At 42.6% G+C, this 71813-nt stretch overlaps 2 protein-coding genes and 1 long non-coding RNA gene across 3 annotated transcripts; 1 reads left to right on the top strand and 2 right to left on the bottom strand.

Moving 5' to 3' along the window:
- Nucleotides 1-24110: 24110 nt before the first annotated feature.
- On the bottom strand, nucleotides 24111-39899 carry TMEM38B (transmembrane protein 38B). The gene is made up of 6 exons (XM_083883349.1): nucleotides 39376-39899; nucleotides 34526-34682; nucleotides 31680-31864; nucleotides 30800-30887; nucleotides 28671-28788; nucleotides 24111-26801 (listed from the first exon to the last, which is right to left on the bottom strand). Exons 1-6 carry the CDS (start codon nucleotides 39695-39697, stop codon nucleotides 26595-26597), a joined length of 1077 nt encoding a protein of 358 aa, XP_083739475.1. The 5' UTR covers nucleotides 39698-39899; the 3' UTR covers nucleotides 24111-26594.
- On the top strand, nucleotides 34711-44913 carry LOC310922646. Its single transcript, XR_014592463.1, has 4 exons — nucleotides 34711-34755; nucleotides 40707-40782; nucleotides 41851-42043; nucleotides 44646-44913. It is a non-coding gene; the product is annotated as an uncharacterized lncRNA (long non-coding RNA).
- Nucleotides 44914-56148: 11235 nt separating this feature from the next.
- On the bottom strand, nucleotides 56149-65245 carry TAL2 (TAL bHLH transcription factor 2; the record flags this gene model as incomplete). The annotated part of the gene is made up of 2 exons (XM_083882927.1): nucleotides 65157-65245; nucleotides 56149-56512 (listed from the first exon to the last, which is right to left on the bottom strand). Exon 2 carries the CDS (start codon nucleotides 56500-56502, stop codon nucleotides 56149-56151), a length of 354 nt encoding a protein of 117 aa, XP_083739053.1. The 5' UTR covers nucleotides 56503-56512; nucleotides 65157-65245.
- Between the last annotated feature and the right edge of the window lie 6568 nt (nucleotides 65246-71813).

Below are 71813 nucleotides of genomic sequence, written 5' to 3'. Positions count from 1 at the left end.
TTTTGAGCACAGTTCTGTTTACTTGACACTCACTGCTGACAGAGCACACCTGCTCCAAGGGTGTTGAGTCCCCCACCCCCATTCTCATGGGCAATCTGCTTCTCTGCTCTCTGTCTACCACCTGTGGTGACAGCACAACCCCATAAAGAATCCACAGGAGATGAGCTTCTCACCTACCACACAGCCATGCTGTGGGCCAAAATAATATGTTCACTCTTTTGTCCCCATACATGCAAAAACATAATAATCTAATGATCTAATAAAGCAGACAATCTGTAAAGCCCAGAGAAGGCACTGAGAATGGCAGGACTCTTTATTTCCAGAACAACAGTGCATTTCCCAGACCTTTCCTGCACAAGCCAATACAGTAAAGCCTTCAGCCTCAGAGGTCAGGACAATGCCTCTTCACTGCATTCAGTTCAGGTTACCTGATACCACAGCACACCAGAATGTCAGCTGCAATGAAAATTCCAGGAGCTCTGAGCCCAGAAAACATCTGGCCAGTCTCAAACCATGCAGGAGGAATGGCAGACAGCAAAGGGTAGGCAGGACCGAGGGGGGGAGGACTCACAGTCAGTAGGTGTTCATGCACCTCCAACCACAGGCTCATTTCCCTCAGCAGACCCAAAGCCCCTCCCTCAGAGACCCATGTGGAAAACAAAGGAGACAGATGGCAAACGAGAGTGGATCAGACTGGACTGGTAATGATTCACACCAGCAGATAAACTGACCACTGGGTGTTGGAGTGATGGAGGGCAATTTCAACACCCCCTTCCCACCAAAAAAAGGAAAGTAATAAGAAAGCTCTGTTTCTGGGAAAAGTGTGTCAGCTTTGGTGCTGGGCATGTTTCTCATTGTTCATAAAGCATCATGTAGGTCTGTGGTCCCAAGCGACTGCTGACAGACATCTGCTGAGTGGGATCCTTTTGATATGACTCAAGGAAGAGAGAAGTTTCTCTCCTCAGAAAATCAAATAAACCAGGTGCTTGGGATGCATCAGGGATTATCTGACAAAAACCTAAACAGAAAGACAGAAGACTGTCTCCAGGTTCTGTCACACAGAGAAGTGCTCTGGACTCAACAGAAGCATTCTTCTTCAGCTCCCAACTTCTCAAACTGTATCTCACACCCAAAACAAAAGAGAGGTCCTCCAGCAGTTTCTCCAGGCCCTGTCTGAGCTCTCTTCTTGGGGATTTCAGATGTAAGCACAAATGCCAGTACTGTGTGCCTTGTCATCCAGGCTTAGCTGTGGGGCTGCTGCAGCAGTGACCAAAGAAAGAAGAGAGAAAGAAGTTGCTGACACACCATGAAAACAAAACTGACAATCCAGCAGTAGCACTCAGGGAGAGGGGTAACTCCACCACCCTGAAAAAGAGGATGGAATGTACTTTGTAATGTACTTTGAAATTCACTGGTAGGTGGGCAAATAACTCCCCTTGAGCTGCCTGAAAACCTTTGGGAAGCTGATCAAAAATTACTGTGTTATGAGTACATCATGGAAGGAGCTGGAAATGAAAGGAGGAGAAACAGAAGTGTAGAGGGAGATGCAGGAAGTAAATAAATGCATCATTAACTCGTTCAGTAGATCTGAATGGAGCTGCTTTTCACTGTCACTGGCACCGAGGATATATTGTAGCTATTGATACTATTACCAGCTTGATCACTCATTTATCTCTCTCTCATCTCCCACCACTAATTAGCACCCCAATATGTTCTTGAGTATCACCTCTGTGTCCTTTGCCCAGTCCGCTCTTTGCCAGACCATCAGCATGCCTTGGTTCCTCAAGACACATTTCAGTCACCCCGAATCTCAGTAGCATAGACCTCTGGACCATCCCTTGAAATTAGGTTTGTCTGCTTGCTTATTTAATGCTGTGTTATAAAACATGCTGAAGCATGTTCTCTTTTTTTTTTTTTTTTTTTTTTTCTTTTTAATTAAGCAATGCAGAAAAAGGGAAACTGTGCTATCAGAATGACTCAATAAGTCTTGCTGTTATTCTCACACAACTGCTAATTATAAGGTCATAAAACAATTTTCCTCCTACTTAGCCTAAAATAGTCAAGTCTTACACATAACCAGGTACGTAAGAAGCAAGTAATGCTTTATCACTTACTTGGGAGCCCATCACATCAGTATCTGTGGCATGAACCCAGAATGCTCCTGAAAAAGGAGAGGAACACTTGCTAATATGCCAACACTGTTTCCTAATATTATGGCTAGAGTCTCTAAAAAGTAAAAGGCAAAGCTTCTTTCCAGGACACTTAGGAATGTGGTCTATGGCACTAAATGTAACTTTTCTAAAAAAAGGAAAATTGTAGTCCAGCAGCCAACTTGTCACCATTACAGCCAGATCCTCCAGTTATCAGTGCAGTCCCTCAGGAGTGGAGGGGAAATTTACTCATGAATCAGATGAGCCATTTTGGCAGACTAGCTCCTAGGAAACCTTGACTTTGGGCTGTCCCACTGTGTCTCCTTTATTTTCCAGGCTACTGTCCAACCAGAACGTGTCCCCCTAAACAGTGACCTTCACCAGCACAACCAACCACATGCAAGGCTGGCACACACCTACTTCTCAAAGCCAAAGCAGCTTTTGCATTCCCTACGTAGGTCTCCCAGATGAATGTGTTGGCCACTACCCTCCCGAATAAAAGGATCTGAACTGCAGCAGAGCAACATCCCGCTCTAGCTACTGTGCTAACTTCAAAAGGGATGCTTTCTGTTTGCTCACTTCAAAGCAACCACAAGCATTTCTTCTTGGGTAGAGGGTTTTCAAAGTGCTCGAGTCCATTGCCAGCACTCCAGAGAGTAGGAGAGATTGGAACAACCTCCTGCATTTGCAAGCTTCCAGAGAGATGCCTTTAAGGTGTTCTTCCTTCAGCATGCAACTTCCTTAGGGTGTCCATTCCTTGTTACATGCTGGAACCAAGAGGTCTAGCTGTAGGCCCTGAATCAGAGCAGTCAGACACACAGAAGCTCATTAACTTTCCCACCAAATTTAAAGCAGCCCATGCATTCTCTTTTGGTTTCCGCCTTGGTGCAAATCCCTGCTCAGATCCTGCTTCATCTGGTGCTCAGGTGCAGAGTGCAGGGTGCTGATAGGAAACACTCTCTTCTCTCTTTGGCTTCAATTATGTTGCAACCCTCAGCTGTGCTCACCCTTCCCTTCCTCTGCCAGCTCCATGCACAGATCTCTGCATCTGAGCTCTGCAGATGTGAACTCCAGATGCACAGCCATCCCACTGGCAAAATGCAGTTCAGCCCCACCAATCACCCCGCCCTCCTTGATCACTACTGCAGTGTCAATTAGACTGAATTTTCTGTAGGGGTAGCTTCTGTCATGCAGACGTTTTGTGCATGTGTATCTACACAAAGGCTTCCCTCAGGGAAACCTCCATGAGATTTTTCAGGATGCGAAGCCTGCATCTGCTCTAAAAACCAGGAGGAAGTGTACAGGCAATGAGTTAGGGAGCTCCTTTCCCTACACCCGGATTGAGGCATGTACACAGGTCAGTTTATTTGGCACAAGTCAGAGAGAATCTGCAAAACTTTAATAGCCCAAGCTCTAGAATGTTAATAACAGACCTCCATTACAAACTGGAGTCCAAACCCTCAAAGGTATTCAGGCCCTTGAGTTCCTTTGGTGTCAGCACCATTGATTATCTGGGCCTGACCTATAAAACTTCAACTGCAAAAGCAAAGCCATACTCATGACTGCTTTCTCTATGGAATTCATAAAGTGTCCAGAACCACCTTCCATAGAAGAATGGCAGGAGATGGTCTTTAAGAACCCTACAAGAAACTACAAGGGGAAGCTCCTTGAGAAGCATTGTTTTCTTTCTATATAGCAGAAACACAATTTTTTTCATTGCTGCCTATGTTGCTGTCTAAATGAATCCCACACAGACAGTTAGTTGGATCCTATGAAACAAGAAGGCTACACTTGGCACCTGCTGTGTTACAGATTGTGCCTGTGAAATTGAATTTACAAGGACAAGACCAGAGAGAACGGCAAAAAACAAGGAGCTGTTGAGAATTATGTATTTGCCTGAACTATATTAATAATTCGTCATTAAGGATAATAAAGTCTGCCATGCACTTAGCAGTGAAGATCTTCCGTAATTCTTCAGTGTGGGACCTTAGCTCTTTACAAAATCAGCTTTTTGGGAGAATGACTATCCTACATTGCCAATGCATGAGAAACAAAACCCAGTACCCAAATATTACCATTATGTATATTTTTATTAAACAATGCCATTGAAAAGATTCCATTGTGGGTGACAGGTGGCATTACCCATGTTACTTCCCTCTGCAGAACTAAACCCAGCCACATTGCTAATTCACAGATTTAAAAACACCACATCCCTAAACAAAGGAAGTATGAAGACTGCCAGACAGCTGCCTGATGTTTGGGCTTGTCTAGTGAGAGCAGAGGAGAAATCTCAGAAGGCCGAAGCTGTTCACTTGGTTATCTGTTAGCACGGGGAGAACCCTGGTGCAACCCATCAGCAACACCTCTCCAGGATATGCACTGTGCGTGTGTGTGTGTAATATACATGGAAAAAAACAATGGTGTTTGTGCAAGAAATATCTTCCCAGCTTGCTCATATAAATCACCCAAAGGTCCCTGACAGAGTCAGAAAGAAGATTTCAAAAACTGCAGAACTAAAATATAGGATCATAGAATCATAATATCCTGAGTTTGAATGGACCCACAAGAACCATCAAGTCCAATTCCTGCCCCTACACAGGATAGTCCCAGAGTCACACCATATTCCTGAGAGTATTGTCCAAATGCTTCTTCAACTGGCAGGTTTGGTGCCGTGACCACTGCCCTGAGGAGCCTGTTCCAGTGGCCATACACCCTCTGGGGGAGGATCCTTCTCCTAATATCCAACCTAAACCTTTCCTGACACAACTTCAGACTGGTCCCAAGGCCCTGTCTCTGGTCACCACAGAGCAGAGCTCAGAGCCTGCCCCTCCTCTTCCCCTCCCCAGGAGCTGCAGAGCTGCAGTGAGGTGTCCCCTCACTCTGCTCTTCTCCAGCTGAACACACCAAGTGTCCTCAGCTGCTCCTCACACGGCCCCTCCAGACCCTTCACCACCCCATGGCTCTCCTCTGCACACTCTCTGATAGTTTAACATCTTTTTTATACTGTGGTGCCCAGAACTGCACACAATATTCCAGGTGAGGCTGCCCTGGCCCAGAGCAGAGCAGGAAAATCCCTCCCTGGCCCGGCCATGCTGGGCCTGGTGCTCCCAGGACAGGGATGTCCCTTCTGGCTCCAGAGCACTGCTGGCTCATGTCCAACTGACCATCCACCAGGACCCCCAGGTCCCTTCCCGTGGCACTGCTCTCCAACATCTCATTCCTCAGTCTGTCCACATATCCATGGTTACCCCATTGTAGGGGCAGAATCCAGCACTTTGCCTTGTTAAACTTCCCATGGTTGGCGATTGCCCAGCCCTCTCATTCATCAAGTTCCCTCTGCAGGGCCTCTCTGCTTTTGAGTGATTCAACTCAAAAAGCACCTCCCAACTCAGTATCACTGGCAACCTTGCCTAGTATTCCTTCCAGTCCTGAATCCAGGTAGTTTTTGAGGATGTTGAGGAGCACAGGGCCAAGAATGGAGCCCCGCAGAACTCCACCAGTGACAGATCCCCAGTCTGATGTCACCCCAGTCACCCTTTGTGCTTGACCTGTGAGCCATTGCTCACCCATCCCATGATGTGTTTATCCAGCTGTGGGATGAATATTTTGTTCAGAAGGATCCTGGGAAAGAGAGTATGGAAAGCTTTGCTGAAGTCCAAAAAGATTACATCAACTGGCTTCCCTTGATCAACCAGGTGGGTTATGTTGCTGTAGAAGGAAATTAGGGTTGGCAAGCAAGACTTTCTGCTCATGAACCTGAACTGGCTGTGATCATTGTGTCCTCCAGGTGTTTTTCAACGCCTCCCAGAATAATCTTCTCCATAATTTTACTAGTCACTGAAATGAGAGTGACAGGCCTGTTGTTTGCAGGGTCATCCTTCTTGCCCTTCTTGAAAGTTGGGACATTCACTCACTAGCTTCCAGTCAACTGAGACTTTTCCAGATTCCCAAGAACACTCAAAAATCATCAAGAGAGGCTTTGACATGATGTCAGCAGCTTGATGACTATTTTTTCATGAATTCCATGAGTCTCTGTAGACTTACAGGATCCAGCTGGAGCAGCACATCCTATGCAAATTCAGGGACAACTGGGAGCTGATCATTCTCACATCCACGGTACTCCAGCTCAGGGCTTTGGGATCCTTTAACTTGTCATCTGTATTGAAGATGGAAGAGAAGAAAGCATTGCACACCTCTCACTTGTCCATGTCCCTGTTTCTGAGGTGACTATCCTCATTAATGGACTCATGTTATTTCTGGACCACCTTTTGCTATTAACACACTTAATAAAAACTATTTTTAATGGCCAACTCCAATTAGGCTTTGGCTGCACAAATTTTCTCTCTACAGTGGCAAGCGGCATCTCTGTATTCTTTTTTTTTTTTTTTTTTTTTTTTTTTTTTTTTTTTTTTAATGGTTGAAGCTTTCTAAGAAGATCCTTGCTTAATCAAGCTCACCTTCTGCTTCATCTGTTTGACTTAGAGCATTCTAGAACAGTCTGCTCCTGTAGTTCTGGGAGGGGGTGCATGAAAAATGGACAGCACTAATGGACCCTAGCACCTTCAAAAGTGTTTTCCCAGAGAACCCTACTCAGTAGTTCCCTGAGCAGCCTGATGTCTTCTCTTCTCATGTCCAGGGTGGAAGTTTTGCTGGCACTTTTCCTCCTCTCCAAAAAGATTTTAACATGTATTTGTTGTGTAGCACCTCGTAATGCACTGACCAGCTTGATGGAGAAGCACTCCAGTGTTTGGAGTCACAAGGTAGCACTGGAAGCAACTAAGTGTACGGAAATCAAATCTAAACTTAAAGGAAAAGAAAACAAGATACAATCAGAAGAATGCAAAGAACAAGGGGACAACCAAAATTCAAATTTTGCTAAGTAAGCCTCAAAAAATCCAGGAAACCACAGGACTGTTGCAGGTGGGTTTTTCCACCTCTGAGATGCTATAGGCTGGGGGAAACGTGGCTGGAAAGTGCCTCAGTGGAAAATTACCTGGGGGTGATGATCAACAGCAGCTGGACACCAGCCCAGGGGTGCCCAGGTGGCCAAGAAGGCAAATGGCCCCTGGGCTGTCCCAGCCATGGTGTGGCAGCAGGAGCAGGGCAGTGACTGTCCCTGTGCTGGCACTGCTGGGGGACCACCTCCAGTCCTATATCCAGTTCTGGGTTGTTTCAGGAAAGATGCTGAAGTGCTGGAGCAAGTCCAGAGAAAGGCAGTGGAGCTGGGGAAGGGTGGGGAGCAGGAGTCTGATTGATAAGGAGCAGCTGATGGAGCTCGAGAGGCTCAGATACCTCTCACTCTCCGCAATTCCCTGACAGGAGGGGGCAGCCAGGTGGGGGTTGGGCTCTGCTCTCGGGGAAGAAGGGTCAGGATGAGAGGACAAAGCCTCAGGTTGCACCAGGGGAAGTTCACGCTGGACATCAGGAAGAATTCTTCACAGAAAGGGACACTGGATTGGGCAGCCCAGGAAGGTGGTGGAGCCACTGTCCCTGGAGGTGTTAGAGGAAAGGCTGGAATGTGCTCAGTGCTGTGGTCTGGGTGATGAGACGGGGATCAGTCCCAGGTGGCACTGGATGCTGTCAGAGCTGTTTTCCATCCCGGCTGACCCCGTGGTTCCCGGGTGCCCGCGGGGCTGTCCCCAGCCCGTGCCCGGAGCAGGAGGTGCCGGGGCGGGGGGCACAGGAGGGGAGGGCGGGGGCAGGAGCCGCACGGGGTCCCGCCCGGCATCGGGGGCAGTGCCCTGCACGGCGCGCCGGGGGACCGGGGAGCGGGGAGAGGGAGATGGAGCGGGAGCGGAACCGGGAGCGGAGCCCAGAGCAGGGTCAGGAGTGGGAGCGGGATCAGGGGCGGGATCGGGAGCGGGAGCGCGCCGTGCCCCGGCAGCGGCGGGCGCGCGCCACCTGCCGGCGGGAGCGCGGAGCCTGCGCGGCCACGTGGCGCCGCCCGGGCCGGGGCGCGCCCCCGCGCCCGCCTCTGCGCGCCCCCGCGCGGAACCGCAGCATCAATGGGGCTGGAAAAGGCCAGCGAGGACACCGGTGACCGGACACCGCCCTGTCCGCCCCGCCAGAGCGCCACATCCAGGTGTTCCTTGGGCACCTCCAAGGACGGGACTCCGCCACCTCCCTGGCAGCCCATTGCAATGCCGAACAGCCTTTTCTGTGAATAAATTCTTCCTAATTCCCTGGCACGGCTTGAAGCTCTGTCATCTCCTCCTGTCCCTGTTCCCTGGGAGCAGAGCCCGACCCCAAGGCTGTCCCCTCCTGTCAGGGAGTTGTGCAGAGCCAGAAGCTCCCTGTGAGCCTCCTCTTCTTCAGGCTGAGCCCCTTTCCCAGCTCCCTCAGCCACTTCTCAAAAGATCTGAGCTCCAGACCTTTCCCCAGCTCCGTTCCCTTCTCTGGCCTCACTCCAGCCCCTCACTGTCCATTTGAATTGAGGGGCCCAGAGCTGGACACAGCACTTGAGGTGTGGCCTCAGCAGGGGGAGGAATCACTTCCCTGGTCCTCCCAGCCATGCTATTTCTGACACAGAACACTGAAAATACTCTTCAGGTGTGCTCAAGCCCCTTCTCTTGTGGCCCTCAGGCATCATCATTATCCCGTCACAGGAGCAGGGGCTGCAGCCTGGCCCCAGAAACAGCCAGAACACATCCCCACCCCCCAGCCACCACTCTTGGGGTTTCCCCTTTGTTCCCATCCCCAAATTTCAAAACCAAGCTGTATTGTCCATCTCTGTAGTAGCCCAGCCAAAATGAGCTTTCACGTGTGCTGGGCTTTGCATTTTTCCAACCTGCCTCTTCTCACATCAAAAATCACAGAATTACAGAAGTGTCAGTGTTGGAAGGGACCTCTGGAGATCATCCACTCCAACCCCCTTTGCCAGGGCAGGGTCACCTGGAGCAGGTGACACAGGAACCTGTCCAGGTGGGGTTGAAATCTCTCCAGGGACAGAGGCTGCATGATCCCTTTGGGCAGCCTGCTCCAGTGCTCTGCCACCCTCAGTGGAAAGTTCTTCCTCATCTTGAGTTGGTTTAATTTATGTCCATTGCTCCTTGTCCTGTTGCTGGAAACCACCAAAAGCGCTCTTGGCACATGCCTTGGAGATATTTATCTGCACTAATGAGATCCCCTCTCAGTCTTCTCCAGACAGGCCTGGCTCACTCAGTCTCTGAACCATCTTGGTGGGCCTCCACTGGACCCTTTCCAGTAGCTCGTTTTCCTTGTCCTAAGGAGCCCAGAACTAGACATCGCACTCTGGGTGCATAGTCCCTTTGCACCCAATTTAGCCCAGTTATCCAAAAGAATGTTTGTGGTGCCATGTAGGGTGATCAAAATGCTTGCAGCTTTTCTGCTCTGCCCAGGATAGCTTCACATGTAGGGTCCTTCATTCCAGCACCCACAAACAGGTCAGCATGGGTCCATGGTGGCACCAGCTGAATGCCAAATACTTTGGTTTGGTTTGGGTGTGTTTTTGTATGTTTGTCTTTCAAAAGCAACAACTCTGAGCTTCAGAATAATTACAAGCCCTGAAGCCATCTGTGGGCACAAGAAGATTTTGTGGCAGATCATTTGCCATCCAGAAAGAGTTTTTTTGGGGGAAGGAGAGTGTGCAAAATTCAACAAAGCAAATTATGTAAAATGATGCCACAGTAGACAGCATGGGAGATGTAGCCAAGTAGGTTATTTCTCACTAACTCTACTGCCAATTGTTAGAGGGACTTAGACAAAGCCAGTTTTTTAGATTTAATCCAGAACCATCAAAGAAATAGAGAACTGACAGAGAAATATCATTGCTCCAGAGTCTCATTTAAATCAGGACAACACTTGCATCCATCAACAATCAACTGCCCTGCTAAAGCATATCCTTAATATCAGGAGATAATGGGGAAGTAATTTCTGATAGTATCCATCTTTATTGAGATGTTTATTACATTGTTTCTTTTTGCAATTCTGTACCATCCCATGAAACACCTCAGTGCAGATATACAAAGATTTATGTAAACACCTCTGTCACGTCACCACTTGCACTGAGGAGCTGATAAACCACCTGTACCTGGTTCCCCCCCAGGCACAGCAGAACAGATGGGTCCCTTTGATGCTCAGTTCCAGGTGATTGCCTAAGGACGGCAGCAGCACAGGCAAGACATTCCAATATTGTCCTCCATCTTCCATGTCCTCCAAGATTTCTGGTGAAGGTACAGCCAGCAGCCACTATAAATGACAAGAATTTGTCAAGAGTCTTGTTGCTACTCTAGAATAAAATTGTAAATGCATGGAAGTACTGTACCAGGTAAATGCAGAATTTTGAATTTTTACAGCATGTGTTCTGGAAAAACAGGACTGAAAAAGGCCCCCTCAGTTCTCACATAGAGTCTGTATTAAGGTAGATAACTGTGTCTTATAAATATTTCAAGCTTTACTTTAAACTAAGTTAATTTTCTCAGACTTACCATTTACATGGGTGAAGAGTGACCAAGCTACAAAAATGTGAATGTTGATTTTTTTTTTTAATAGGGAAAGCATAGAGAAAAGTGAATGGAAAGGAATATTTTAAAAACAGAAAACATTATCAAAGTACTTCTGGTGGCCCTTTTTTTAACTTATTTTGAACAATAACTCAGCCTGTTAGCAGACTCCCCCAAGATCGTGTTAGTAACCTACTGCAAGATTGATCTGGCCATCAGGTTGCCTGTAAATACTTCTTGGCTTCACTACTGATTAGGGTACCTGCTTCTAGATGGAATCCTTCCACTGATTCCAGTAAATTTGACATCCATGCTGTTCTGAGAAATGCTGAAAAACAACAGAGTATGTGTGTGCACTAAAGCAGCCATCAGGGGCACCAGGGGTTTGTTAATCTTGATGTTTAGAAGGCCAGTAGTAAGAAGCATTGTGCATGCAGCCCATCTGCAATTCCAGTGCACTGTAATTTCTGAAACTCCAATGTCATATCTGTGGATATATTGAAGTGACTACCTTCCGTTTGTCAGCTAGTTAGCAGGAATTTCAAAAGCAACTTAGAGGCAGGTAGATAATCATATCCCCGGGGCACTGCTGGAAAAGGAGCTTCAGCATGCACAAGCCCCCTTGGCTTCTGCTCTGGTGACTGAAGGACACATGTCAGAGCCATCAGCAGTAGAGCAAATACTGATGGAGAAGCCAAAGTCTCAGATTTCCCTGGGAGACCTTCCAAGAGGAGTTCATTACTCATGGCAATGGATGGTATTTTAAGCTGACTAAAGCCACCAGTGGGGCAGGGGACACAGTGGGAGAGGAAGGTGACAGAGATGTGCTACAAAAGGTAGAAAGATGGTGGGCAAAGGCAGGATGGGAAAAAAGCACATAAATGCAAGAGTGCGTGTTAATGCTCTTAAAAAGTCGTAACAGGGGTATATTTTAAACATCCCAGTTTCACATGTGTCATTTTTACACACGGGTCTTGGTTAGGCAAACAAGTCTAACCCTGTAGCACACCACCACTACTCACCACAATCAAGTATACACTTCTGTGCACAAAGGAGAAAGGATATCTGATTCGTATTGCATGAGAAACACTGTCAGCATCATGCACAGTTTGGTCAAGTTTGCAGCAGACCTTACAGCCCAGCAGAATGCCAAAATACATGACCTAATGGGCTTTGCACTGCACATGATCTCACATTTTATTTGGTGATGAATACTTGCCATGAAGTATTTGCCGAGACAAAGAGAATAAAGCAAGAGTGGTATTCATTCTATTTGCCAAGAAAAATAACAGGATATTTGTTTATGTAGTTTGTAAAAAATGCCAGGTATCACAATAAATAGGCATTAGCTCAAATTTGTCAGTTACTGACACCACCTACCCAGCTGACTGCAGCTGAAACCATCATTTGACCCTCTACTTTAAATAATTCAGTTACAGGGCTTTGGTTTTTGAGTCAAATTCTCATTGCATACATGTATATTATACATTGCACCTACACACTTCGCTCTTGCAGCATACAACATGAAAAACCATTTCAAAGAGAGTAGAACCAAAGCCTCCTCTAATTTAAGTTAACAAGGAAGGATCACCAGTACCTAAAGTGAGTGTGTTCATGAACACATGCAATTCAAAGTGATATAAGAGCAGTATAAGGTTGCTTTCACCCTTCCACCCTTCTCTGTTTTCTTTGGGATCACCCAGACCTGTCAGCTGAATTAGAAGAGAGCCTTGTAACACAGATATATTTCAAGTTTGTTGATTTAACTTTTTTTCTTTCCCCAAAGTGAGAAGAAGCATGATTTTAAAACAAAAAAGCTCTAACTTGAAAAATAATTCAAGAAAATTTGTACAACATAATGCAAGCTTAAATATTTTTCTCCTTTTTACCTTTTTTTATTTAAAAAAGTCTAAAAGGAATCAAGGTCCCAGATATAATTTCTGACCAACCTTGTATCTAGACTGAGATTTTGTGACTGGGCATTGCCTCCAAAGAGCTCCAAGTTGAAGTGCTACCCTATTTTTAGAAAAGATGTTTTAACATCCCAGCCTGGACTGTGGAATTGAAAATTACAAGGAGCAGGAGGAATGGGTAGTGTTAAAAATTGTAAGACCAATGCATTTCAAATTAAGTCTGGTAAAATATGAAACAGTGAAGGTGAAATACCATTTGCAATAGAAAAGTAGAAGGAAATGAGAGAAAACCTGAATAAGCAATGGAATAATCACATCTGACACACAGCTGTATGCTGTTGAGGGTGAAATGATTCAAAGGATCATAGTTGAACAGTAATGATCTAAGGTCCACTTCTGCTAAAGTCAGTGAAGACAGTGCTGCTGACTTTACCACGATAAGGATTGTGGAGTTCACAGTTTGAAGGCCAAGTGCCAGACATCTTTAAACTGATAACCTCAGAAAAAAAGATCCCTTGTCCATTTAAATCATCTTGAATTCAAGGACTTTGGATTAATTTTGCCAGCCTGCTCCAGCTGGGATGCAGTCATCAGTGGATAAAATACCATGGAAAAGTGTGTTATAGGAAAAGAAAATCATGATAGAACACAGTTTTATTTGTACTTAGTTGAATATTTCTTACTGATGCTGAGTATTCTTTTCTCATACTGCAACTACTGTTATGAACAATGGGGGAAAAGAGCACTTGATCTGGTCATAAAGGCTGCTGAATTTCATATCAAAAAGTGCTTCAAGAGAGGCTCTGGGCTCCAGATGAGCACTGTATGTGTGTGAGAAAGAATCCTTTGTGTCCACTGAAGATCTAATCCTGAATTTAATCAGTTTCCCTTTGCAGCTGTGTACCTTAAACACAGCACATAGCTTTGCCATCAGGCCATTCTTTCCATCATGAACAACTCAGGCTTCCCTTGAACAAAATATTTGACCTTAAAGTCCTTAAAATCCATTCCTCTCCAAGTTTCTTGTCATATATTTCCCAACTTCATAAGCTGTAAATAGAGATAGATGGAGAGAAAAATAAAGACACTCATTCCCTTGAAACTTTTTTGGCCAGAAGAATTTTGCTGCAGGAAGCAATGGAAGCATGATAACTATTTTGCTGTTATAAACATTTGAGTTGCTCCACCTAAGCATGGCCAGCTGATGTGTAAGGCAGTCAGTTATTTTAGTACTGCTATGGAATTGGCCAGGGAGTTGCTGAAATACTAATTCCCTTTGACAGGAGCCATGTAAGTTAACTCCAGACAATTACCTCTGGAACTTCCTAAAAGACAGACTTCAGCCATGGCAAATTCTTTATACATCCAGAAAGGCACAGAGAAGGCAACTGTTTATCATATAACATTGTCAGTTTCAGGGATGCACAATGGTAACTGGAGACAGGCCATTTTCAGACCCAGATATTCATGGTCAGGAGGAAATTTGTGTTGAAAATGTGCTGTGGAGGATTGTTCCAAAGACTTGATGCCTGCCCTGTAAAATGTCTCTGATGTCTGGCTATTCTGCAAATAGTTTTGATAGTACAGATTTCTATCCTCCTCCCAATTTCTGGGAAAGAAGCAGAACTTTTCCCAGCATACATGGCTGGAGACAAGTTGACTGTATTTCAATTAGCAAAGCTGCTATGTGAAAGATAAATTGTAATTTGCAGGAAACTTAAATTATATTTAATCTACAGGTAACCTTAATTATATAAGTCTCAATTCTAATGTAAACCTCTTCTTTGAAAGCAAGAGTTAAACAAACATGCAGATCAACTGCTAGATCTATATTAATGTTGATGGTTTTCAGCTGAACTCTTTTGTACTTATGTAACAACTTAGAAGCAGGAGGTGAAATACAAGGCTTTTGTTCCTCAAAAAAAAAGGACTGGCATGATGTTTGGTCATCATATTTTCCTACCTTTGGAAAAGAAAAGAATAATCTGGCAGCTTTTTGACTGGGTCATCAGACAGTTGGACTAGCACAGATCCTTCAAAGCAAATTCTCTTTAGTTGTCTTGGAAAACGAATTAAATATGACTATGTACTTTTATCAGATCTTTTTCATAGATCTTATGGCCATTTCAGACAAGTCAAAAAGCACCTTTTGGTTGCATCTTAGTGAACCTGAACATAACCCACTTGCTTTTCAAACCAGGACAGCAGCATTTGTGTACGAAAAAAGTGCACAAGTGCACCCATACAACGAGCCAGGTTAAGATGACTAGTTATCTGCATAGTTTGTGTTAAACTCTTGCTCGCTGGATGGGCATGGGAGCTTTTCCTGCCATCCCTGCCGTGCTACTGGACTTCCTGCCTTCCGAATTCCGCAGGATTTCATGCGGGATGCCAGGACAGCTTTCGCCACCAGATGTCTCCCGGGCCGTGCAGAACGGGGATGGGCACGTGTGGCTGTGGGGCAGATAAGGAGACACCTGAGCACCTGCAGACCCAGGGGTGTGACACATGGACATGCTTCAGCAGAGCGAGGGTTGCTGCATACAAAAGTTATTAGGGCAAGACCTACCGGGATGAACCTCACAATCTACGTTAAACCTGGAATACTTCTCAAGGTTTGGAGTGAGGGTTCCCTTGCTCTGTGAACAGCCACCACCACTTTTTTGCTATGCCCTTTGCCACTGATATGTGGACAGACAAATGAAAAAGCTAAACCAAGCCCTTTGCTTCCAGGACTGACAGGGATACCTTGATGCTGCTCAGAGTATATTGCTTAATCAGGACTTCTGCCCATAAGCCAAGGTTGTAAATGACTAGACCAACATCTTTCTTTTCAGAGCCATGGGAACACCCTGGGAAAACCCTAGATGTTGGTAGAAAACACAGTAATAAGGCAGAACAGGTGAGACTCTAGAAACAGTCCAAAACATTATGGTTTTTTGACTATATTTTGAAATATGAAAGTTAAAAGTCATCATCCAGGGCTGTGTGTGCAGAGAACAGGGATGCAGAACTCACTAGGAGAAACACTGTGTTCAGACAAGGAACCAAGAGTCTTCTTCTGCTTGAGGCATCAGGATACTGGGACTACCAGAACTGCAGAAACAAGAATGGAGACTGCCCTCCCCAAACTGAAGACAGCAGCTCAGTGGTGTTCTCCACCACCCCAAGCTCAGCATCTGCCCCTCACAAGCCTCACATAGTTCATGTGTATGACCTGTCATGCCTCTCAGCAAAATCTAGTACACCCTGGCATTCCTAACTTTAGCTCCTCAGGAATGCTGTGAATGCTCTGCTCTGGAAGTGAGCATTGAAAACAAGTACAGGTGGAGTACTACTCCATGGATTACAGTTCCCACACTCTGGTCCACACTGCTCTAATTATGGATTACAAGGGTTGATGTGCTGATGTGCTGATGTAACACCTTCCACGTTCAGTAATTGACTCACTCTTGGGTCTCATTCATCAGAATCTTGACCACGGCACAAAAAACATATATGCTCCTACTGTACACAGTGATCCTCAGGTTCACATCTGTATCAGTCAACATCAAGATGACTCCTCTCTTCTTAAATAATATATGTAATTCCCTTTGTGCGTTTCTTTCATATTTTGCAGAGTGACACTCTTGCCTGCCACCCAACAGTTCTACCTTGTTAGAGCTACCAAGATTAAGTGTCCCACAGGCAAAGTAATTTCATTCTTTTCAAAATAATTACAATATTGTTACTTTGTAATGTGAGTGTCAAAGGAGATAAGGGAAAATAACCATGGTAAGGTGGAAAGAACAATTTAATGCAGCAGGCAATTAAATATCTACTAGTCATAATGTGGACAAAGGGTTTGCTGTGACTCAACAACTGATAGCTCATCAGTTCAAACACATTTAACTAGGAAGGTGAACACAAAAAAACCAGAGGAGGTTAGTTTAATCTATTTGTTTGGTTAAGGACTATTTTGGATAATGACAGTGAGCAGAGAAAAAAGGGTCAAATGGGAACAGTTGTATATATTGATGGAAGTAGCATGACTTTATTACAAACAGACAAAATATGAAAAATCCACATTCCTTACAAGGAGGAAGACTTTGAAGAAGTTTTGGGTATTTGGCTTAGGTTTGTCCCACTGGCAATTGTGGATGTCATTTCCCACTTGCAATGCTTCTTGACTCTCCAAACCTGATGAGTATCAAGACATTCCCAATAAAATGTAGGCAGGAATTACCATGGCAAGCACACCCACAAGAGGCTTGTAAACACATGTTGGAAAAGCCCTGACTAGAGTACTTACAAGACAGAATGCAACCACTCAAAGCAGATTTCATGGCTGAGGAAATAAAGGTTTTAAAATGTGCCCAAACATCATGTACAGAAGAGACTGTAATGGCTCTGCAGAACTGTTTCCTCCACTTGCCCAAACTGTTTCTAAAAGCAGAGGCACATGCAAACACGGAACCCACCACCTCTTCCCACATAATGGTGAGCCAAGGGCACACACAGTCCTGCAGACAATATGCTCCGCGCTGGATCTCCAGCCCAAGATTATCACAGCAGCTTTGGAAATTTGCATACCCAAGGGGAATGAAACACTAAATGTGTTCAGAATCTTTCCAAGCATCCTCTGTTATGAGCTCAGGCCAAAGCTTTAAATGAGCATAGATGGATCTAGAGCCTTCAATGCACTGCCAGTGACTAAGCACAGAGAGCTGGAAACAGGGTCTGCATTTTCTGATGTTGCTACTTACAATACACCTTAAATGTTTTGGGGGTACATGGGAACAATATTTTTGCTAGGAGAATGCCACCATGGTTGGTAATAGTCATTCAAACTTTCTCACAGCTGATCTGTAAATAATTTGGCAAAGAGTTCTGGCAGATCTCTTCACATCAAGCTGTCCAGACAACAGCCAGCATTCAGGCCATTTCACGGGTTACTTTGGAGTGCCCAACCCACCCTCTTTGTGCTGAACTGTCCTGCATTTATTGGCTATGTGAGAACATCTGCACACCCACTCAACAGTCACAATAATGCAAGGCAAAGTAACCCCAAGCAAGTAAAGGTGAGATTTTTACTCTTTCAGAAACATTTAGTTTGTAAAAAGACCTTTAAGATGACCAAGTCCAATTGTAAAGTCCAACCTTCACAGGTTTGGTAAACATTGCAAGACAAATGTAACAAAAGGTGAGGTGCTCTAAATTAGATCCAAGAGAGCAGTGCTGAGTGACCCATGGTTTTCACTGTCTGTATCCAGGCCAAGTGTGTGCTCAGCTAATACTAAACACCCAGCCATGACTCCAAGGAAGACCTTTACCAGGTTTTACAGCTTTTCCTATCTCACAAGTCACAGCCCCAAGAACCACCAGGTAATACCCTTCAGTGGGGACCAAGGACCAACGAATATGAAAATTTCTCTTCTGGTGTTCCTTCTGATTGCTGAAGCAGAAGCTTAGCACTGCATCCATGCCCATTCCAACACCTGCTGTATTGCTTTTTTTTTCAAGTGTTTGTGTCTCCATATCACCAAGCACAAGCCAGATAAATAAAGGGGCTTTCCCCACTTGCTTGAGATGCTCTGTTCTTAAAAAATTATGAGTTCAATAGCGTAAGTTCCTACCTTTTTTTAAAAAAAATCAATACTCTCGCCCTATTATTAGACCTTATGTGATAGGCTTAAACAGGTACTTTCAGCATCAACTTAACATTGGAATTGGAAAAGGATATGACTGCTGTAAATAAGACTAAACCATTCTTTTTTCTTTTCAGACTGAAGCTTTTTGAGGCCCTTCAATGAGACGATATTTATTTTAATGTGGCTGACATCAGGAAATAACAAAACCTCTTTTATGACCAGAGTATAGAAGTAAAACTCTTATCTGCAACCTAAACAGCAAAACAAGTCATCAGTAATATTAGCATATGGCCACAACCTGAAAGATAAGAATTTCTCCCCACCATCCAAGCTTTCAAAATCCTATATCATCAGAGAAAATATGCATACTGTAGTATGATGGGTCTTAAAGAAAAATTTTGTCTTGGGAGAAAAAAAAAAGTAGATGCTTTTTATTCACAGCAGGTATTTGCTGAAACTTTTCATTAAACTCAAAGTCTGTTTTCTGAATGAGATGACAGCTTCCAAGAAAATTTTCTGTCAATACCTAAGCAAATGATTGAAAGTAACTGAGGATTTTTTTTTTCCCAAGAACTATTCATTTTGTTAGTGTTTGGCCATTTCCCCACGATGAATTAAACAACAGTTTTTCATAAACAATAATATTTCTAATTAAAATAAGAGGAGAAATAATTTTCACCCCTGAATTTTTTTTAAAAAAACAAAATAGCTTTATTTGCTTTCTTTGCTTCCTAGACTTAAAACCAATATAGTCTTCTTGGAAAAATATGTTTCCTTGCAGTCAAACTCATTTTCAGCTGGAAGAAAGCCCTCAGACAAAGCAGCTGTGCTTAACACTAATAATTAATGCATCTAACATAGCCTTTCACATGGGCTTCTGAAAGCATTGTACAAATAATGAACTTTACAGAGGCAAGAGAAGGACTTTTGTTTTATAAGAGAGGACACAGTAACAAAACAAGTGCCCACCTTTCGGAAGCAAATATAAACACTGCTGCTGCAACAGTCATCAGCCCAATGGCCTTTCCAACCCAGGAGGCTTTTGTGTTCCTGGTAGGGAAGATGCTACGGTCATGGAAGGTGGGTTTTCTAGGGTGAAGCCAATCCTTCATGCTCCAGATGTGCTGATCCCTGTAATTTCCCAAAAAAAACCGTCAGCACCTTTCCCTGGGTGACAGGATCTGCCAAGACAATATTGGAGAACAGGTCAGTGCACTCATATGGCCATAAACTAAAAGAGAAGTTGTTCCACTCAACACAAGGAGTAATTTCTTTCCATTGAGGGTGGCAGAGCACTGGGACAGCTGCTCAAGGGAGGGTGTGAAGTCTCCCCCTCTGGAAACATTCCAACCCCACCTGCTCCAGGTGACCCTGCTTTGGGAGAGGGTTGGACTGGATGATGTACAGAGTTCCCTTCCAGCCCCAGCCATTCTGTGAGTCTCTAAAAATACTCTCCCACCATCTGACAAAACTCTGTGCCTGAGTCACAACTGGTATCCAACTGCTTTCCATTTCTAGCACTTCTACTGCAGGCAACGAGTTCCACAGCTTAATCATACATTGTGCAACTTAAATGCCTTTTGTTTGCTTGTTTGTTTGTTTGTTTGCTCAGGGTCCATTACTTACCAGTTCCACTTGAATTTGCTGTGCTATGCAAAAATCATTCCACATGCATCAGGGTTGAGTTGATTTTACAGACTTTGTGATGAGCAGTGTTCTCCTCTCTCTTCTGCTAGTCTTGAGCCAGCTGTCGACCTACTGAGTCAGCCACTCTCTGTGCCAAAGCCAACTTGTATCAGTTTTCTTGTTCTTTCCTTTCAGAATAAACTTCTAGTAGGTTCACTGGTCAGATGCCCCTGGATGAGCAGTAAGAAGCCCCCACTAGGGACTGTTACATTCTATGTTGCCTGATGTGACTACTTTATTGCATGCTTACAAGCCAAGATGCATTTTACCAGGAATATGATTTTCAACACCCTCTTTTTTGTTTTGGTTTGGTTTGGTTTGGTTTTGTTTTGTTTTGTTTCCCTGGCATTAAAGAATAATTAAAGAATAACTCTTCTTCACATTGTTTCACTCTGGATAAAAAAAAAAAAAAAATTAAAAATCAGCACTGTTTAAAGGTATCACGAGCACATTCTCATTAGTAACTTGAAATGCCTGGTCACATTCTTGTAGTTCATGCTGCAAATGTATCCCCTAGGGTCTTACCCAGCTTGACCTTCTTAATCATTGCTTTTTCTTGCAGCATTGATGCTCTGATTTCAAAGACATCCATACAGACCAGGTACAGACTCAGGAATGCAGCACGTCACCTCTCAGGTCAGCAACAGTAAGGCAGTACTGGTGTTAGAACCATATTCCTAGTTAATTTCTGACAACAGCCTGGGTTCCCTCCTCTTCCTATAATATGAAATAAGATGCTGCATACCGTTCCCAGGAGTTACTCCACTTTAACCTGACTCCTTGTGTTCTTTCTTCAGCTTGGTCTCAAGCTCATTAACCTTGTGCTCTATTCTGTTTGCATTTGAGGACAAGAATGCCATCACAACAATGCACAATTTGGAAACTTGGTTCTTGTGTTTCTGTACAGTGGGTACTCTCAATAGCAATGCCTGAGTTTGTTTCCTGAAAATTCACTGCTTTCCCAAAGTATTAGCACTAATTTTTTATTGGATTTTGGTAGCCTCTGCAGCATTGACATCTGTATCTTCTTATTTAATAGACACCAGCCTTGAAACTCTGGTTTTTAACAGCCTTTGTGTTCCAGCTTCTTTTAAACTCAGTTATGATCCAATTCCTGCCAAACTTACTCAAACAAAACTTCAGTCTGATATAAGCAGGTAAAGATAAGTGAAGGGAAAAAAAATCATCAACACATTTGATTTCTAAGGAACCATTCTTTTTGCAAGACAGTTCTAAACACCAGCCAGCTACAGGACATCTGGATTATACTTGGAGAGATGAATTCAGAAGAGTCCAACCTGATTCTGAATTTTTTAATCTAGAACATCCAGAATAATTAAAAAACACGTGTACTTGTTGCAGGAGAAGATACCCAAATTACTGAAACATTAGTTATTTAGTTCCAAATTTCAACACGGCTTCAGTCCCAGCAGTTAAAAGCCTCAGGCAGAATGAGTGTGACTCCCAGAGAAGCATCTGAATGATCAGACAGGAGAGTTTTTGTTAACATTCACCTGCTATGCTGAACTAAAGGTGACTAAAACTACTTTGGGTAATTGGACTGCAGCCAAAGAACGTGCCCCAGCTGCCCGGGGAGATGGGTCTCACTCCCACACCCTGCTCTTTCCCTTGGCTCAGCTTGAACATTTCAAGTAAAGCACTCAGCATCTCTCTCTCCTGCTGTTTTAGGCCTCCAGGAGCTAGAAAGCAAACACCAAACTGCCTCTTTTGCAGGAAAACAGCTCACTTTGGGAGAGTGAGAACCATGCTTTGGTGCATGATGGCTGGCAGGTAAGTAAAAAGAGCAAAGTTTTCATGTAAACAACATTGGAACTGCAGAAGTCACTCATGTGACAAAGCAGTTGCCATGAAACCATACCCTCTTCAATATAAAACTGATTTCTTCACCTTGGATTTTTCTGACATTCTGCTATGACAATAGAATCATATAAGTTTGTATTTTCATCTTGCTCAGTGTAGTCTACTTGTTAAGTGCCTTAAAGGTGTTCTCAAATTCCACTGAAAGACACTCAGAAATACTTCCATGTAATTTCTAAACACCCCAGAACCATAAATGGATGTTATTTTCAGAAAACAGAATGTATGCCAAAAAAGTTTAGATCAAAGTATTTTCCAGTAGTTTTATTCCAAATTTGGCCAGGAAAAAGTCCAACTTAAAAAGTAAAACCATCTAATCTAGCCTTGACATTCAACTGTCTGATAACAGTTTTCTTTTAAAGGGAAGGAGACAATTTGACCAAACTAAAGGTGACTCTGACTGAAATGACTACCACTAAAAAAAAATTTATCTAATTTATTGTGGGAAAATGTGCCAGAGAGCTTGATAAAATTTCAGCCAAAGACAACAAAGTAGACACGCATTTTTTTCTTTTAGATGCATGTTTCTTCCTCTTTTGCCCTTTAGTTCCTTTCATAAGAACTACATGACACTGGCAGTATTGGCTTCCAGGGTCAGTAAGGGCTGTCCCAATCCCTCTGACAACATGCTTCAACATTGAAAATCTTTTTTCACGGAATCAAAGGATCACAGAATATTTTGCATTGGAAGGGACTTTTAAAGGCATCTAGTCCAACTCACGTGCAATAACCAGGGACATTTTTGACTAGATCGGCACCTCATCCAACCTGATCTTGAAGGTTTCCAAGGATGGGGCATCTACCACCTCTCTTGGCAACCCACTTCAGTGTTTCACCAGCCTCATCATAATTTTTTTCCTAATATTATCTGATTCGACCCTTCTTCAGCTTAAAACCTTTAGCCCCCTTTAGGTACTGGAAGGCGCTATGAGGTCTCCCAGGAGCCTTTGGCCCCAGTTCTCTCAGCCTATCTCCATAGGAGAGGTGTTCCAGCCCTTTAATCATTTTTGTGACTCATTCCAACAGGTCCATGTCTTTCCTGCACTGGGGACCTCACAGGTGCATGTAGGGGCAGAGAGGCAGAATCCCCTCTCCCTTGCTGCCCACATTGTGAGATGAGCTCAGGACATGTTTGGCTCTCTGGGCTGCCAGAGAACATGGCTGGATGTTGTGGTTTGAAAGCAAAACGAGTGAGAGGCTCCAAGTCAGAGATATAATTTAATAAGAAAAAAGGTAAAAAGGTAAAAATAAAATAAAATAAATGCAATAACACAAAGGACCGCTGACAGAGTCAGAATACAACCTGAGCAGGATGGTGGGAGCAGTCCAGGTGAGGTGCTCTTCCTGAAGCAGTGATCCTGTAGAAAGGTCTGGGAGCTCTGGTCCTCTGGGAATCCAGTGGATAAGTGCCACTTGCACTGTCCCACATACCAGCTTATATCCAGGTGAGAATGCTTGGCTCCTCCCCCTGGGCAGAGCATCTCACAATGGGATGATGAGTTGTGAAGTGGGTCCTTGATGGCCCATTAACAGAGATAACTCCTGGAGGGAGTTACCTGTGACTCATGGGCCAGGCGTTGATGGAGCATAAACGGAAGACAGCCCAAAGGCAGAGGCCTGGGAAAACACTGCCCCACCTGGTTTCAACAGTTCATGAAGATGGTGATAGAATAAATACTTTGTGTACATCCTACACTGCAACCCAGGACACTGGGTCATGTCCAGCCTCTCGCCCACCAGCAATAATCGACACCAGGGGTTGTGCAACCCAGCTGCAGGTGGCTGTGCATAAACTATTTATCACACTAGATTGCAGTAGTTTTTATTTGGGATGCCATTTTGATCACCACATTCTACTTTCTGACTGTAGATAAAGCCCACTTGCAGATCAGTGTTCTTGCCTGGGAATATTAATATATTTCTCTGTCAGCCTTCATATTACTATCTATTCCTTGCTGAACAATTTCACACATTTCACAAAAGGCTTTTGATTGCTTAACAGAGCAGTTTTATCAGAACAAATGCAAATTACTATTTACAACACATTTCTGATTCTCATCTTTGCGTCAAATGGTGTTTCTCTGTTGCTACTCATTTTAAGACTCCACTTCAACCTTAGAAATGAGGATTCACCTTATAAATTAAGAGTATTCACTCTGAGTAAATCTTGCATTCACTGTCTTGACTGTTGGAAGATGTTCGATTTCAGCACTCCCCTTATGCTGAGCAGATTCAGATTCCTACAGAAGACAGATGTTTGGAATTCTTTAACACTGTGTCTTGCCTAACAATACACTGAAGAATCACATTTCAGATGATGGTACTGCTTGTGTGACATCCTCCCATCTCCACTTCTTTCCAATAAGATGAAATGGAAAAAGAAACAGAAGAGGAAGCAAATAACATTTATTGTCTAAAGAAAGTTCAGTTCTGTTCCTGAAGCAACTTTTACGGTATTCTTTTTACAGAAGCTGGGTGTATTTAGTAGAAATAACTCAGAACAGCAATCGGTTTAATCAGGAATTGAGCTGATAAAGCAATTTCTGAATGACTTAGCTTATATTGGCACAAAGCAGCTTCTTCTAATTTTACCAGGTTAATGACAAAATTAGATGCAGCCAACTAGTTCATGTGTGCAGCTGTGCTGAATCTGACACACTTTATGAGAACAGTTATAAGAAATGGTTAAAAAAATTTTCCACAGAAAAGTTTACCAGAGAACTATCAGCATGAAAGCTGGTAATTGTTTATTTAAGGCATCCTGGACACACTGTATTAATGTCTCCTACAGAATTCAGGTTAAACCCTGAGCAACTGGTTATCTTTTTCTGTGTCACAAAATGTAGTTCTTGGAATATTTGCATGTAGCTATTCAGCATGGAGCCCTTTTGAGCACCCATCCTTCAGCAGCATGTGATACCTTTAAACACAAAGTTTTGCCTTAATAGTGCTTAAACCAGAATTTCTGTCAGTATAACTTGTGCTCTGTCTGACAACAATATCCTTTCTTTTTGGGTTGTGTATTACTTTTAATGTGTTCAGACACAAAAATATTTAATTTTTTAATATATATTACTGTAACTCTGAAAATTAATACAAACCAATATATTTTTTCCCCTCTAATTGTAAACTTGTTAAAGACTAAGTCTAAGCATATTTTCACATTGAGTTGGGCTAGGAATAGCCAGTTTTCAGGCAGAATTTCACAGATGTGCAACATGATTCCATGCCACAATCCCATTCTGTATGGTTCATGTGATCTAGAATACACAATTACACCTATTAAGAAAAACATCCAGAACTTTAAAAAACCCTGGACAGGCAGCATGTGCTGGTGTTGCTTGATAACTTGCTGATTGTTAACTAGTTAATTGACAGCTTCAAGTTAATCCATGACATTAAAGTACAAAAAAATGAGACACCAAGTGAGTACTTCAAGCTTTTCCATTTGTAACTGAACACTAAGTTTCAGTGTAATATGTAAGGAATATGACTGTCAGTTTGTCCAAAGAGTATGGAGTGTTTTGTTTTAATTCTTCAGTGTTAAGGAAAATAGTAATTTTTGCTTCTAAGGTACAGCACATTTGCAATGAAGTTGGATTTCAAACTGAGTTCAATGCTTTTGGTCATCACCATGGAAATGTGACTACTCAGGCATAAGAAATTTCTTTGGTACTTTTATTTTTCTTTTCTCTAAGCACAGCATTGGTGACAGCTTTTCTAAATTTAGAGATGTACCTGGAACTAGAACTTTGTCTTTTCAAATCAGATCTCCTCCACATTCTCTCTGCCAACCCTGCACAAAGATTAACCTAACCCCTCTTTGCTGAACAATACTCTTCAAAGCAGTACTCTCTGAAGAAAATAGTCTAATTTTATAAAAATCATTTATTCTAAAAATTGGCACATCAATGAAAAGATTTCTCTGAAAAGATTCTATTCTTATGTATTGTAACATCTCTAAAATGCTGAAGTTCTCAGTTATGAAGTGTCTGCCACTTGGAATGGCTTTATATCTTGAGCAAAAAAAAAAGACACAACAAACAGAAAGTAGCAAGATTTCAGCAAATGCTAATAAAAACTTCTGACATTAAAGAGTGGTTTAGGTTGGAAGAGACCTTTAAAATCATCAAGTCAACCATTAACCCAGCATGTCTAAGGCCAACGCTAAACCATATCCCCATGTGTAATTGATGTGGCAAAAAACACCTACATCTCAAATGCTTGCAAATAAAGAGTCCAAGTAAGCCAACAACAAAAATATTGATATCTTTCTACTTGCTAACTGTAAAGATTTTATAAAGTGCCACATAATGTAGTGTCATTATAAAACATTGAAAAATATTTAAAAATATTTAAGAAGTGAATAAAATCTAGACCAATGCAATGTGAATTACAACAATAATTCAGTTACTTTTCTAGTTAAAGGCATTAATTGGTACATTTTTATGGTTTTACACAGTGCAATGTGATTAGGCCTTACTTAATAAGTTCCTTATTTGGGACGCACTACAGTGAACACCTGACATTACAGATCAGTGTTATCAAAATGAAACATAAAAACTGAGGATAGGAAAATGTGAAACAAGTGATACAGTAAGAAAAAAAATATGGTTGTCACATTTTTTAAACAATCTTTTTAACATATAAGCATTTGAATTTATCATAAATACAAAAATTAGTAAACTTTTAACCACTATAAAAATTTGTAGTTTTAACTCAAAAATCCAACATGTGCATTTACATACAGCTTACATAACACATTCCAAAAAGGCAAACCACCCAGCCCTGTTCTCATTTCCTTAGAGAAACTTCTCCGCCAGCCTAACCTGGAAGACAAACATCTTCATGACCACCACAAGGATTTTAAGTCAGTTATTCTGTTTTCTTTGCTTGTTTTTTCTTAACACCCTCATAGTGCTGCTCAGAAGGCTGGTCACAGACTGAAGAGCCGTTGGAAGATGTGGCACCTTCACCCTTCACTTTGGAAGGTGTCTTTCGTGAGCCAAAAAACATCTGGCCCATTGCGGCCTCAAAGGGAGCAAGTGGAGAAGTTGTACATCTTGTCAACATCATTTTTACCTACGAAGAACAAGGATCAAGTTACAATTAAGGTTGTGATGGCTTCACAGGTAAACAAGTTCAAAGCTGAAGGAGTGTATGGCATTTTTAACTCCCTACACAAGGATGAGGCTGTGCCACCACTAACAGAAGTCTGTTCATTTTAGCTGAAATTGGTCAAAGAATGCTTTTCTTTCTGACCAACATTCTTCACACAGCTATTAAGGGGGATGTACAGAGAGGCCAGAGAGGGATTCTTCATCTATAGATGTAGGAACTATAGCAACAGGACAAGGGGGAATGTGTACAAAGAGAAAAAAAGAGGAAATTTAAGCTGGATTCTAGGAAGAAATTCCTTATTGTGGGGGTGGTGAGATACAGGTTGCTCTGAGATGTTGTTGATATCCCAACCTTGGTAATGTTTAACACCAGGTTGGATAAATCCTTGAGAAACCTGGCCTAGTAAAAGATGTGTCTGCCCATGGTAGGGAGATAGAATTGCATGATCTTTTAGGTCCTTTCCAGCCCTTAACAATGTATGAATCTATGATTCCATGAGCTACACACTCTCCATAGGATTAATCATCCTGAGAATAAATCACATTTAATACTATACAACTAAGGTGAAGAGCAACTTTTATGTGTAAGTTTTGTGCCTTGTTCAAACTGAAAAACTATAAACAGAGTGGCTTCCTTCTGCTTAAATTGGAAGAATAGAATGTGTAAGGACCTGAATGTACAGGTGCATAACCAGACTTTAATTAGAATTCCAGACAGCCATAATCATTCCATAAATTTCAGAGATTTAGGTGGGCACTCATAAGGACACATAACTTGGAATCAGGATTGAAAAACCTGTTTTTCATATCCAGGTACAGGACAAGTTTATATTGCAATAGTTTCTACAGCCTTCAGAAACAGGACAAGTTTCTAAGAGGCATTATTAAAGGACTATGCCAGTCACACTGTTGCTTTATTAATTTATTGGTTGGGTGGGTGGTCGAGTTCCTGACTGTCAGTGCAACTGTCAGTGCAAGGATTTAGTTACTCCAGTGCAGCCAGACAGCCAACTTCTGTGGACACCTGCAATTTCTCACTTCCAGAATAACATTCCTTTCCTTCTCCATTCCCAGAATCCACGGTTCAACAATGCCTTTATCAGTTCAGATGGAAAATCAAGGAGATAAGCTCCAAGTCTTGGCTCTCTAAAGTAATTTCTGCAGAATTAAAGTTGTCAGCTCCTTCACAGAAAGGAGACTGGCAACCACACTCCCACACTTTCTCTGGTCTGTTCAACACCAGCTTTGAAGCTCTTAAAATTGCCAATATCTGCTAACTGAGATTATGTTTTCTTATAAAAGAGCAATCCAGAAGAAAGGTATCATCCTGGAAATGAACAAGACTGGAGGGACTGAAGACTTCGATGGAGAAGTAGTGTCCATTTTATTACAACATAGTTACATCTACTTCAAAGTAGTTTTGGTATGCTTTCCCTTCCCACCCAAACACTTATTTTGTGAGCACTTTAAATCAAAGGAGAATCCAGCTAGCTTGTTTTACAAATCCAGGGGCGACTGCACAAGTACACACAAAAGACAGAGTACAGGAGTGTTTCTACAAGAATGAGCTTTTTTTGACATTACAGACATACAAGCCTGGAATATCAAAGACTGAGTGCCAAAATTCCTGGGTTTTTTTCTTCTCCTCCCCATCCCTCATATACATTGAACAGAATCAGTAAGAGAACAGGTCTTCCATTCTGCTCATCTATAGAACACTAAACACACGACTTCAGCAGCAGCTAGCCTTCCAATCCAGAAGCATGAATTTTAACAATGAAATAAAATATTTTATGTTATTTGGTCACTAGCAACACTTTCAAATTCTTACCTTGAAGACAACAAGAAAGATGGTGTATAAAAATACAAGGTTGTGTCTTGCTATTGGCAAGTAGTGCCTGTGTTGCAGGGTGAAAAGAACTGCTCCTATCAAAGTTACCTTCACAGGGCTGGAAATCAAACAAAGAATGTTATTTTCTCTTCTCTGCTCTACAGTGGAAGCTGCCTGAAAAACAATAAATTTTCTTAGTATGCAAAATAATTATTTCTGAATAGAACTAATGAAAACTTGTGGTAACAGTGGTAAGATCCAAAACCCAGCTATAACTAAATTACGATTTTCACCTTATATACTATAACCATGCTTTGTGTCCATAAATCATCAAGTCCAGCACTACTTTGCATACCTAGCAAACTCCTATTTGACAAATACTCTTCAAATCAATGCTTCTATTCAGACTTTATATGTCAGCTTGATTCTCTTCTTCCTCTCCCAATATATCTTATTGAAGAGTTAAATTACAGAGCTCACACTGCTTGGACTAGACATAAAAACAGGTTCCTATACTATATATTAGTTACTCTAAGGAGTTGCTTAAGGTGTTGAAGATTAACATAGTCCAAGTTTTGGTGCACTGTAACACTCCAGCAGATCTGGGGCTGAATCAGCTTAGACCTGACTGGAACCAGGCCTGTGGTACCAGGTTTTGTCCACACAGCTGTGCTGACCTGAGACATGCAAAGATTTCCAATCTATTTCCAGTTTACAGCAACCTGTTGTGGTACTAAATCTCTTCCTAGGTATGCAGTCAGAAAGCAAGAGATCTCTGGTCAGTTATCCAGAATTCTGTGCATTTCTTAATCTGCATGTGACATGTACAGGTGACATTCCTGTTATCACAGAGCATCTATTGTACATCTGTTCTTCACTGTCTTTTCAGTAACTGAAAAACTGCATTAACTTTCTGCTCAAGAAGCCCAAAAAACAGCCCTGTGCATACAGGCATCTCATCCACTTGCAGGATGCTTGATGTGTTTAACTCTGTAACTTAGTTCAATTTAACGCTCTTAAGACTTATACATAAACAAAACTTTTTAAATCTTTTTTGAGTTACTTTGAGCCATACCCACCGTGGAAAAGGAGAATATGTGCAAGTGATGCTAATCAGTAAGCATTGCTCTCGTATTGTACCTGTAAAGACAGTTTTATTTGTGTCTACAGTGCTATTTTTGACAGTCACCTTTTCTTCTGGAAGTTTACTTTCAAGACTGCCATTTAGGCATTGACAAGAGAAAAAGAAATTCTAAATACTTTGAATTTCAGAAAAAGCCTACAACTAACGCAAACCACGTGAAGTTATAATATTGCCAAAGAGAAGGCTACAAATGTCTCTCCTGTTATTCTGTATCTAGGAGTGACTGCTGAAAAGCAAGACTGCTTTTTAAAAAAAAAAATTATTATTTTTAAAGACCTGACTGTAACCTGGGAAAGATCAAAAGAATTTTAGGAAATTATCACAGTGACCTCATCCTGACTTACAATAATAGCTTGTGGCTTTCCAGCCTGTTTCAATTCTCATTTTATAGAGAAAACCAGGAGGCATGTAATATTCCTCATTCTTTGCTTCTGCAAGAGAAGTAACTTTTCCCATCTTGCAGGTCATTTCTGCTATACTAAATAACCAATTTGTACCTTCTCAAATAATTGATGTCTTTGGAGGAAAATAGCACTGGCAGCAAAAGTAAGAGTGACAGTGTTCAAAGGAAGCCATCTTAGTGATGCTCAGAACATACACCAAAATTCACTTGTGTATTTCTAGTACCACTGTACTTTCACTTTGGATAGAAGACCATGTCCATGTAAGACAAATTGAGCCAATACAGCTTTCTAGCAACTCCCCACTAGGTCTTTACTACTTTCTGAAAAGTTTTGTTGACTTTTCTTCCCATTTGCGGCTCTTAGGTTGTGACCATAAAATGATTAAACATCTTCTAAAAGTCCCAAGGACTATTGTTCCATCTTTCAAAGGATACACACCAGAATAGAGTACAAATATGTCCTAATGTTTTTTGGGTTTGTTTTTTTTTTTTTTTTTGGCCTCAGACACTGAAAGTAAATGTCAACACAAGGATTTAGCAAAACAACAGCTAACTTGTTGCAGTTTAAAAAAAACAACTTACTAGGACATCTGAAGGAGCTCATTGGTTTCAGGTTTCCACACTCCTCTCACCAGCTGCTCAAAGTTGGAAATTAGGCCACCACCAGCACCTGAAATTGCAGAGATTTATGGCAACTTTCCACTGACCGCTACTACTACTGTGCCACTGCTCCCAGAAAAACTCATTACACCAGGTGCTAAATGTGGCACCAAGGCCCAGATTTAAAAAGACTTAGTCCAATCTTTCATGCAAATAAGACTCAAAGGACAGCCCCAAAACCTCAGAGGTAGAGATATGCAGCAAGAACCTCAGGTCTGCCTGGATGTGGCAGCATCTGAACTGATGAAATCATCACATTCACATGGGTTGCTTCCCACAGCAGCACAGAATCAAGAGCTGCACAACTAGTTTCTGAAGTGACCCTCATGATGTGGCTGCAAATACAGTTGTCAGGAAGGTGGCTTCCAGAGTTCCAAATGCAGGCAAGCAAGAAGGGTCATCCCCATGTTTAAAACCAAGCAATGGTTCCAACCCAAAAACCTAAGATAACCAGTTCTCTTCTTCAGCCTCCTGCAAGGACACAGCTCTGAGGCAATAATGCTGTTGCAAAGTTCAGGAACAGCTACACAAAAGATTTACTTCTTTATTGTGATCAACTGTCCATCCCACAAGTTCTCGTAAGACCTTCTGAAGGGAGCTTCCCTCAAAGTCCTTTAATGTCACCCTTAATTCAGGCAGAAAATCTGCAGCACAGGCTTTTTCCTTGAGGGGACATCAGACTGCATCAGGACCATCGTGCCCAGCACAGCAGGAATGGTGCTACAGCTCTGCTGAGGGGCCAGACACTTAAACGCCACTCCAAAAAAACACTACCCTCAAAATAAGATGCTGTACACGTTACCTCTGGCCCAGCCCACAGCTACCAGGACAAGCCAGGCATCTTTGTAGACAATGTTTGCATGTGCAATGCCATCTGTGATCTTCCAAGTCCTTGTCACTTCTTTCATTCCTGCCACCAGAAGACGAAGAGGCAGAAAAGAAAAGCAGCGGCAGAATATGTCTTCTGGGCAGTAAAACACCAGATACCTGGAAACCATCAGAAAGAAAACATTAGCCACATCTTTGCTAAGGAATTATCTTTTCATAGTCTTTAAAGATATTTTTCAAATATGATTAGCAATGCCTGATATACTACTCAGAGACAACTCAGAGTTTCATGATACACATCTTGGAACAAATTTGAAAAGCTTCTGAGCACACCTGAGCTTTTGCACCAAAATCAAACACTATGCCTCATTGTCCAGGAGAAGAATCCATTAAAGTCCATGTGAAACAGCTTTACATTTTTCCAACTGTTCTATACCTTATATATGACATTTTTATAATTCAAGTTTTTAAAGTGGTATCTGATCAACTTTGTTTGGTTTGAGATTATTTTTTGAGTTATTTTTTGTTTAGTTCAGTGTAGGGGGTTGTTTTGTTCTAGTTTTTTGTTTGGGACTTTTTTTTAAGATAGGATTCCAACAGGGTGGTAAATTAAATGCTGACTCTGTGCTTCCAGACTGTAAGTACCTGGAATTATATAACTTCAGCAAGAATGCCTCCACTAGTTAGTGTCATGCTAGATGAAATGCATGGCTATTTTTAGACACATTTAACATCTTAGTACTCACCAATTCTAGCTTTCCCAGCTTGCCAATTACAAGCACATTTCTTTATTCAAAGGACTGAAAGAACACTACACAAAATATCTTTGATAAACTTGCTTTTAAAACCAAGTAAAGATGCCTAACAGTTAAATCCTAACTGACAGTAAATTTTAAAATATTATATTATGTAGTGTTTTATTGTATCTCTCCAATAATAAACAAAGACATTCCCCAAAACCCAGTCAAGATTAAGTATCTTGATCAAGTTATCTTAAGTAGATTATTTCAGCACAGGAGTGTAATAATTGCAGAAGAGCAGAGAAAGTATTTAAAAAGATTGATAGCTTTTTGTTAAAAAAAAAAAAATAGACACTGCCCTTTGCTCTAAGGCTTTTCATCTCAATGCTGCCTACCAAGAATTTCTGAGGCCTTTCCCTTTATCTCTTATTGTAAAGTCAGATGCCTCTGTATGCAACCAGGCTTCAGATGACATGAAGCCAAAGATGCAGAGAGAGGATGTATTTTAGAGGCTACTGCAAAAAGCCATTTAAAGCCCCTACTTGCCAGACACCTCAGACCAGAATTAATTTACATCTGCAGAATGTGGGTTTAGGACCCTGAAGCACTGGTGACAGGACTGAGGCTGGCACTGAAGGCCCACCACACATTCCTGCCTGCAGTCTCTGCTAACAGTAGATGCCGCTGTCCTACAGACTATTTGGAAGCATTTCTCAAGCTCAGCACAACTCCACTCATTTTCCAGTTCCAAGTGTGGCTTGGGGAATTTCATTCTGCATGATCTGAGACCAGGAATTAAGGTCATTACACTCAGGAAGAGGGAACTTTGTAAAGCTGGAAGCTTAAAGTGTTTCATAATGTTCACAGCCCCTCACTAAAACCTTGTTTAATTTGTGCACAGCAAATCACATTTGGCTACAGAGAGTTAAACAGAAATCCTGTTCTCTTCAAGTGTACTCCTAGCTTGTGTCACTTGATGAAACAAGTAATCAGTCTGCTCACATCAGCCTAAAAGAACCACAGACAGGTTCTGTAAGGTCTATTAATAATTCACTAATTAATACATATTATTAATTTCACCCATTTGTCTAAATTAAATATGTCATCTTCAATTGCAACACAAAGACCATAAAACTAATACATATACCCAGACAGATAGAAACATTTGGTTTCACTTTAATGAATTTGCAATTGTAAAACTTATGGGGCTAGTGGGACTAAAGGATTTTAGGCAGGCCAGACTATCCAAATATTGTGATTGAGCTTTCTAAATTCAAAACCCCACTGCTGCTCTTAATTTTTGTTAAGTTTGAAGTTTTCTTCAAAGATCACTTTCTGGAACAAATGAATTCCAGTGGAAAGCCACATTTATATGAAAGTAACTCCAGATTTTGTTTTTAATAGCAAAGAAGGCCAAATTGCCTCATACTTAATTCAATCATACAATTCAGCTTGCTACTGTCTTCCACCACAACACCCACCCATTTGGGAAGAAATGAAATACACAAAAAACAAAAAACAAAACAAAACAAAAAAAAAAAAAAAAAAAAAAAAAAAAAAACCAAAAAAAAAAAAAAAAAAAAAAAAAAAAAAAAAAAAAAAAACCCACACCACGTATGTGTCTGGTAGTAGGAAATGGAGGAAAGATGTGTCCTGGAATGCCAGTTACGGGAAAGTCCAAAATTTTTACATCAACCAGGTTCTGGTCTTCAAGATCTACTTTTGAAAAACTGTGTTTATACCATAGCTATGTTCAGCAAATCAGCAACTGAATTAACTCTATTAAAAAGTAATGTTTTCAGCTGTTTGACCAGAAATACTATAAAAATCTAAGGCAAGCCTAATCTAGCAACAGAGCATTTTGTTACACAACAGGCTTCAAGAGTTGCTCTCTATTCCCAGAGAACAGGATAAGAACAGCTGCTGTGACCCTCTGGATGAAGAGACAGCATCCAAATCCACAACACTTTTAAGTAAAAATTCTGATCTACATGGAACCTTGATGGAACTGTATCAGTTTACAGCATACAGCTTCCTTAGGGCTTAATATCACTCATCTTACTCAATTGTGGCTGCTTACCAGACTGAGGATGCCAGCAGGATATTTACGGTCTTTGCCAGAAATGCTACTGGAGGTTCACCAAGCATCAACGAGGACAAAACTGAACCCCCAAAGCAATAAAGCATTGCACTAAACCAGCAGGCCAATGGACTTCGGACCGACACTTCAACAACTCCTGTGGCAAAAAAAAAAAAAATACACACGAATAAACAGAAATGAAAACTGGAGAATAACATCATGTTTTAAAGGTCAGTATTTTTCAATTTAGTTCCTTCAGGTAATGAAAAGTTCTCCAGAGATCGGCAGGCTCTCACAAGAAAATTTTCCAGAAATACAAACCTCAGGGTATGGTGACTTTAACTTACACCTCCTAAACAGAAGTGAAAGGCTGACAAAGTGTTCTCTGAATGTCTATTGTGAATTAGTTTGTTATATCTGGGTAACAAGAAGAAAAAACTTTCAGAGCATGGCAGTAAGGTCTTGTTGTTAACAGCCTGACACAGGGACACACTTGCTTTCAATTTTGTATTAAAAATACCTAAGTGGCTTATCTAACAGGATTGCTAACATTTGGAGGGTTATTCTAGGAATTCCATTTCTGCTTTTGAGTGTTCCAAGAATTCAAGGTAACTGTTCTCCCTTCTTTCCTTGTAATACCCTGCTGTGATTGCTGGCCAAAATGAAAGCGGCATCCAAGATAATTATCAAATTGTTTTCACTTGCACTCTTGAAGAGAGGAAAAAAGGTTACCTTGAATTATAATAATAAATGTAAATTTCCCTCATTATTAAAAGGTTGGCAGTTTTGTTTATTTCGTTATCTTTAAAATGAACTATCCTTTTAAACTGCAAGTGAATTATGCTAAAAAGAATATTTAATATTAAAATATTATACTGGAGGTAATGGGAAGTATTAACCATTTTCAGAGGAAAACAACATTTTACCAAAGCTAGAAAAATCCTCAAGTAGTTGTTTTGACTATTTCCCTCCACTTTAAAAGTTGAATGTTGCCAAAGCTTCCCCTTTACACTGGTTCTGAGCTCTGGACGAGTTTAATTTTCCGTAGTCCAAAGGCTGAAGTTCACAAAAACACTATGGTCTGCCCCAAAATGAAACTTGCTATCTGTTCCCAATTCAGAGTAGAAGCTTTGGTTTATCTGGCATTTCTGTGGGAAAAGAAGCTTCTTAGCCAAGATGTGAGCCTCAATCACTATAAAAAGCATACAGCACTCTCAATATAGTTCATTAACTATATACACAAGACTTCCAGGTGTAGTGCTGGCATAGATATCAAGTATTGCAGCACTATCTAAATGCCCATGTAACAGCCAGTTTATAAAAATGAGCACTCCTAAGCATTACAGAATATCTGAATTTAAAATAGCACTTCTTTTATTTTTAACTATTTTGTAATCTGTTTTTCAAACTGCAGTACCTGGTGCTCTGAGTAAGACACTTGCAAAAATATTAATGGCTTGAGTTTACTATTTTTGGAGTAGGTTTAAAATTAGGTACTTGTTCTCTCTTCAAATCCATTCTCCTGCCTTCCAACAATCATCAGTTTCTCCACACTTCCCTTTCCCCACACCTAGCAGCAGGTGGTTTTCAATTCTGAGGGCACATCCAGATTGCCCTCTACCAGTAAGCTCCACCATGCAGGTAAATTTCTTCATTTTACAAGTAAAAGGTCAAGAAACTCGAAACTCTACTGCACTGCAAGATTTTTCTGTTGATCAGCGCTAGAAATGGCTCAAATGTCAGTTTTTAACAATTCATACCTGCTTTCTCACAAAGAATATACCCAATACTGAAGGCAATAAGTTAAAAAACATTGACACTAATCTAAAAATCATCTTAGAATTGCTACCTAAATTATGACTGGGGTGTAGCCTTTCAGAAGACAAATTCAGTTTTAAATAGGTCACATGTTTTTATACAAAGTGGTCATTTATATTTGTCCTGTGATGCATCCTCTAAAATTAATGAAGTGTCACACAACCATGCTATGGTAGATCTGCCAGGAGGCCACTAGCCCTGCAGACGTACACTTCAGAAAGTTAAGAAAAGGTTTCAAAATACAAGGACTTATTTTGAATACAGTTTTAAATATTTTTCAATATTTAAACAATGTAACATCAAAAAAAAACAACAAAAAAAAAAAAAAAAAAAAAAAAAAAAAAAAAAAAAAGTCCACCAAACCAAACAAAGAGAAAAACCAGAAAAAAACAAAACAAACAACACAAAACAAAACAAAACAAAAAAAAAGAAAAAAAAAAAAAAAAAACAAACTAAAACACCCAAACAAACAAACAAAAAACCTTTATCAACTAACTATTTCTGTCAATAGGATTATATTTGCTATAAACTTTTCAGCATGTTCCAAAGAGGCTATAATGCAGTCTACACACACACCTAGTGAGCAAAGCAGCAGGATTTGTACAAGTTTTTTTTTAGTACCCCATTCAACCATATACAATATCATTAGTTAAGATAAAGGATTTATAGAATCAGACTTAACAGAGCAAAACTTTGCTGAAGAAATTATTCCTCTTCAAATCACCTGAAACACATCATAGAAAAATGTCAGGAACAAACTGAATATGACACATCCTCAACCATCAACACCTTTTGCTGTCCCTCCATTAAAAAAAAAAAAAAAAATAAAATTGCCAGTTCTACAACTGGCTGGAGTTACATGCAAGCAACTCCTAAGCCATCCTAAAAGCAGTGATTAAGAACTCTTCTTTTAAAACATGCAGAAAGCAACAAGTTGGTTGTCACTGCTGTAGTTTGACAGCCACAAGTGAGCAAGAAAGGCTGGCTATGAGGATTGGAAAAGTCCCAGTCAGTGTGCACCCATCCATGATCCAAATGCCCACACGGAATCTGATTTTAAGCAGTGGGGGTGGGTTGGTATTTTAATGAGACAGTAATCTGGGATAAAATAAATGTGGCTGTAACTTGACCACATACTTCTTACATCACCAGGCACTCAAGGCTATCCTGTTATTTCTCTGTCAAATATAGCTACTGCTGTTAAGTTTCCAAAAAGAACAAAAAGCCTAGACAGAGTTAATCGACAATATTATATCCATACTGAGTGTTCACAATAACTGCTATTTCAGTTATGATTTATACTCAGTTCAAACCACTTGGGAAGTCAGAAACAGGAGAGCAGGCAGTCATCTGGATTACAGTTATTAATTCCAATTCTTAGAAAATAAGCAGGAGTTCTGAACTACCAGCTATTAAGCTGAGAAGAAGAGGAAAAAAAAAATAGGACCATGGATCTGACCAGACTTCTGACAGCAATTTTACTTTCTATAAGTGTTATCTCACTAAAACTATGTTGATGCAAAGCAAATAGTCCTCTCATCCTGGTCTTTAGGTGCGCCAGTTCCAGAGGAAAGTTTAAAGGTATTGCATGACAATGTCAGAAAGTCCCTTTCTAAATGGAACAGACACATTACACAGTGCCAGAGCCCCGCACCCATTACTAACATTACTAATTCTAGCAGATTAACAAAGTTTGGTGAAGACTGTAGAATACGTAAGCATTTCATACCAGGCTTCACAGTCTGCTAAGTGCATTTTCTCAGCAGAAGGTCAAAATTCACCTTGGAACATTTAGGGAGGGACCAAAGAACAAGCCCTCACTAAACAAACAGTGCAGAGCCCTAGAAATCTGAGGCGAGCAGCAGCTCCCAAATTTGTACTATAATCCCAAAAGCCAGCTCAGTTTCCTCTACAGTTATCACCTGGGATGCACAGTTACACAGCAAAGATGTCTAAACCCACACTACAAGTAGCTTAATTCTAGACATTGAAGCAAGGCCAGTGTCTACATTTGTGACAGAAAAAAAAAGCCACAACAAAACACAACAAAACCCGAAACAAATACAAAAAACTAACACAAAAAAAGCCCCAAAAAACCCAAAAAAATAAAAAATAAAAGAGAAAAAAAACAACAAAAACCAACAAAAAAACCCCCAAAACAATACAAAACAACAACAAAAAAAACACCCCCCCAAAAAAAACACACAAAAAACCTCAAAAAACAAAAAAACCCAAAAAACAAAAACAAACAAACAAACAAACAAAAAAAAAAAAAAAAAAAAAAAAAAAAAAAAAAAAAAAAAAAAAAAAACAGGCTTGAGGTTAAAGTGCAAAAGATTTTCTGGAAGAGAGCATACAGAGACTGAAGTGCCATGATGTGCTCCCTGTTAGTGGAAGTGGGAAGCTTTGCTAAATTCACTTTACAATCTATGGGGTGGCTTGTCAATAAACACTGAACAAGCCACGGGCACAGTTGCTACCCCTGAGAGTCCTGAGCTGTTTCCTGCAAGGCAGACTCACCCCAAGAGCCCCTGCAGACACAGGGGGAGTGCAGGATGCACAGCCCAGCACCTCTCCCCTCAGATCCCATCCTGGGCACAGAGACACCGGCCTGTGGTTACACACCTCCTCTGCACCCACAAACTTCACTCCGAGGGGCCTCACCCCTGAGATTCCTGACACTTTAACACCGAAATAAACAAATAAACAACTGAATAAAAAAATTAAAAGCTTCCCAGCACAACTCTGGGCTGATTTCGGCAGCCTGGGACGCCCTGGGGAGAGGAGAGGAGAGAGGCTGTGGGTGTCTGTGGCGGGCACTGAGGCACCGCTTGTAGGGACAGACGGGCTGATCCAGGCGGCAGAAATCCCATCTGCACGGCCACACGGGACCAGGGAAGGCGGCTCCCCTTGGAGCCCCATCCTCACCCTGCCGGGGCTGGGCATAGGGTCGGGATAACCGGGATAACACCGGGATTGGGATGGGGGAGAATGCCGTCCGCCCTGTCCCGTCTCGTCTCGCCCCCGCTCACCCCGCTGCTCCTTCAGCGCCAGGACGGAGGCGACATAATGCGCCAGGTCGAAGAAAGGGAACATGCGGAGGCGGGAAAAGCTGAGCGGGACCTGCCACAGCTCCATAGCCGAGCGCGGAGCTCCCGGACGACGGGGGAGGCGGGAGAGCGAGCGCGCAGCACGCGGTTTGGCCGCTGCCGGCCGCCGTCGGCGTGGGCGGGGCGGGGCGGGGCCTGAGGGGCCGGTCCCGCCCTCAGCCCCGGGCTCGCCGCTCCGGGTGCCTGTGAGCTTTTTGTCTGCCTTTTTTTGGTCAAAATGCTGATAGTCCCGCTCCGTGCACATGTTGAGATGGGTTGTGGCCTCCCTCAGAGCCTCCTCCTGTTTGTGCTGCTTCCTTGTGTCCTTGTGCGCCTCGTATCTAATTTACCCTGATAAATTGTTTTTTCTCCTTTTTTTTTTTTTTCTATCCTGTTGAATATTTCTGGAGCTCATCAAGAATATTTGGCATTACTAACGTGTACGGTCGGTTCCCCATGTGGTCTTTCCCAGGTTGATGCCTTCTGTTCATCAGTCACTGAGGGGTTTAATGTACACCAGATCCTGTCAGAGGGCAGCAGAAACGCTTTAATGCATCTTTACATCCATTTTGGTAGTGAAGCCATTGCTAACTTTGCCTCCTTAAAGATCTGTATCCAGTGTTGCACCAGTCCCACAGTATTTTCAGCAAAGCTAGTTTGCTCATGAGCTACGCAAGAGAAACATTTTCAAAAATCTGCTGACTCCAAGGTACACGACATTTGCTCTTTGTTTTTTCACCAGACTACCCAACTCGAGGGATCTGAAGGAAATTCATATAATCAGGATGGTTGGGGTTGGAGGGGACTTTAAAACTCATTTGTGTGTGGGGACACCTTCCACTATCCCAGGATTCCCAAAGCTCCATCCAGCCTGGCCTTGGACACTTCCACAGGAATGGGGCATCCACAGCTTCTCTGGGCAACCTGTGCCAGGGCCTCACCACCTTCACAAGGGACAATTCCTGCCTCATACCTAATCTGAATCTATTCTCTTTCACTATGAAGCCATTTCCCCTTGTCCTCTCACTACATACCCTTGTAAAAGTCTCTCCATCTTCCTGCAAGCTCCCTTCAGGCACCAGGGAGCTACAATTTTGTCACCTCCAAGCCAAGGTACACTAACTTGGCTCTGTTCTTGATGGAACACCATTAAGATTTGTTGTTCTCATCTTTTCTGCATATTAACCTTTTATTCCCCCCCTCTAGAGATGTGAATTTTCAGCTGGTTTTCCGTACTGAATTTTCCTTAAACCATTTCTGTCTTTTCCGTTCAGCTGCGGCGTGAAGACAATCTCTTTTTCTGTGACAAGAAAATGTGAAAAGAAAAGGTGGAAAGAACTCTTAAAGGTTGTAAGTTTTGCACACTGTATGGTGAGGTTAAGCAAAGCAGTCTGAAAGTGCACAACTTTCACAGGTGCTCTTGAACTTGTTCTTTGCCTACTGAGAACTAATTTCGGGAAATAACTGAAATTATAGAATCGTTCTGGAGAAAAGGTTTATACCACTCAACACAGCAAATACTTGAAATTTTCCCAGAATAATTTCATCTTGCTATGAATAGCCAGCTATTATTTTCATTGATTTGCCTTTTATCTGTGCCATATTCACAGAATAAGTTCCTATTCTCAATGTCTCTTCCTTTCTGTGCATCCAGTGACTCATTTGCTCCCTGAGAATTGACCCATGTGCATCCAGCTCATTTTTTTTTCCTGGCCCTTTCCATCTTCATTTCATTGATGTGAAGAGATCCTAATTTAGTGAAAGTCATCTCTTACTAGCCTTGTAATTAACAAACTTAGTTCTTACTTTCTGTCATGCTTGTGTGCAGACAGAAACCAGAGTTTGATTTCTAAAGCAAAACACCGACTTGCCCCAGTTTATAGATAATAAGACATAATACACTAGTAAGCTGCATGCTGTGGCAGAAATCAGTTCAGCATCGTTTTGTTTCCCTCCGAGCAGGGCTCCGTGTCCGTGCAGCCGCAGCCAGGGAGCCACTGACAGAATTTCTTTTTCACTCCTTGCAGTACTGGTTTGTCCCCACCGAGGGGCGCGCGTTTCATTGCTGGGCAGCGGAAACTACTCAAGCTGTCTCCTATGTCATCTTAGGAGAGGGAGAGAAATAGAAATGACCACAAGGAACCTAGAATGACACAAAAAAAGTTGGAATTTGGGCCGTAGCGTGTGCACTGCAGCCACCAATGTACCTGGAACTTGTGTAGATACACCCAAAGGTGCCAGCAGTGATACCTCTGCCGGTGCTGTTTTGCAGCAGAGCAGCAATACCTGCCTGAACTTTCAATTTTTACTCAGGTCCTCAAATACATAAAATAGTGCACCATCACTGCACCTGAAGTGTTGCTCTCCAAAGCAGAGTTGTGCTGGTTTGAGCTGAGGTAAAGCTCATTTTCTTTCCAGGGCTGGTGTGGGGGTGTGTTTTGGATTTGTGCTGAACTCAGGGGAGATGATACAGAGATGGTTTTGATTTTGCTGAGCAGGGATTGAACAGAGCCAAGACCTTTCCTGCTCCTCGTGCTGAGGAGACCCAGCCAGGACAGGTGATCCCAACTGAGCCCAGGGATGCTCCAGACCAGGTGACATCATGTATCAGGTAGGGGGAAAAGAAAGGGTGGACATTCTGAGTGATGGCATTTGTTCTCCCAAGTCACTGTAATGTGTGATGGACCCTGCTCTGCTGGGAATGACTGAACTGCTCAACTGTGAGAAGCAGGGAATTCATTCAGGAATTATTCCTCATTTTGCTTTGCTTATGTGAGCAGCTTTTGCTTCCACTATTAAAATGTTATTATCCCAACATGTGAACTTTTACCCTTCCAATTCTCACCCTAGTCCCACTGATGGGACAGTGACAGAGTGGCTGCATGGGGCCGGGCTGGTGGCTGGGGTTAAACAACACAGAAGTTGTTTCACCTGGTGTGATGATCTCATAGCAGTGGGGTAGGAAAGCATGTTAAACACAACAGTTAATCAAGAGGGATGTTTTGGTGAGTTTTCCACCTCCAGCTCCAGCAGGAAATAAGAGCAGCAGTTTCTCTAAGTTTGCTGGTAACTAGGAAGAGATTCCTGTGTGTTCACAGTGCTGTCTTAAAAGAGCAGAGAACAGAGTAAGCCACCAGAGAGAAATCAGACCACAGAACATAGTCTGTGTAAGAAAAGCAGAGTAACAAATAAGAAAACTTAAAATTTGGTAAATTTTCCCTCTGTCCTGGATATCTCAACAATAATTTAAAGACAGCAGCGGATAAAATACCTGAAATAATCCTGTTCATCCTTGAGCCAAGTATACAGATGCTGAGAGAACTGACAGTGTGAGCTGATAGTATTAGTGTGTAAGCTAGGTACAAGTGTCTGTGTGTGTGTGAAACAATTTTTTATGTTTTGCTGGTTTTAAACTGGAAGAACAGATGCCCCTTTCTTCATTTATTGGGAGCAGGCTAATAATGAGACCTGAGCAGCACAGTGTGTATATAAGAATTTTAAAGATTAAGGACTGCTGTGTTGCACGAGTGGAAAGCTTAATGTGAAATCAAAGCACAACCTGAACTGACTCTCTTGCCCAAGAAATACTATCCTGACCTTAAAAAAGCCCACAGTAAACACCTGCTGACTTGCTGAATGTGCACATTCTCCAGAGTACTTTTAAGCAGAATTGTGCTAATTCTGTTATTAAAAAAAATAAATCTGTGTATTTAGCATGGAAGTATAGCTGGTGAAGTTGCTGCTTAATGTGGGATATGTTTATTTAGTGTTTTATTTTGTAATGTTTGTTGGGATCCTACAGGCAATGCCCTGGAATTGAGAAATGGTACCTTAGGGGGAAATAAGGCAGAGAACTTCTTTAGTATATTTCATCAGTAGGCCTCAAAACTTTTACTCATCCCCCCCCCGCCCCCCCCAATCAAGAAATTAGAAATAATCTCTTTTTACGAATTATTATGTTAAGTGTTTTGATCTTATAAGAAGATCCCTCAAACTCAAGTATATGCATCCAGATCAAGTCAGGTGAAAATACTAATCTTTGTCACAGTATGGAAAGGGACATTTCCACTGTCTGCTCTCATCCTGTCATATTTGTGATTTGTAGCCATGTACCACACTGCTCTCCCAAACAAATTCTTTCTCTGCTCCACAATTTTGTGCTTGTTTCCCTGTTTTCCAACAGTCTTTTATCCTCATCAAGCTCCTTACTTGGATGTTCTAGTACATTTTCCTCTGTTTCCTCTCTCACCAGCATCATATATTCATTAATCCTGCATGTTTCTTTCAGTGTCACTCCCCACAGCTTGCCTCGTTTTCTTGCTTTTTCTGTGCCACCCTCAGCTTTTACTCATGGCCTGTCAGTCTCCTGTCTGTCTCTGAGAATCTGGCTATTCACTCCACTTTTGTCACCTTACTTGTCCATGCCTTCAATCAATACTCATCTATCCAGGCCCCACCTTAACATTTCTGCACCTTCCAGCTTCATTACTCTGGTTCCCTCCTTCTTTTCCAGTTTTCCTACAGAAGGTCAGGTACTGCCTTCTTTCAGATTTTCTAAAAAAAATTTGAGAAAATAAATCATAGGAAGTTCAGATGGCCAACTTCCTCCTAACACAACATTACTCTGGTTTCTTTTCCTTGCATGCTGGTTAGTGCCAATATAAATTGCAAAATGCAGATAAACTTTTTTTTAAACTGAGCAGTGGTGTTGTTTGACTTATATCCACCTCAGAGCCATCCTCCCTCATGCCAGATTAGATTCTCACAAGTATTTAAGGATTCATTTAATTTTTTTTTTTCTCTTACAACCTTTGAAGCAGCAGCACTGTTTTCATTCCTAGGTGAAGCCTAGGACTATAAGAGCTGTAGCCAATTCTGCTGCGTCTATCCAAGAGCTCCCTAGTGTCTACCCGTAGGTCATGGACACACAAAAATGTGTGGCAAAAATGTCTGCTTCAGGCCATGGATGTATAAAAAAAGAGTTTGTATGTCTATAAAATAAATACTCCAGTATTTTGTATCTTTATTGCAGTTGTAATCTCAGTCATGATTTCACACAGGGTTGAATTCAGGTTAACAACAGTTTGGATATTGGCTTTTAGGCCTCTCTTTAGCACATCTTGTTCTTTAACAGTATTCTTTTTGAAAGGAGCTGATTTATAGAGTGGACTTTAACTCTTATTTCCTTGTTTATCTCTCTACTGCATCATTAGGTGTACCACTTGCTGATTCATTGATGAGACTGAGACAAGATCCAACCCTGTGTTGTTCAAAGGATGCCTTTTCAAAGGATGCCTTCCCCCACATTGCATTCCCCTCAGCAATGGCATGCAGGAGTGCTGTACTGTCACTGTCCTGTCATGTCCCCTGGGTGAGCTTTTACTGATTGTGTTGACTTGTGGTTCAGCTCCAACCAACACTGAGCAGCCTCCCTGTCCTCTCTGTAGGTAGGTGGCTCTCAGGACTGGGTGCTCAATATCCACTTACTGTGCCTGTCATCACTGTAGGGAATGCAACAGCTATGGGCCTGCTTCATCCCAACTGCTCAGCATTTTCGTTTCCTGAAAAAACACCTCAATAATAGTCACTGCTAGCTAGTTTCAAGCTTGTGATCAAGCACAGCTGGAAATACATTCTTCAGGTATTCTTGTTACATATAAACATCATATGTTGCAATATTAGTTAGTTTCTAATGAGGCCAAAGCTCAGTGCATTAAACTCCCTGTATATATACAGCAAAATAAACATCCTTGCTTATTGTAATTCACTATCACTATTTTTAAAAAGCTAGGAAAAAGCAGTGGTCTGGGGCAGGTCATCACTCAGGTCAGGAGAAAGACAAGGGGACAGAACAAAACCTTTTTCTCAAGATTATGCTACTTACTCTGTTTATCTACTTTGTCAAATCCTTGCAAGTCTGGTCTCACCCAAGAGCTGCTGTAGAAGGGAAGAAAAGGATACAGGAAGACCTCAAACAGTACAAGTGACAGGCCTCAAACTACTCCCATGCAGTCAGTCCTGCTGCATTCACTGGATTTTCTGTGTTACATATATCAGTAGGGCAAAAGCCCAGGTCCTCAAAGTTGATTAGATATCAGTGGATTTTAAGTGTTCCAAGAGCTCCAGGCATCTAGCATTTTCAGAGAGCATAGGATCTGGGGTTGCTAATTATCTCAGATTTAAAGTTGTTTTTTAATCAGATCTATTCATGTGAAATGTTACACAGCTCATAAAAATACTGTTTGGTCTGGATTACATCTGATAAGCTTCCCTGTTTCTCGGGGAAAAGAGAGACAAGTAGGGCACATTTCCATGCCTACAGTTAATGTAGATGCTTCCATCAATATCTGACCATTTCAAAATACTTCTTATACTTGAATTTAATCTGGTAATCTTACATTTCTGATAATTTTATTCTGCTCCTTTGCTGAATTGCTCCATTTGCAGTGTTAATTAGAGCTGATTTTGTTAAATACTGACATATGCCTTGTAATGCACTACACATTCAGCAAATGAGATCTCAAATAAAGAAGAGCAATGCTAGCAAGATATTGCATGTTTTCTGCCCTATCAGGTAAAGTTCCTGTAATACCCTAATACAAATGCAACTGAACCCAAGACTGGACCTGAGATGACAGCTTAGTAATTTTTAGACAGGATAGTAATTTTTCCTCCTCCATTTGCTTTCATAAAATGGTGTCCAGAGATATTCTGCTTAGGGCTGCAGAACTGAACAAATAGTCTGTTCTGCATGAGAAAGAGGAGCTGTCCTATTTGAGGCGGAGCACAGAGCTACATTCCCATCCCTCTCCCATTTTCCCTTGCAATAGCAAAGGCTTTGGGGAGACACTTGACTGGGCATGGTCCCGGGGAAAGAACTCTAGGTGACATGGCTTGAGCAGGAGGCTTAGACCAGATGATCTCAGGAGGTCCCTGCCAATGCAAACAGTTTTGGGATTGCTTTAATCTTGAAAATATTTTTTTTTCCATATCCTTTATATATTTTTTTTCTCAGAGTTGTTTCCTGACCAGTTCCAGCTGCAGCAAAGACAATGTAAAACTGAGCTGGGATTGTCTCAGCTCCTACAGAGAACAAGTCCAAGCTGAGAGTTGTGAGCTTGTGTCTGCAAAGTCACTGCCCATTATTCAATAAATTTTGAGTGCATCATCAGCTGAATTCGACTGATGAGGGTGTGTGTGCTCAGAAGCTGTCTAGTGCCATAGCTACCATCTGACAAACAATTTGTGAACCATACTTCCACTACTAGATTCTGGGAAAGATTAGTTAAGGAGGAAAAAAAAAGCAACATTCAACAGGAGACAGGCTTCTCATTGTGCCCTTTCGTTGTATATTCTCCATGTTCCACTTTCTGCTCAGTGGTGCAGGCCAGTTTGGGACACTCTAAACTGTCAAGAGCAGCAAGGGGTTACCCAGAGTGTGCTTTGTTTGGCAATACAGATGGCTTTTTTTGTTAACTGACTTGAACCTATTGTCTGCGCACCCCCCTCCCAAACCTCTCTCCTGCCCTCACCACCCTTATCCCCAGCCCAGCTCACCCTCCGCAGATCCCCTTACTTTGGGTTCATGAAGTACAAATTAGCATAATCAGATTATCTGCATGGGGTTGTTCAGCATGGAGATGAAAAGGAAGAAAAGAAAAAGTGGCTTAGAAAGAGAAGCCCTGAGGAGGGCAGAGCGGGTGGCATTGCTGTTGTGCTGTGGTGCTGAAAACTTGCACCTGCATAGCAAGCAGATCCTCTTCTCACTAAGGACTCTTAGATGGTATTAAAGGATAGGAATTAATAGGGGAGGGGATAGGAATTAATTGGGAAGGGGAGGGAAGGGGAGGAGAGGGGAGGGGAGGGGAGGGGAGGGGAGGGGAGGGGAGGGGAGAGGGGAGGAGAGGAGAGGGGAGGGGAGGGGAGGGGAGGGGAGGGGAGGGGAGGGAGGGGAGGGGAGGGGAGGGGAGGGGAGAGGAGAGGAGAGGAGAGGAGAGGAGAGGAGAGGAGAGGAGAGGAGAGGAGAGGAGAGGAGAGGAGAGGAGAGGAGAGGAGAGGAGAGGAGAGGAGAGGAGAGGAGAGGAGAGGAGAGGAGAGGAGAGGAGAGGAGAGGAGAGGAGAGGAGAGGAGAGGAGAGGAGAGGAGAGGAGAGGAGAGGAGAGGAGAGGAGAGGATCTATTGATTTAACTGTCTGGACTGGAATGTATGCTTTACTGACAGAGAAAAACAGTTTGATTTCTATTCATCATGGAGAGGAGATGATCTTGGTAATCTGGCCTATCAAGATAAGACTTTTAGAGTTTCTGCAAGAGACTGATAAGAAACGTGGCAGGAAAAAAAAAATCTATCTAGGGGCAAGGTATGCATCTGGGGGGGCAGGTGGTTCCTGGGCATTTTCTGTGGTGACTTGCCTTGCTAAGAGTAGCAGACAATCTGCTTGATTGCCTTACTGCCTGCCCTAATTCTCTTCTTTCTGCCCGTGCTGGGAGATGAATGCTCCCACAGGACTCAAGACTCAAATCCTTAGCCACAAGTTTTAAAAGCAGCTAGGGGCTCTATATGCTTGTGTATGCAGGAGCATGAGATTAAATTACTTGAATGTTCCTGTTTTTAAAAATATCTTCACACTGCTTCTACACTACCATCTCTTCCAGATGAATTGTCTGACCACTCACCCTCATCTTTCTGATGTATCTTAAAAGCATTCATGGACAGAGATGACAAGATAAATGCCCCAAAAAGCAGTCATGGCAACCCTAAAATGTTTTAAGTTGAGCCCTTGAGATCAAGAGTCTTATGGACAGATCCAGCCCTAGATTTTTCAGTACTTCGGAGAATCGGGATAAAAGGAAACATAAATGTCAGGGTAAGTCAAGCTTTGAGGCAGTATTTGTGACAAACTCTGGCCTAACTTGAACCTCCAGTTTCCAAGAAGTACTGTCTTTGGTTTGATTTATTTTAACAGCACCACATAGAGAGCTGCTGGAAATATTGAACTGATTAAGTTGTGATAAATGGCAGAGAAACTTTTTTTTTTACTATTATTTTAGCAGTATTTTCACTTTCTTGAATTTAAAATTTTACTTTAGCAGTTTACAGCTGTAGTGTTGAGGAAAATAGAAAACATATTTGGTAATCAGAAACACATAATCAGTGTGTCTGTTTTGGTTTAGGAGCCTGCACTTTTTGGAAATATTTGAGATTAATAGAAGCCACCAATTCAGAATTACCAAATTGGCAATCTGAATTACTTGTTAGATGTAAGAGAAACAAGATAATGTTACTCTGTTTTCTGCAGCTGACACATACAGGAGTCATAGAGAAGTCTATGTCTCTACAAATGTAATGTCCATCCAGGTTATGTACGGCATGGCTAGTTCATCTTCCATGCCTTCACTGGCAATCTGTCTTGTTTTCATTTTTTTCACTTACATTATTTAGTATGAAGAATATTTTTTTATTATAAAGGCAAAATTTATGTGGTTTTGTTTGCATGTGACTTTGGTGAACTTAAATGGATTTCAAGGAGATTGTAAAAGTAACATAGATCAATAGATAATAGATAGAAAGATACAAAGAGAGACATGTCTGTTTTCTTTGTATTTTCTGTATCTGGTCAGCTATTCCATTCAAAATTGACAGGTAAAATTATGGTGCTGAAGTTACCTGTCATGACTTTTTTACTTCTAGACCTGAGAGCTGGGGAACACCTGCTTGCATTCCACATGTCTATGCAGAATTGTGTCCTTTGAGATCAAGTTGTCCTGTGCCAAGCACAGTGGCTGGGCATGTTCACCAGACAGCAGCTGGCTGCTCTTCTGTGCCTGAAAATTTGGGAAAAATGTTTGCAGCATAGCTCAGGAGAAAGAGCCAGAGCGGGCAGCTCCCTTAAGTATTGAGTTATCTCAGTTCCCTTTCAAGTGGTGGGAATATTTCCCACCCAAGCAGGCTGTGCCAGCACCAAGTGCTCTTGGCAAATCCAATCTGCCAAGCTCACTCTCTCTGTAGGGAACTCTCAACTGGCAGCTGACTTTTTTCCATTCAATCCCACAGAGGTCACTGCAAAGCCTCTCAGCAGGACCAGATTCTTCCTTCTGAATTACCTTTTAACCTACAGGCAGTAAAATATTTTAGGTCATGGTCAGTTGGTCAGAGATCCTGTGGTTAACTAGGTCTGATAGCCTCCACTCAAGGTGCTTTTAGGCATTGCAGTTTCCTCTTAAGAGTTCAGGTCTTTCCAGTAAGTGTAAAGCTTTTTAAAGCTAGAATTTAGTGCTGTGAAGTCTTGAGCTGTGGGAATCCATAGGTTACATTCTGGCTGGTTGTAAATCAATGTATCAGAACACAGCAATTCTGCTGTGATCCGAAGGCAGAGTTGATATTGTCTGCTCTTGGCCTTTCTCAGCTCCAGGACTGAGCCCTGCTGTCTGCCAGGGTTTGCCAAATACAGTCACCAAGAGAAAATCAATGCTAATCAATGTCTACAGACAGGCACAGAAGTAGAACACCTCCCTGGAGACTTGCTGATTGCAGCCTGTCATCCTTTAGCTTTTCATTAAGGTTTTAGGCTACCCAAGAGTCTGTCTTTCAAGGTGTAGAGTAGGGAATTTCAGAGAAAGTAAGGGACCTTCTCCAGCTCTGAGGTACTGTGCCCCCAGCCCTCTGCAGAAAGGTGTATGCATGGGAAACCTCTGCTACCCTGTGCTTGTGAGTGCCTCTCTGCATTGCTGGCCAGCCCAAAAGTCAGAGACTTCATCTGAATCCCAGTGCAGGCCATGCTGACATCCAGAGGAGTCTCACTGACTTCTTCCTGCCTTTCATCCTGAACCTCTTCTGTGCTGTTTTGTGACATTGACACTCAGCAGGACAGAGGTACTTAGGGAAGGCTGGCTACTCTTTGCCTCTCTTTCTGGCTCTCAGTGCTGAGGTGTCTCTTCTCCAAAAGAAGTTTATCATGGGATCCTCACTTGTGCTTTGCTGAGTTTTCAATCCAAGGCAGTGAAAGAAACTGTAGAGGGACAGGATGTGTGTTTGTAGGCACATATGGAAAGGGAGTGGAGTGAGAATACAATGAGATAAGGCTCTGTTCCTTACAGAGAAGAGCTGGACCAACTCAAAGCGCAAAAAAAAATGCTGTCCTTGGCTTACAGAGAGAACAAAGGGAATAAATTCAACCAGATATAGGTATTGACTGGGCACAGGGCAATCTCTACCTTCTGTAACCCAAGTACATTTTGACCTGCTTCTTCCACCTACCTTCTCCCCTCTGATTCTCTCAGCACCTGCTGTATTAAAAATACAATTGCACCCTTGAAAAGTGGTGGATTTAGACTCTGTCACTGTGTTGATGACCTTTAGATTTAATACTGGCTCCCAAGTGACCCCTGCCCCACAGGTCAGTAGTTAAGTCGTCCATTCTCTCCACATCCTTTCATCACCCAGCCTTCAAAGAACAAAAGTCAGATCTGCCTTGCTCACACTACTTTAGCCATGGTCACTGCATATCATTCCATAGCAGCAAAGAAATTTGTGGGAACTGCTTAGATACTGAAAGATAAGTTGCTAAGTGGTTCTTGAATCATATGCCTATGAAACACACTGGTGCTGCACTTTTATTATTTATTTAAAACCAGGTGCTAGGATGGCTCTCAGTGTCCTAAAACAACCCTGCTTTGCCATTTAATGTGGCTGGCCCAGAAATCTCCCTTTGTGATGCTCATTGTAGCTTCCTCCCCCCTGATTTAGACAAGGTACAGCAAACAAAGCTGCTGAGTACAAGCCTCAGCACAAAGTCTTCCTTAGCATGGACAATACTCCATAAACCACGAGGCACCACACACATCATTGATCTCACTGTGCATTGTCCAGTGCCAGAGGCACAGCATATTCACATCCACCAGGATTTGAATCCACAGAATCTCAAATCAAAACCCAGATTGCCGACCTGCCCTTCCTCTAACCACAGGCTGACCATCACCATACAGCATTCTTTCAAGATATATTTGCTATTGTGTTGTGGTTTTGGTTTGCAATAATGGTTTGTTCCTTTCTCCCCTTTGCTTCTCGTAACATGTTATGTCCCAAGTTTATCCCTGCCTCTCCTCACTGTCAATCCTCTTGTATCCTTCCCAGCCTCCTCCGCTGAGTCCTGTCTGTGACTTGATTGGTCCCCCTTGCTTCTGGAAAGTTCTTGGAAGAGCGTCAAATGATAGGATAGGAACAGAGGAAGTTCCTCCCTTGTTGTTCTTATTGGATCCCCTGGCAGTCTCTCTAACCCTAATCCGCCCCTACTTTGCTCCCTATTGGTTTGATGCCTCCTTCTATCCCTCCCCTGTTTATAGGTTGCTGTCTCCCCTGTCTCACTGCTCAGCTGGAGCAGCTCCCGTGGGGCTCACAGCCCCACCTGGGACTGAATAAAGGTCTTGGACTTCACCCTCCAACTGGATCAGACTCCTTCCTCTGCTGTTGTTGAGGCCTCTCCTGTGACCAACTGGATCAGACTCCTTCCTCTGCTGTTGTTGAGGGCCTCTCCCTCAGCCGTCCCTCCGGTTCCTGAGATCCAGAGGAGTGTTCCTGCATGTCTGCAGGTGTCAGGCTGGCCGGGTGGATGGAGACACTGCTCCATGAGGGACACCGCAACAATTTGCAGCTTACTCCTTTCCTTACCTGTTTTAAATATACAACTTCAATTACATTCCACAGCCACAACAGAGATGTTGAGAAAGTGGACGTGATGGGCCTTAGTTCCCTTAGGCTCTGTGGCAGATAAATAGTGGCAGAACTTGTTTCCTGCCTCTGGAGAAAGTAATCCTCATTTGAGCTGAAATGTGGAGCTGTATTCTTCCACAGATCCTGTTGTAAATTCCAAGTAAAGGAGTGTCTCACTGAGGTTTCTGCATCACAAATTCGCAGCTGTACACTTCACACCCTCTGTGCAGGTTAGGAGTACCATGGGTTGGAGCAGACCATGACTCTCTTAACTTTCCAGCATTCCTTTTTGTACCAGGAGATACCAAGGGTGCATCTAGAAAATGCTACCTTAGCTGGTCCTCCTTGCAATATTGACAGCCATAACTTCCCATTTAAAAAAAAAAAAAAAAAAAAAAAAAAAAAAAAAAAAAAAAAAGTAAACAAATACTGTTCATACAACTCTATTCAGCACTGATAGTTACAACTAGGGGACAGTAGGGTGCTTAGGACTAGGAATATTTTTGTCATTTATACTAAGGTTTTGCCACTGCAACAACATATCTGAGACATTTTCAGCCAACTCTAAATAACTTGGTAGATTTCCATGGCACAAGTCCTCTTAGAGTACTTGTTGGCATGGCTGTACCATGCCCACTTCCAGAGGAGGGATTGCCACATAATCCTCAGCATATAAACTAATTTGGCATCACCTGCTGGAAGCAGAGGGCTCTCTCTAAGATGACATTGCCTTGCTTAGTATAAATACATACTGGACATCACATAAATACATTATGAACCTCACATTTGCTGATTTCATGACTTTTTTATGTCATTCCTTGAGGTTATTCTTTCCTGACACACATTTTGTGCAGAAATTGCTCTCTTTGTGTTCATAGAACACTCTCAGGGATGTAAGACATCCAGTCAAGCATGAAACTGAAACTGTCCCTGTGATCCAGTGATTTCCCATCTTTTCCTCACAACTTCTGCACCCTAGTGCTTTGTCTCCCTCTCACAAACTCAGATTCAATTGGGGATTATATTGTTCCCACCAGACGTTAGCCAGAAAGAACATATTTACATGCTAAGCTTCCCTCAACTTTGAATTAATTTTTATATCTGAACCTGGGCTCGTGTTTGAATCTTTGGGTTGTGCCTATCTGAACATCTCCAGATGACAGTGGACTCCAAATAAATTCTTTAGAGTGTCTTTTTAAAATGCTTTTTAAAATGAAGCCAATTGAAATCTTTTGAGTCGTGGATGTTTGGAAGACATAAATAACAATGTTGTACAATTAAATTTTAGTTATTTGTCTTTTTCAAAGGCTGGTCAAAATCTTCTTAGCACATAGATGGAAATACAATATAAACTAAAAGTGTAAAAAACTGTAATAAACAAAGAATTCCTGTCATTATTCATCATCTGATAATGTTGTTTCTACCACCAAGACTCTTACGTAAGAGAAGATAGAAGAATCCTTTGCTGGAAATTACATTCTAAAGTCTTTGGGATTCTCTGCCAAGTGGTATGCAAATGTAAAATGCAATTTTAGCAAAGGTTAGAGCAACAAAGATTAGGTTCTTAAATAATTTATTTGGAATAGATTAGGTGTTAAGTAACATCATATAGCACAAAGCGTTACCAGTTGCACTGTATTTGTTCATGATGACACAGATAAGAAATCCCCAAAACACAAACAAGAAACTTGACCAAAAAAAGAAATCTTTGGTAGAGAGATCTAGGGGAATACTTGCTGAGTGTGACAGTAAGGAGCCCCTAAACTGAAAGGAGATCAAAGAAAATGATGATATGAACCGAAGCAATAACAAGAAGGGAAGGTTTTTAGCATAGAAAATATAACAAGCATGTTGTGTTACAAAATTGCCAGGTTTTCTTTCCCGTTCCCAGTATGACAGGTGCTCACAAGATGTTTTTCTTCACCTTGGTGATGTGTGTTTCCTAGGATAGCAAGTGACTGATAGATCCAATAGCACTACCATGTCACAGCAGGAAGTGCTCTGATTAACTTGGACTAATTTGTCCTGCTGCAATTCCAGCAAGCCAACGGAAGGCTGGGAGGAGGATGTGGCTCATTACTTTTGAGATGCCAGGGATACCATGCAGAAGAGTCTGTGGCTCCATTTAGTCAACATTGAGGTGGGCAGAGATGGGGGGAAAGAAACCGTGCAAAGGACTCTCTGTGCCTTTCCACTCAGCTGCTCCCCAGGGCCATCCTGTCAGACCCTGGGATAAGCAAACTACTAGCAATGTTCAGAAAGGAAACCAAATCAATATGAACACTTTCAGTTGGTTTTTTTTTCTTTCTTTCTTTTGGTCAAAATCTGTCCAACTGGCATGCCTATACCTTACAGCACCAGTGCTGGATGGGTTCAGCTCTGTTATTGTCAGACCTTTGCTTTTGTCAATGCTGAGGACAGCTCAACATACACATAGCAGGAGCCAACCCTGGTTTCTTTGGTGCACCTGGTGCTTGGTGAGGCTTTGAAAGGCAGGTCAGTTTCAGGTGCCAAATCCCCTCATGCAGAAAGGCCATGTACATGTCGTATGCACAAACCCTAATTCTGCTTTCTGAAAGCACCTTTTGTCTCATGAACAACAGAAACAGCCCAGGGTCTTGCTTTGGCCTATGGGAGCTACTTTTCTTTACCAGTCGTGAACAAGTGTCTTTTCTAAGCCTTGGTCCACATGGAAATCAGGAGGCACTTGCGTCATTGGGAGCAGGATCTCACCTGAAAGCCATTCTACTTATACCTGGTATCATTTTCTCTGTTCTGGGCTGCTCATAAGTCACATAAGTAGACCAGGCTTTGGCTGGCATAGGTTATAACTCAGTCAGGAAATTAAAATTTATTTATTTGTGGGCAGCAATAACCTGCAGTGGCCACTTCCGTGAAACCTCTTTTCATGCAGGTTATAATGTAAACACCTACACTGTGATGGTTGGTGGTTTTTCTACAGGGAAATGACTCACAAATGGAAGATATTTACACCAGTTTCATGCTCTATTGGCCCATTTGGGAAATAGGAAAACCTCAGCTAGAGCAGGTGAAAGCAGAGAGTTTAAGGGCAGTCAGGAAGGTATGCATGCACAACCATCTACCTATTTTTGTCCACAAAGGTTTTCACATTGCATCTTTGAGGCCTTTCTCCTGGAACCTCCCTCCCAAAGAGGACCTTCCCCCATTGCTACATCTCCTACAGAAGAGCAAAGACATTGAATCACCAACCTCTTTGATGGGCTTTTAAGGCAGCTGGGGCATAGCTGACCATCTTCCTTCACATGCACACTCTCGCTGCTATGGGGGAGATTTACTTTGGCTATTAATCCCCCTGAAACTCATCTATGACCATATATTTTGTCATTTTAGATTGGCACCTTTTGCTTTAACCTAAGATTTAATTTTGTTTAATGTGCTCTGACATAAGGGATCTCTCCAGTCTAATGAAAAAAGATGTGGCCAGGTTCAAGGGCTAGGATTTACAACTGAAAAAAAAAAAAAGATCAAGCCAGAAATAAGATTCACAAGTCCAAGAGTGAGTGCAATTAGGCACTAGAAAAAGTCATGGAGGACTGTCAAATATCACATCTCTCAAAATCTTTCACTACCGAGGCCAGATGTCTGTTGTGGACAAATTTTGTGATACTGTCATAATTCTTCATCTCAATAGTGTTTCCTTGAAATAGCGTGGGAGAATAATCTCTTTCCCTGTCAGAAACACTGAAGGAATTTCTATGCCCTGATTTATGATGCAGATCTGGGCAGAAGACTCTTCTGGCTTGGATTCTGCCACAACAGCAGTGAGTGTTTCCAAGCTCCCAGAGACCGCAAGTTCTCCATCTGGACTTCCAGGTTTTGCACGACCATGTATTTCCTATCCTATTAAATAAAAATGAAAATTTAATAACAATAAATATAAATAAATAATCACAATACATAATCACAGATTCTGCCAGGAGAGAGGGACTATCACACTAACACCAAGAATGTGCATCTCATTGTCTGCTAGAGAGATGATGCCTCTGACCAACACTCTGCTATATTGCTGCTCATGCCAGGGCAGGAGACACTACAGTTTTCAATCAGTGTCAGCTCTTCCATGCTCTGCAAGTGTGGAGCTTGCTGGAAGAATCCCAGGATGCTGCCCCGAGCTGCCACTGCTGTCTGCTGCAGGCCTGACTCTCCCAGGACCTTGACGAGGAAGTTGATGTATCTCATGGCCAGACGGAGCGTCTCGTTCTTGCTCAGTTTCTTGTCTGGTGGGTGGGTGGGAATTAGCTTCCTCAGCTTGGCAAAGGCACTGTTGACATTTTGCTGCCTCCACCTCTCCCTGGTGTTGGTGAAGATTTTCCTTGTCATTCTTGAGGTGCTGCAAAGCAAAGGAGATGGTGAGTGAATGCTGGATAACCCTGGCTTTCACACAGGCTGCTTTTTTAGGGGCACTGTAACCTCTGAGCCAGTGGCAAGCACAGAGTGGTAGTGCTAGGCTTCTAATTTTTACCCTCTCTGGCTGGTGCTCTTGTCCTGCATGTCCTTCAAAGATTCACCCTGAAGTCATGATCAGAAGTATTAGAGATGCAATTGGATGCCAGAGTTCAGTAAGAACTTCACAAGGGAGGTAAAGGAGTTTAATTTCCTTATACAAGCATTTGTATAAAGTGCTGCTACAAGCCCAGCTTCTCTAGGCTCCTCAGAGTTCCCCTGCAACAGAATTCCCAACAGATAATGCATTTCTCATCCCACAGGCTGTGTGAGAGCCACACTGGCACTTTTTATGGGGGAAAGCAGGCAGACCCAGTCTGGCAGAACACATCCATGCGTTCCCAGCCTCATTTCACACCTCCCTGGAGTCTGCATCCAGCTGGCCCATGCTTGGTGATCCCTGGCTGAAACTAAGCCAGGTGAACATCTTCATGGGCCTTCAGTGAGCAGCCAGCCAACACCACAGACATGTGACTGTGGTTATATCTCCAGTGCTGCACCAGTCTGGTTCCCTACCCAGCCCACAATGGCTGCTCACTGCTGGTGTCAGACATTTTTCAGTCTGGCTTCTGCTTTTCCCTCTGAGAAATGCCAAGACTTAACCCACAAGTGCCGTAAGTGCATGAGGGAAAGTGTGATTCCTACAAAACATCCTGGCATCCCAGACAAAACCTCTCTCCAGTTGTTCTCTGTCTGCCCTCACAGAGCCAAATAAAGGGAGCCCTGTGCCCAGAGCAGACCTGGCAAAAAAGAGTACTGAGGCAAGTGGTGCACAGTGATTTCAAATGCCATTTACTAGAAAGATTGCCAAAAGTTATTTGTGTTGCCCTAACTGTTCTCCCACCACCATGGGAAAGTGTCTTATGTTCTCTCCCACAGCCCTGGAGGAGGCAGACTTCTCCATTTCTGAAGCAGCTCTTTATGCCAATGGCACACAGACAGTTGGAGCAGGGAAGAGCTATCCACAGCCAAAAGACTAAAGGACAAATGTTTCCACTTTCCCTCTTATGCATATGAAAACCTCAGCTTATTATACTCACTGGCAAACCCTTCCTTACAGTAGTCCTGTAAAGTGGAATGGGGAGCAGAGGGAAGAGCATCCTTCACCCCCAGGAAGAGGAAACTTTGGGATGACAGCCCAGTTGTGATCCTGTTTCCATCTGAAGCAGCCTTACACCATGTAAGACACTCAGGGTTCACCAAATTACGTGGTAAAAGTCCAAGGGAATAAAGAAACACAAATGTGACTCACAGTTTAATTGGGATGCCCTGTCAGGGAGCCTGCCCAGCTCCTTCCAGTCCAGTTCCAGTCCAGCACAAATTACAAGCTGCCAGGGGAACACAGCTGCAGCACTATAAATCCTGCTCTGCAAGTGTGGGGCTTGCAGGAGGAATCCCAGGATGCTGCCCCGAGCTACCACTGCTGTCTACTGCAGGCCTGGCTCTCCCAGGACCTTGATGAGGAAGTCAATGTATCTCATGGCCAACTGGACCGTTGGAGGATGCTGCCTCTGGTCAGGGATGCAGCAGTACAGGTACACCCCTGTGTACTGACACCACCTCACAGGCTCCTCTTGGCCCTGCCCTTTACACTGCTAACACATTTCTATATTGGTAGAAGTCTGACATTGCTGTCATATCTTTAGGGGATGAGAAAATTGTCTCATCAAAATGGTCTTCATCAAAGGCTCCTTTAAAAAACAAACCCTTATATTTCAGGTTGCTGAGAGTTTTTCTCATCTTTTGTAGACTTACGTTAAGACTCATTGCTTGATCCAGATGGGTATTATTGCTCTCTCTTTGGTGGTTTTTTTTTTTTTTTTTTTTTTTTTTTTTTTTTTTTGGTTGTTGTTGTTGTTGTTGTTGTTGTTGTTGTTGTTTTTGTTTTTTTAATTGTTCTACTCTGTGTATAATTTTTTATTTGTGCTGTGGGAACAAATCTGCTTGGTGCTTTGCACCTACCTTAAACATGTTGCATGTACCTTTCTGGCAAGAACATTGCCACATCAGTGCTACAGATTTAAACACTGTCTTCCAGTGCTTCGCTGTACTGCAATGTTTTCAGTGCCCAAGGCAAAACTTTTACCTTTACAGTTTTATTCTTCTAAGCAGCTGCTCAGATCCATGTGAAATGCAGTATGCCACCTGCTTCTTCTCTGTCTTCTCTTTTGGTGTTTATGTTGTTGTTTTAGTTTTTTCTGGGTTTTTTTTCCTTCTGAAGACATCTTTATCTGTACAAAGGTAGTTATTTTTTGTAATATAGGGGAAGTTATTTGGGCTTCCTTGTTTCTTTTCATGGGTTGACTGGACTGTATTTTGCCAGTCTTTTGGGGCTCTGCACTGTAATTCTGCCGTGTGGGTCAATGTTTGCTGTGTTTCTACTTACATCTCAGCTACAAAATACCAAGACAGAGTCTGCTTCTTTTCTTGCTCTTGCTGCAGACAGCCTCCCGCACAGCACTCCAGGAAAGCAGGTTAACACCCAGCTCTGGTGCTGTGAACATGCCCTCTTGTCCTGTTAGTGGTGTTATTGGTGGAAAAATAAACCCAGCCTACTCCTTCACGCCATGCTTTCTTTGTCTCTCTACTCATGCCTTTGGAAAGGACAATACTACGTTTGTGGTCACAAGCCTTGTCAGCAAACAGATGCCTTTGTGAGAACAGCTCCTGCTTTACACTTCAAAAACGTGTGTTTGTATTTTTGACATTTATTCGAGATTGACAAACAGCTCCTTTCCGAGTGCCTCCTCTTGCAGGGATAGCTTTATGGGGAGCTTTGTTTCAGGTGTAAGCCACCTCAATACGGCTCTCCACCTTAAAATTCTCTCCTTTTGTCCTTACCGGTGTGGGTTTCCTGTTGTTGTGCTTGGAGTTTCCATCAGAAACATAGCAGAAAAATTATCCTGGTCCAATCCTGCACTAATTATAATGTTTCAGCACAGCTTTTTTCTACAGTCACCTACACATCCCTCGAGTTCTCTGTAACCACTGCACCTTCTAGTTAAAATGCAGCCAGTTTGCTGGCAAGGGATCTGATTTCCATTTCTTTTGTCTCGTTCCCTTCCTTCTTTTCCTTCTCTCCAACCCTTCTCACCAAACTTGTCTTTCAATGTATTATTTGCAATCTCAGCTCTTTGCTAATTTTGCACAGCCAAGCAATATATTCTTTAGTGTTCTCTGATGCACTGTATAAAATACATGTCATCTACTGGTTGTGTTCTGCTTGTATCCCACTCGTCTGTTTTAAATCTGTGCAGAAATCACCTGTTTGTACAAATAATGTACAAATTTATTGCATTAACCTGCATATTTGGACTCTGTACTTTCTGCCCACCTTTCCTAACCACGGAATAATAGTCTTATATTTACCTGACAATTAAAAATCCAGAAAGACAGCAGCTTCAATTCAAGAGAATTAATTTTGCTCTCAGCAATGTAAATCTGGAAGTTTACACCATTTTCACTGGAGGAATTACTTTGAAGGACAAAATTTTGCACTGAGGAAAGGATTTATCTCCGGTCAAGAAGGTACATCCAGAAGTGGGAGGTAAATGCAGTTTTCATGAGCTAAGGTGCCTATCTGCAACATGTAAAGAGAATTATGCAAATAACCCCAGCGAATCTGCTCCAATGGCCAGAGACAGGGGAAAAGAAAAAAAAAAGAAAAAAAAAAAGAAAAAAAAAAAACCCAGAGGAAAAACAAGCGACCACCACCCACCAAACAGAACAACTGAAGTTCTTTGCACTCACTCACTGCCTACCATTTGAAAAATTTAAAAACGTGTGGTGGGCGGAATACTGGCTGTTTTTAATGCAGCCGCGAGTTTCGCCAGACAAAAGACTGAACGGCAGAAGAGATGAAAATCTCTCTCGTAGCAGCAGTTCTCACAGCCTCTCTGTGCAAAAGCCTTTCAGGCAATTCAAGCAGCAGCAGCAGCAGCAGCAAAGCAGCTTAGGCACAAAGCACATCTCTGCCAGACATTCCCCAGCAAATGGCCCCCGAGCCAGCGGTTAATATCTGAGGGCTGGCAGGGGACTCGCCGGCAGCCCGGCACTCAGTCATAATTAGCAGGATGCTATTAACTAAAGATCTTGGACGACAAAGTTCCTCCCTCAAGTTATACCTTTGACCTCGGTGAAGTTAAATCCATGTTGAAACTGGCCACTGGAGACCTACTCCTGCAAATCTTAATCAGACAGCAGATGCCTGCTGCCACCAAGAATTGGAGTGTTTCTAGTAAACCTACGGTGCCACGCCATCACTCCACAGGGGAAACCTAGTGCCTGCTAAAATTGGTTATTTAACACATTGCACTGGATTTTGTAAAGTCCCCCCAGCCCTTAAGTAAATGGCAACAGAACAGCAGATGGTGCCTGTTTCCTCTACCAGGCAGGTGTTTGTGAGCCCGATCTGCCGTAGGGAGCAAAGATTCCCCAGTTATCACTCCTTGCTGCTGTGCTTTATTCACTTTGCATCCCTGTGATTTGGGCAAGAGGAGAAAGAGGAAACTCACAGTTTCCCTCTCCGGTTTCACACAAGCCTCAGAGCGTGGCACTCAGCTTCATGCAGAGGGCAGGATTGAGCATGGGTCTCACAAGACAAAACAATGCCTATCGCTGATATGACTTTATTTTTTTTTTTCCATTCCCTAGGAGGAATAGACTTACTCCTTGCAGCTTAACCATGCACAGTTTGCTGCATGGACTTTTGGATTTCAGGGACTTTCTTTGGGCTGGGAGGGGAAGGAAGGGCAGAGGCGACAATGCACCCCAGCTTGATGGATTGCAAGGAGCAGTTCATCTCTGGGTACAGGTTCTTCCCCGCAGCTTTCCTCAGCTCACTCTCCCCATTGCCATCCCCCTGTATCTCAGTGCTGACCTTTCCAAAAGTGCCTCCCACCTGAAATCCCACAGGTGCATTGGTGGACAAGGACACGGAAGGATCTCAACGCTGAGAGTGAATGCTGGACTAGCAACCAGGGAGTTAAACTTGTCTGTGTTTCTGTGGTTCCCCTGCCTCAGGCAAATTCTTTTTTCCTTTTTCTTTTTCTTTTTCTTTTTTTTTTTTTTCTTTCTTTTTCTTTTTTTCTTTTTCTTTTTTTCTTTTTTCCCCTTGCACCTCCTTGACCCCCCCCCCCTGCTTATAAACCTCTGCAAGATTTGTGGGAAAAAACTGTCAATTGTATGTGAGAATTTGTGTGTTAGAGCAGACACAAGCAAAGGGTGGCCCAGCCTTGCAGAGCTGGTATAATGAATGAGAAAAGCCTTTCCCTGCATCCCCAGGGTAATTCCTTACAGTATCAGTGAACTTCATTTTATTTCAATAAGATATGTTTACTTCAGGAGAAAACAAGGGCTCCTTTCTCTGCCCCGTGCCTCTGTTGGAGGTGTTATCTGACAATCACACCATGGTATACAGTAGAGTAGAGCAGAGCAGCAAAAGAATTATAAAAACCAGTCCATGCTGACACAGTGATTTACCTTTTTTAGAGTCTGTAAATCTAGGACAAAATGCACGTGGTAGAATCTCTGCTTCTGGGAGCCGTCCTGTTTATGGGCAGCTTTTACAGAAATTGTCACAGCCACACTTGTGCTCTAACTGAACCTTTAGAAAATCACTGGAATCTTCAAAAGCAGCTGTGTGAAGGTCCCAGGACTAAGTCATCCTTTGTGTTTGGGGTTACTACACTGCACATGATCCCAGTTTCAAGGGGCAGGTCTTTCACCTGACCCAGTGCTGCCCCTGGGTTATTGAGCTCTGTAATCCAGTTAACCCTTTTGGAGGGTGCAGGTCTTCAGCAGTGAAGAGCTTTCTCCTTTCTGAGAAAAAAAGACTCCACAGACACCACAGCATGCACACTGTGGCATCATGCCCTCTAGGCCTGCCTTGGGAAAGGAAGATCTGCAAAGCAATGAATGGGCTGCCACCTAGATGGAGTTTGGGAGAGCACAAACTATGTGGCCAAGAACTTGACAATGGTGATAAAGATGTCGCTCAATAAAAGGTTTACTCTGCACATGGGAGTGGGAATTTTTGGGGTTTGGCTTTTTGTTGTTGTTGTTGTATTATTTTGATGTGTCTCCCTTCTGCTCAATACTTCTTATGGTTCTTTGCAGAAAGATGAATTGTACCACAGTTTTACACCAAAAAAATAAAGTACCCACTCATGGGCTGCAACAGCTTTTGCTAAATGGAGCTCCAGTGAATTGGCAGGGCCTGACAGCTTGCTAATCTGAGAAAGGAACACTCTGCCAGAAGGTTTAGCCTTTCTTTGCTAAAGTTGCACTTGTGGTATTTCTGTTCCAGAGAATATAGGAGTCTCTCTTGGAAAAGTGCTTCTCTGGCCCGAATGACAGTTCCTGTGGGTTTCCTTTAACAACAGTCTCTGCCAAATTAACAGCCCAAATACTACATAGAGACATCCTCCCCATGCTTTAAGGCAAGCATAGAGAAGAAAAATAGTTAGGTTCTGCTCGGGGAGTTCTTCAGGTCTCTTTTTCTATTTTTTTTCCCCAGACCCAGTGTGCAAACCCCTTTTCCATACTAATATTTCTCCCACCTCATCACATCACTCATTCCTGCCTCCCTCTCTCTGCCACAAGGCAGAAGGGCAGCTGTGAATAGCAGAAAACATTTTCCCTGCCTGTGTATGTAGGGAAGTCCACATCCTCCTTCCTGGAAGGAAAGAGGTAAGTGAGAAGTCGGACCAGATGCTGCATGTCTTACAGCTCAGCAGAGAGCAGTCTGCAGCAGCTCATGCTGTTAGAGCAGTTGTTGGGAGCAGAAAGGGGAAAATCCAGGTCTGCAAAGGACATTTGCATCATGGGGAATGTAGATATTTATTATGTTTGGACATGGCTCCCAAACAATATTTGCTTTTGCATTCTATCCATGTCTTCTCTGAGGCTGGTGGCAAATCTGTCTGTGACTGCAGCCAAGGCAAGACTGAAGGTCTGATAGCATCCAGTGCCAAGTCCTGCCTTTTTGCCAAAGCTCAAACCAGGCTGCTGACCTTGGGTCACACAAGTGCCTGCTGTGCCTAAGAGCGGAGGTCACCTTGGGCACGGGGGAACGTGGCCACCACGGCAAAATGTAGCTTGTGAAAGTGATATACAAACAACTGCAAGACAAGTAACACAACCCCATTTTCCCCTGAATGTCTTGCCAACCTCTGTGGGGCTGCTCCTGAGAGAAACAGCAGCACGAAGATCATCCTTGCCTCAACCACCTGCCTGTCATGCTGGCTCTGTGAGCATTTCATTTCTGGGATCACCTGCTAATATCACAACTACCATAAAGATTTATGTGAACAGGCAGTAAAAAAAGCTGCTTTTATTTTAGGGCATTTTTTTTTTCTGGTTGGTTAGCTTTGCAGTTGTTTGTTTGTTTAGTGCTTTTTTTCCCCTTTTTTTTGTGTGTGTGTCTGTATAAAATAATGTAGAAATGCATGGTGGTAAAAGAGTCTGAAAATTAAATATAGTCTTGTAGTGTAAAAAGAAAATCAGGAAGGACAGTTACTTCAAAAAACATGCATGTTTTGCTTTTTATTAACTTTCTCAGGCAAATAGCTTTGTGCAGAAGGCTACCCTTGGAAAAGAAACACATTTTATATTGGCAGTTTCAAAAGTTTTTCGCAAATCTGAGTTACTAATATTTAACAGAAGAAGTTAAGTAAAAAAAAAATGCTAAGATTTTCCTCATAAGTGCACTGTTGAACTGAGGAAAATTCAAATGCCTATATATTTTACATCTGCATCAGCTGTAACACAGATGACCAGTAAAGTATGGGGATATTTTTAAATATGTGAGGATTGGAATTTAAAACTGATTCCTTCCACCTTTACCTATTGACACTGTCAGTGAATTTCCACAGAGTCTAGTGAATAATTATTACATGATTATTTGTGCTTTTGCAAGTAATTTGTTTTAAATATCAAACAGCATTGGAGAATTCACTTAAGTTTTTCACTTTGAACTCAGGGAGTCTATGATGCTCTGTCTAATCCTTTTGCACCAGTGCAATAATTCTGACTTACAGCTGTTTGCAGTGCTATAAATGAGTTTGCCTAGTGTGTAATTATACAGATGTAAGAAAGTATAGGAATAATTTAAAACAGCGATTATAAAATCACTTTCTTTTCTTCCACGTCTCACCCCCAAAATTTCTCTCAAAGGCAGTAAAACCAATCAATATTTTCTTCTGGTAAAGTTGACTCACTGAGTCCCTGTGGATACTAGGAATTTGGAAAGAGACAGTACAAACTGTCTCTTCACTTGATGAAGTGCAGCCATCTGTAAGTGGCTGTTTGTCAGATGAGATTCTGTACTCTTAAACTTTTGATGACAAGGACCAGAGGTGCCACAAGAAGAAATGAAAATCCAGCGAATTGATAAAAGGCCACTGCAGAAATCCTTTCCTTTAAATATATTTTCTGCTCTGAGGGGAAATTTTGGCTTTCCTAGGAAAGTTGCAAGATAAGCCAAAAAGAGAGGAGGATAGCTGTAAAGAGAAGAGGCCGTTATCACTTACTTTTCTGGTACTTCTGGAACTTTTCTGGTGCCTCTGGAAACCTGGTCAGGGGGTGAACAGGCAGCAAAATCAGGCGCTTCCTGTGATTCTTTCCCGGCTGCTTTTCCAGTGCCTGGCCACAGAGCTTGCTCTCGCCGGAGTCAGCCTAGCGCTGGTCCCAGCTGCCTCATTTATAGAGTAGCAGGTCCTTTGTCTGGCGCGTGTCACCACTAGTCCTGGCAATCCAGGGAGCTTGTTTTGCATCTCCCAGGAGATTCTCTCTCTATCTTGCCTTTTCTCTGCTCACCACATGCCCCCTGCACTTTTCTGGGGCTGGTGTGAGGTGGTAGCTGGATCCTTCTTTACCAGCTTTAGTCACTTAACTCAGTGACTCTGGCTAGGTCAGGTGAGCTTTGCAGGAAAGGCTGGAACCAGCATTAGCAATAATCTAATTTCCCCCTCTTCTTCCTCTTCTGTTTGGAGAGAATTATTTTTTTTTTTTAATTTTACTTATTTATCCAGCTCTGAGCCTTGTCAGTGTTTCCAGAGACCGAATGGCTCTTTCAAAAGCCCTCTTTAGCATGGCTCAAAACTGAGGAACAGGCTGGTGCATTTATTGCACTCCCAAGCAGGAGGAAGCTCCTGCTCTTCTCTGACAGGATGTGAGGTGAAGCTGGGGAGTGAACACAGGCAGGCAAATGGATCCTGCACTCCCTTCTTTGGTGGAAGCTCCCTCTCACTTGGAGTCATGGCTGGCACCTTCTGCAGCCAGAGGACAGCAACAGCTGCTGCTGTCCCAGTGCTGCCCCAAGCTCTGGCTGCCTCACTCTGTGTGACAGCAGGAGGCCACAGGTGTGAATTCACACCTTTTCCAGCCTGCCCTTCACTTCAGGGCCCAGGCAGTGCACTGAAGGTTTAACTCATGCTTTTACAGCAAAGATGAGTCAGCACCATACTCCTGTGGCTAAAATGTAGGGTCAGTGAAACACAGATTTCTTTCTCCATTGCTGGGGTGTCCCCAAAGCTTCCTCTCTGCTCAAGGACAGCAGGCAAGCAAGGTGACATATGAGTGCAAAAACCCAAAACCTGTGGAACAACCCCACCCCAATCATGTGTCTATGTCCATGACAGAGACTGGTCCATCAGCCTCACCCTTGCCCTGGGTAGCCATTCATTTATGGGTCAAACACTGGCACAGGTTGCCCAGAGAGGTGGTGGGTTCCCTATCCCTGGAAACACTCAAGGTCACTTTGGATGGGGCACTGAGCAACCTGATGTAATTGAAGATACTGCTCAGTGCAGGGAGGTTGGACTAGGTGGCCTTTAAATGCTCCTTCCATCCCAAACCAGTCTTTGTTTCTATGAAAATAGTCATAAAATTTCCCCAGGCACAGGCCAACTAGCCTTATTGCAATCATATGGATCCTTTAGGACCCATCCAGTGCTTTCTGCTCCTCCATCCACTTCTCCATTAAGTGCTGGGACTTTGCTTTGGATGAACATAAGAGCAAATATGGAGAACAAGAGCAAGATACCTGCATATGCCCTGGAGCAGCAGGAAATAGCCTGGGGATACAAAGGAGAACAAGGGGTGGGGAAGGAGAAGCCCCAGTTCATCACCCTGCTTTCATGGGATAGGAAATCTTGCACCCAGGATAAGCAGCTTTAGGCATACTCCACCACCTCCCTTTGCCAAGTCCCAGGAAAGCTCAGCTATTACCCACACTAGCTCACCCCAAACAGTAAGATAGCTCAACAGTGCTCACCTATTGGGTTTTTAAAGGCACTGAGAATGTTTCAGCTAACAAGATTGCTCCATAAATATTAATAAGCTAGCAGTGGAATGATGCAGTTGCTCTCCAGAGAGAATGAGCTTCGGGTCCCTGCCGGGGCAGAGCTGTTCCCTGCAGAACTCGACTGAAGGTTCAGCCCTTTCACACGGTAAATTAACGATGGCACTACAGCCTGAAAGCTGTGTCAACCGCTTCATTTAGCACAAGTGTTATGTTAACTAAAGGCCCTATTCCGGAGGGGCCTTTGGCCTCACAGAAGCCTAATTTCCATGTAATTTACATTGGAGAGTTGGAGAGTGCCCCTCCTCTCTGTTATGTCCTCCAACCTATTATGTACCCAAAACCTGCCCTGAGATGCTCCAGCCAGCAGGCAGCAGTAGGAAAGGGGGTTTGTAGGACCAGAAAGGGAAGGGAACTGAGGCTCTTGATCCCTAACTGCTTGGATACTTTACTGCCTAGAGTTTTCAAAACCTATCCAGACAAAGCACTATAAAATACACAATCAGGAAAGCTTCTTTCTTTGTAGGGAAAGGGGTAGGATGGACTGCTTTTCTTTCCCATATGTGGATCCATGCAGGAGAGGGTGCAAACATGACAGCACTTTGTCCTGCACTACTGAGGCACACCAGGACCCACTGCTAGGCACTGAGCACGAGGTCCCAGGTCCAGAGCCAGCAGTGGGAATGCTGATGAGATGGCACAAGGTTGCTGACTTTTATGCGAGCTTCAAAGGTCTTTTTCACCCTGTCAAAATGCTCTGAAGGGTTGTACATCAGAGTCTGTTTCACTGTGTCTTCATTAAGCTTCCTATTGAGCTGTGATTACTTGGCACCATGAACCACACCAGTCTCATTCATCTTCCTCTCCATACTTGTCAGTGACCTGGCAGGAGGGTGAACAGATTACCAACGATCCCTGCAGTCCTGGCATTACTTTTCCACAGGCCAACCCATAGTTGCCAGGATGGTATAGCTTAGCCAAGAACAAGAGCTGTGGAAGCAACACTGCGCCCATGGGCTTGCTCCTCCTCACAAAAATCTCTGCTGGGATACATCCTAACTGTTTCCCTGGAGTCTGGGGCAATTCTTTACCTGCAGTGGGTCTGGTTTTCAGCAGCCACCTGTTACCAGCTCATGAAAATTGAAGGAGACACCAAATGTATTTTGTAAGGTGTGATATTAGCAGGTCACTTCAGGCACATCATCTCTGCACCACAGGCACCAGGAACTGCTTGACCTGGATGAAGCAGCAGATTGAATGCTCTGTCTTACGTAACTGCACATCCATGTGTGATTCTCTGAACTGGGACATTTAAGACCTGGCCACTTTGAAGAGGTCAAGAACATGTGGGTGGCTGCAAAGTGTGAACATCTCAAAAGCGGGTCTCTTTTTAAAATTCTGCATGTCAGGATTAAAATTCCAGCCCCTGAAACAAACTAGGAGCACAACCCTCGTTGTTCCTCTTCTCTGGCATGGAGGACTGTGTGGTGTGCCAGCAGGAGTAAAAGGCTTTATCCTGCTGCACAGCTTCTAGGGGCAAGAGAAGCCTCTCCAAGACAGACTGATGGTCAGATGGGCAAACAAATGTTTCTGGTTCCCACTGGGCCAAACCTCAAACTCTATCTTTCTCTAGCAAAATTCTTACTTGCAAGTGACCAGGGTATAGCAGAAAATCCTGCCTTAATATGAGCAGAGGTTTCAAAGGATGGGCCTGGATTCAAGTAATTTTTTCTGCTTTGTGAGGTGACCCAGGTGAGCCTGATGAGAGCAGCACACACAGAGTGATGGGCAGGAAAAGGACAGCAAGAGGCTGCAAACACACAGCTGTGTTATCACTGTGAGTTCAGAGCCCTGCTCTACATAAGGGAACAATAAGTAACAATTTTGCACATCTGGGCTCCTACCCTTTAAAATCATAATTTAGATTAATAGATTTTGAGTATATAGAGCTGGAGGAGGCTGCTTGAGGTTCAGAATAGCAGCTGCATGCAGACTGCTGAAATATTAAACTTTCATCATCTGAAGCTTTTTTGTAGCATTTTGAATCTCTAATTATTAGTGTTAACAAAACACATCAGGGGGTGCTTTAAATTCTGGCCACACTTTCTGGCTTAATTCCAGAAGCCAAAAATCTTCTCCTTTTTAATGCTGAAACTTGCTGATAGCATTGAAGAAAATGTTTAGCCACAGAATAAAGAGACTGAAAACCTAATGTGCCTATAAACCTTTTCATTAGGAGCAAGGGGAAAGACAAACAGCTCATTTTCCACTTGACACAGATGCACCTCGACATTAAAAGTTCTTGGAAATCACCTAAAATAGAGGAAAACAAGTCAGGCATCTGAAAGGATAAGCAGCTGCCACTTTCATGGACACACAACGTGGAGCTCAGCCAGGTTGCATGCAGCAGTAAGGCAACCACATCAGCATCACTCAAAAAAGAGATTCTAAGAAATGTGAAGTGGAATTTAAGAAAATCTTTCTGACCAGACTAAAAGCCCCAAAAAGGGTCTTTGCCATAGGTGCTCCTTCTACAACACATGACCTGGGGTGACTTTATGATGCTTGTATCCCCAGTCATCTGTTCTGTTTATGCTGGATATTAAGTTCTGCACCTTTAAGACTTGTTCCAAGAGTGAAAAGGGGTGGGGAGAGAAGAAGCTCGAGTTTGTTTTGGAAACTGCACTTGCTCTCCTTCACATAGTGTTGCCTGCAGTACAGAGCTCTCCTTTGCTTCTTAGTTAGGTTGGGGGTTTTTGCTAACTGAGGCAGAGAAGTTCCCCGGATTGTGGGTGGTTGTTTTTTTTTTTTTTTTTTTTTTTTTTTTTTTTTTTTTTTTTTTTTTTTTTTTGTTTGTTTTGTTTTTTTGTTTTGTTTTGTTTTGTTTTGTTTTGTTTTTCTTTTTTCTTTTTCTTGGAACTGATCAGCCTGCTCTGGACTGAAAACCCAGAAAAACACCAGGAGCTCACACCTGTGGCCCACTGGGGTCTGGGATGCTGCATTCCAGTGCTGGAGGGACTGATAAGAGCCTAAGAAAACCAAGCTACTCCTCATGGCAAGGACTTTCTGAATTTGCCATCTCTACAGACAACAAAATGCTTTATTGTTTAATATTATTCAATTTTATCCTTGTGAATACTTTGCTTGTTAAAAAAAACAGGTTTTCCACTTTCCTGCAAGGAAATCTTTTCCCAAACCAGTTGGGTGAGGGGCGCTTGAATTTGCCTTCTAGAGAGACGTCTTTTGGAGGTTTCTTCCCAAATTTGCCCTAAACCAGGACAACAAACTTATAGTTAATGACAAAAAGTTGTCAAGAGACCAAGAGCCTTAATTTCCAGTATGACTTCAGGCAAAACCCTCAACTCCCAGCCATGTAGATTTGATGTGCTGGGGATGTCCAGGAGTTTTACACAGTCTGGCAAGTTCACTTCCTTCATGTACAAGTCTTTGGAACCATATAGCTTGCTCTTTGAGGTGAAGTCGTGTAAGAAAGGAGGGGATTTGCTCTGAATCCTCCAACATTTCTTAGTGCAGGTTGCTACGTCGGGATGGCTGAGGTTGAAATCCTCAAAGGAGGAAGGAGATGGTGGGGGTTTGGTGCTTGGAGCTGCTCCTCTTACAGGATCAGCAGTGCCTTTGTGTGCAAAGGGACACTCCAATGAACCAGCCTTTCAGGAGTTCATTATGATTACACCATTCATTTCATATTGAAAAAACAGATGTACTCACTATTCTAACTCTTAAAGGTAGCTTTCTTCCTTCACTTTTAAAGTTATTCCATCCTATTATTTTGCTGAATTATAAATGTATGCCCATATTGCTGCCTTGATGGAGAGATGGTATAGTTTCAATTTTCCTTTTCAATGGCTTTGTTTCCATTGTTTTTAAGTATTTTCTGAACATTTTTTATCAATTTTGATCAATACTTTTAAAGTATTTCTGTATTTCAGATGCTCAGCTGGTGCAAAGGGATGAACTTTCATCAGTTACTACAGAACAGTGATGAGTTGCAACATGCAGGAATCACCCCATTACTCTTTTAATTCACCTGTATTCCATCATATGACCATGCTAAACACCCCTTTACTTTCCTCTGCCTCTACAAAAGCCAACAACAGACAGAGGAAAGAAGACAAATTTTAGACAAGATTCCTCCAGGTGAGAACTGTGCAAGATGCATATCTGATCACCTGCATTTTTGAAATAATTTTTCAAGGTCAGGCAGAAGTTTCTACTACTTTGGACCAGGGTTACTTTGTCCTCACCTGGCCATGAATATTGTTCCTGCAGAGCTCATATCCCATCCTCTCACACCACAGCACAGATAAGCAGCTCCATTGACACCAGAGAAGTCCTTTGTGTGTCCCCATCCCACCTGTGTCTGTCACCTGAGCCCATGAAACCCTGATGTGCCCTGTGACCTGCTGGACCCATCAAACCTGCAGGACATAAACCCTGTTTGTACAAATTTTAAACAGCCCTTGAGACATCTTTGCCTACCCTGAGTGAACAAGATGTAACTATCAGGATGTGTGTTCAATGATGGAGAAAGGCTGGGGAGTGAATTCTCTTGGCCCTCTGTGAGTACCAAAAGTCCAGTACAAAGCCTGGTTGTACCTGCCACAACAGGGGCAGCTAATCCTTGTCACAAACAAATTGCATTCGTCCAGGAGTACCTTATCCACAAACGTAACTCAGCTTGGTTTTCTGGGTCATTTTCAGTGGGCACACAAAGAATTAACAAGCTCTCAGCTCCTCTGTTTTAGTTGCAACTGACCTCCTTTGCCTTCTCCAGCTTTCTAGTCCAGTTGGTAAAAAAAATACCATCAGTTCTCCCTGGATGAAAATGTGACAGCCTCAGAGACCAACTGAGAACCATAGGCCA

The sequence above is a fragment of the Zosterops lateralis genome, assembly GCF_965231275.1.
Source record: "Zosterops lateralis genome assembly, chromosome: Z".
Classification (NCBI taxonomy): Eukaryota; Metazoa; Chordata; class Aves; order Passeriformes; family Zosteropidae; genus Zosterops; species Zosterops lateralis.
The sequence above is the reverse complement of the archived record's forward strand: the minus strand, read 5'-3'. Positions and strand labels throughout refer to the sequence as shown.

Bases quoted from the DNA above. Each gene is read 5' to 3' on its own strand.
- TMEM38B (XM_083883349.1), bottom strand. From the start codon at position 39,697: ATGTGCACGGAGCGGGACTATCAGCATTTTGACCAAAAAAAGGCAGAC. The intron at 31,865-34,525 runs GTAAGCAGCCAC...GATGGTTTCCAG, and splicing joins CTGCTGGCATCCTCAGTCTG to GTATCTGGTGTTTTACTGCC. The intron at 26,802-28,670 runs GTAAGAATTTGA...TGTTCTTCGTAG, and splicing joins TCTTTCTTGTTGTCTTCAAG to GTAAAAATGATGTTGACAAG.